This window comes from Uloborus diversus, chromosome 1 (genome assembly GCF_026930045.1).
Source record: "Uloborus diversus isolate 005 chromosome 1, Udiv.v.3.1, whole genome shotgun sequence".
Lineage (NCBI taxonomy): Eukaryota > Metazoa > Arthropoda > Arachnida > Araneae > Uloboridae > Uloborus > Uloborus diversus.
The window spans coordinates 28,035,088-28,107,176 of NC_072731.1; the positions used below are offsets into that span (position 1 = coordinate 28,035,088).

The 72,089-nt window shown below is 32.4% G+C and overlaps 2 protein-coding genes across 2 annotated transcripts; one reads left to right on the plus strand and one right to left on the minus strand.

The window, feature by feature from the left end:
• The first annotated feature begins 1,425 nt into the window (after nucleotides 1–1,425).
• Nucleotides 1,426–27,213, plus strand: LOC129234329 (Golgi pH regulator-like). Its single transcript, XM_054868322.1, has 7 exons — nucleotides 1,426–1,458; nucleotides 20,890–20,982; nucleotides 23,363–23,458; nucleotides 24,482–24,571; nucleotides 24,652–24,717; nucleotides 26,542–26,600; nucleotides 27,013–27,213. Exons 1-7 carry the CDS (start codon nucleotides 1,426–1,428, stop codon nucleotides 27,155–27,157), a joined length of 582 nt encoding a protein of 193 aa, XP_054724297.1. The 3' UTR covers nucleotides 27,158–27,213.
• A 3,899-nt stretch (nucleotides 27,214–31,112) lies between these two features.
• On the minus strand, nucleotides 31,113–60,210 carry LOC129234505 (uncharacterized). The gene is made up of 4 exons (XM_054868506.1): nucleotides 59,906–60,210; nucleotides 50,353–50,592; nucleotides 36,204–36,351; nucleotides 31,113–31,638 (listed from the first exon to the last, which is right to left on the minus strand). The coding sequence occupies exons 1-4, from the start codon at nucleotides 60,203–60,205 to the stop codon at nucleotides 31,274–31,276; spliced, it is 1,053 nt and encodes a 350-aa protein (XP_054724481.1). The 5' UTR covers nucleotides 60,206–60,210; the 3' UTR covers nucleotides 31,113–31,273.
• Nucleotides 60,211–72,089: the final 11,879 nt, after the last annotated feature.

The window sequence follows — 72,089 nt, forward strand, 5'->3', positions numbered from 1 at the left end:
TAACGCCAAAAACTCTCCTTCTCCTCCCCACTGGACTTCATTAAGCATACTGAACTATGAGAGATTATGTATTTTTAATTCATTTTCACAATGTAGTTCGTGAGTTATTGTCCGATCATTTTCTACCTAGCGAACATGTGAATTTTTATATAAGGAGAACATGATATTTTTACAGAGGATAGCCTGCTAGAGCAAATAGTAGTTAGTGTTACTTTTTCGTTGTATTTTTCATTTATTTCAGGATCGCGCTCCCCAGGTTGAGAATTTCTGCTGTAGATAAACATTCTTGAACAATTTTAAGAAAGATTTTTTTGAAATTCGTTCTCACCCTCATTCTTTCTATTTCAATATTTGACTCTCTTAAAAATTTACATTCTGAACTCTGAATCGGTAGAGTGTAGTGAAACGAAAAGCTTAGAACTTCTTTTATTTAATTACTTTTTCTAGATTCAAAAATAACTGTTATCAATTTTTTTTTATGTTATAGAGCAGCGATGGGTAACTGGCGAACCGCAGTCCAGATCCGGAACGCGATCGGTCCAAAATCGGCCGGCCAAAGCTATTTTGGAAGTATATCGTACACAAATAAATTATATCTTCAGACAGAATACCTTTGGGTACATGAATTACTTTTTAAATTATTCTACTGTGAATAACAATACCTTGGAGAACCACCCTTACCATTTTTTAATATTACTATTGTTTGAGCAAACCTAACTTGGCAGCATTGTGAAGGCAACGCATTACAGCAACGTTGGCAGGGTAGGTTTGCCCCAACTGTAAGTTTTCTAAGTTCTAGTTCATCATGTTCTTTTAGTTATTAATTGATTGATTTGAGCCATTTGCTTGACTACTAGCTAAGCTTTACATACGTTTAGAAACTTTTGGATAACAAATATTGCTCAAAACTTACGCCGCCCACCTTAAACACTAAACAAACTGTGTTTGCGTGAACCTCACTTGCAAAATCTCAGAACCATAAATTCTTCCATTGATTTATGAATACAGATGAACCTATCGATTGTATTTAATATTTGAGGGGTGAAAATTAAAATAAAAAAAAGTAAGGTGATTGTTTTTCCGAACATCACTTAAAATTACTTGCCGAACACTTATGAAGGCACTCAAAAATCTTCTGTGAGATAGTTCAATTAATTTATCCTTTTGAACCCCCACTCATTTCTTCAACAACTATTTTGTTGTCTGCTTTAATGTTTCAATTTTCCAAGATATTTTAACTGAATGTGATAGGAATTATTGACATCACATTGTTTGAGAAAGAGTTCATGATGTTGATTTCGTTCCACTAAAATTTACTACCAGACCTAACTATATTTGTTTTTTATTTAAGTAAACTATAACATCACATTTATAAATTTCTCAGGAGCTTTAATTGAAATAAGTTCAGTGGCATTCGATCCGAAAATGAATTCATCTTTCGCTCAAAAAGACGTTTTGGTAAAAATTTACATTCCAAATCATTTCTCTTACATCTTACATCCTTCAAAAACTATCCCGTGTTTTGAAATCGAGCTTATTGATACGTAACACCCAACTGACTAGCAAAGTTTGGAAAAAGATTTATTGTTTTGTAAGAAATTATGTTTTCGCAATTACTACAATAAAAATTAAACACTGTAAATAAAGTCATCAGTTTTAACAGTTCTTCCACAATAATTTCATTTTTAAAGTGAAATTAAAAATAAAATTAAGTAAATAATTACTACATACGTAATAAAACTCTTTCTCAGCAAAAAAAAGTGCACTAAAACCATTTTTTGGAGGGGGGGGGGGGATAGCTTTGAAGTATTTCGAAGACGGTTTGAACTCGGTTTGAACGGTTTGGTGATGTAACTATCTATGGTGAAAAAATGGTTAAAATCCCTAGAGTAGTTTTGACGTTTACCCCCGGACATCCGGACAGAGCGTAGACCTTTATGTATAAAGATAAGGATGCAACTCCTAAGAAAGCTATAAATGTCATGCTTGCTCCAGAGAGGCCTTGATTCAAATTTTACATTGTGATTACTTTTAACATTCCTGTTGTTAGGCAACGAATTTACCTAACAATGGATTTTATATTTAATCATTCAATGGGGAAATTACATGAAATTTGCTGTTTTCCGCCATAACTTTTTAAAACTAAGTTTTTAAGGAACAAATTATAGCCTAAGTTGTTCCCCGATTCTGTAGCTATCTATGGTGAAAAAACTGTTAAAATCCCTCCAGTGGTTTTGACGTTTACCCCGGACATCCGGACCGAGTGTAGACCTTTATGTATAAAGAGATGTATACATATATATATATGTATACATATATATATATATATATATATATATATATATATATATATATATGTATACATATATGTATGTATATATATATATATATATATATGTATACATATATGTATGTATACATATATATATATATATATATATGTATACATATATGTATGTATACATATATATATATATATATATATGTATACATATATGTATGTATACATATATATATATATATATATGTATACATATATGTATGTATACATATATATATGTATACATATATATATATACATATATGTATGTATACATATATATATGTATACATATATATATATACATATATATATATATGTATATATATATGTATTTATATATATGTATATATATATGTATATATATTACATTTTTAAAAAATCACATAGGTTTCTCACTTACCCCATAATAAAAGGGTAAGTGAGTCACCCCACTTTTATTTAAATTTAAATCAAGCAAAACAGTTATATCTATGAAATTTATTGAAAGCATATAGGTATATAATTAACTTTTACATAAAAAGTGTGTTAAATGAACATAATACTCTCTCTCTCTCTCTCTTAATAAATGAACATAATTTTTCTCTAGATATGTTGGAGTCAATAAAAACTTTGAAAACGCGGTTATGAGAGAATAAAGAAAGAAAAAGTAAATTTCAGTTATAAGCAGTGCATTTGAGTTTAGTAAATTTCTTCTAGTTTTCTTAATAATTCAAAATTTACCAATTTAAAAAACAATTGCGGATTTAGAAAGAAGAACTCTCTTAAACGCTGGGGGTTCTCTAAATTTTTCAAAATCTCAAAATCGATTATTTTTGAAAATAAGGGTGGTCGCTCACCTTGTAACCAAGGCATCTAACGGAGAGACCCCCCCCCCCTCCCACACACACACTTCTCGCTGCACCTACAAAGAGGATATTTGAAGTTTTAGATTACAATAGCTTTTTAAGCAGTTTAAATACTTCAAAATTACAACTCGTGAGAAAAAAAGGAAAGGAAATGAAAATAGAAATTAGAAGGAGGATAGAATGGAAAATAATAAGAAAAAAATGCAAATGATTAAAGGAATCATTTTTACATTGGTTTCCTGTTCCGTTAGCGGAAAAAATGTTTTATTTTCGATTATATAAAGTGAAGATCTATGAATTAAACAAACTTGTTGGAATAAATTTTCATCTATCGTTCTTTATGTTCAGTATCAGTTTTATTTGAAAGGTTTGTCAGTATTTCGATAAAGAAGGAGAGGGGAAAGAACGTAGCGATTAGCCATATGGAAGTACTTAACACCTGTTTTGACAAGCTTGCGGCGATCGCCAAAAAGCCCCATATTCCCCCCTTCCCTCTTGCCACCCTTTCTTCTAACAAAACACCATAAACCGGTCGCAGTGGCCAACCCAGAGGGGGATGTTGAGAAAAACATGTACCCTCAAGATTTGTCATCGAAATTGAAAATTGGTGGAATGCAGAAATTGGTGGAATGCAGTGGCGTACTTAGAAATTAATTTGTGAAGTGCATATATTGTTCTTGTAACAAAATTTTACATTTTTAGAACTACCACTCGCTGAATATATTTTTTTTAGTACCGTATTTTAATTTTTTCTGTTTAAAACTGCCTAAGGATTTTTAAAAATTAAATTATCAAAGTCGAAACTTAACAAAATGCGTTTACAATTATCGTATAAATTTCAAAATTTTTTAAACATTATTGTACACATCGACTTAACTTTTTATTTAAAATTAAAACTGTATCATTAATGCAAAAACTAAGACTTTTGTCTCTACTAGCAGGATACTTTGACTTTCAATAGCTTGTAACAGGTAACAGTGTAACAGGTGTATACAATAATTTAGATAGCAGGTGTAGCGGTGGACAACATTTGACGGGGATGGAAATTATAAGGGAAATGGTTGACTTTATATAAGAATTGTTGACCTCACTCGAATTGGAATTTTTGAAAATTACCCAAACTAACTTCTTTACAACTCCTGAACGTTTTCCTGATTTGTGTTGTGTGAATCTTTAGGTGTCTTCCCAGTTTCGCCGACATTTCATTTTTCAGTTTTCATCATATCTTTTGACATATTAAAGGGGGGGGAGGTTATTTTAGATGTCGGCGAAACTGGGGAGAAACCAGTGATTTTTTGGTAACTATTTGACCTCTCTCTGTGTTGACCATTAACTGGAATCGATTGAAAAAAACTACATCAACGTGAGCGAAGCTGCTGGTAAAAGCTAGTATATATGTAGTTTTTATACAATACAGGTTTTTAAAAAAATAGAGTCATAAGGGAAATTGAGATTTCTATTGGAAGTTCTTTGCAATGGTTTAGTTAATCATATACAAATGAATTACCATTGCGCCATCTAATACAGCATTTGGATGAAAACCCTTTTGGCTTTTTTTTTGGAAAAAAAAGCCAAAAGGGTATTGTTTGATAATTGGGAAAAAACTAGAGTCCTTTGAAGGCAGTTCTGCGAAGTTTTGGCCGTAGTGAAGTTTTAAAATGTAGATGCATCTTTGGCAGAGGTTGCCCTTGATGAACTTAGAGATCAATGATAAGTCTTCAAATTAAAAAAACGCTCACATTGAAAATTTGGAGTCATTCCTAGACAATAGAAATTATCTTTTTGATTTGTTAGTGAAGAAAGATTCTATCATGGAAATGACGCAAGTGATCTTGGATGCGTTAATACTCTGCAAAGAATTACAGAGAAAATTTTTTAATGACCACCAAAAAGACTATCCTAGCCAGCTCCTCTTTATAAACAGGACAAGAAATTTATTATTTATGCTTTCTTTACGTATGTTTTGCATAAAAGTCGATATAAGTACACATTAAACTTATTATACAATTAATTAACCATCACTAGAATGAAGCATTTTGTTATCTACGGAACTAAACCCCTATTTTAACACTAGTACTAGTTCTCAATTTACGCGGTTTCGATTTATGCGGCATTTCCGTGGAACGTAACCCCCGCGTAAAACGAGGGTCTACTGTTTTTATTATTATTATTGTATTATTATTAGAAATAAAATTTAATTGTAAAATGTAGCAATACAAACATGCTACATGATAGTTATGGAATGCTTGTGGAAAAAAGAATTTCAAAGTTTGGCTCAAATGTCTTGTCTGACAGTTTCAATCTTACATTAGGTTCAGCATTTAATTCACTTCTGCATTCATCTGTTGAAATTCATTTTTCTCATATAAACTTTGTCCAAAAGAGGTAATAGAATTTAAAATGTCGTTTTCTGTCACAACAATACATTTATTCGTATCGCTAAATCAGTCGATAAAGAAATGATCTTTAAAGATATCCTTCTTCAGATTAACTAAAGGATCTTTTTCCTTTCAGTAAAATCTAGTTGCTTGATCAGGATACACTGTGTACATTAATTTGTTTGAGTGCTGAGTAATTTTCTTGTCCTTATTCTAAAATGCGGAATAAAATGCGTGTTTTTTTATTATTTCATTTTAGTTTCGACAAATAATAGAAACGTCTGCAATTACTTCTAATTTTTAATTAAACGTACCTCACTAAAGCAACAAACAGCAGAGCCATTGCACTTTATTGTGTCACTCGCATTTTCGGCAAAGCACAAGAGAAGCGCGATCGCTTTTCGTCGCACCCAAATAGTAAAGAAACTAAACATAGAAAATTAAGTAAAAATGTAGCAAACGCTCTCATATGCTCTAAATACATTGCGTTCATAAGTTAAACTTTTTCGGCAGGGGATCAATTCTAGCATGCTCATTAGAAAAGGTAAAAACCCGTCCCTTGTAATGACAGGCTTAATTCTTTAAATTTACAAAATAGAATGTCAGAAACTGTTCTAACACTTATATGCAGAAAGTATCGAATGTGCAAGAGGCAAAAGACTAAATGATGAACCAAAAACGCTTGAACTTGAGACTTCATCTCAAACGAACATGTTTAATTTCCGTCATTACAATATTATTTTCCATAATCCCCTTTGTACCTAGACATTTCCGAAAACATACATCATTTGAAAATTGAAAAAAGTCCAAAATCCATAAATATAATGCTTGTTGTTCAGTCTTATTTCATTAATTTGAAATTTATTAACAAAACTAACTTTATATTGACTAGTAGTTTTCATTGTTTTTGGCAACAATTAAAAGACAACTACATTACTTCCGTCACCCTAAAAGGTTGAGGATCAGAAAATCAAAGCCCTAGTATAAAAAGTTTCACTCCATAACAGAGAAAAAGATATTCCTCACCCCCCCACCCCCCTTTGTGATACTCATTCGGTAGTTCCATTCATCAACATCAGATAGAAAAACAGCGCATTGAAGTGAATACATTTAAATAATCCACTTAATTGAGGTGCTTTCTCTACGTAAATCACGCATAACACGAGGTTTTATTTAAATATTTTTGTTTTTTTTCTGGGGTAATTTTGAAAGTTTTTATATTTTAAAACTTTAAATGACTATTTTCATATGTTTAAAATATGATATGGAAAAACTGAAAAAAGGAGACGGAAGATTGAACATAGTTTGTTTTCTATGGCAATTTGTTCGTTTTTTATTATTTGCGTAGTAAAGCGTTGTTTACGGAAAACTGTAAAACTCCCGAAATCACGCCTTTTATCACACCCCACTTTGAAGGACCGCTTTCTCTCTTCTCCCTCCGCCTCAAGTGACAAGTAATAAATTACTGGATTCCTGCAACACTTTTAATGACCGTTGATCCTTTTTGTCGTTTTTCGGTTCTTTTTTGGAGGGGGGTCTACTGTCCAGTTGTGCTAGTTGCAGTGTTGACTAAAATGTAAACACTCCTAAGAAATGCAAATTAAGATAAGAGAAAGCTTTGATTAGGGAGTCCGGAAAATAATGTCGTTTTATACAAGCCTTTTTTTTTTTTTGAAGTTTTTATTAGTTCGAAGATACATTTTAATAAAAGTAATGTTAAAGAATGGCCTTAATGAGCAATGAATAATGAATTGCAAATTGAAGGCTCACCTAAATTTTCGCATGCATTTATAGTTAAAAACAATTATGATTCATGTTCTAATTACTTTGGAATTTTGGAACAAATTTTGTCTAATGCAGAAAAATCAAAGGTTTTTATAGATATCTTTAAATAATTTTTGCGAGCATTTTTAGCCTACTTTCCCAGTAAAAGTCAGAAAAAGAAGAAAAAAGCATGAAAGAAAGCTTTAAAATATCGCGAAAAACAGAAAAAAGTCAAAAATAAATAAAATAATTAAATAAATATCGAAAAATTAAAAATTGGAAAGTAGGGTATTGAGATGGGGAAAAATGTCTGTCGGTCTGTCTGTCCCCCCCCCCCCCCCCAATAACATTTGAGTGTATAGTCCGATTCGAACAATTTTTTTTTTTTTTGTTCGAAAGATGTCGGCTAGGACACCTCATCCCTATATTTCATTTTTTGATTTGAACTATTTTTTGTTCAATTTTGAACAGTTCAAAAAATCTTAACATTAGCGCCTACGGGGAAATTCATTTTAATGAGCTTATTGACTTAAATTATTATTCTTTCGTTTTGAATGCTATTAAAAAAAATTTTTACGGAAAAAAGTGTATTAGCTGCTTTGTTTAAAAGGTACTGCTATTTTATTTGTTCGTTTTTTTTTCAGATGAGTGAGGAATATTTTATTCCTAGAAATCAGCTTAAAATATTTAAAAAATATGTTTGAAACAATTTCCGATATTAGCTATTTTTGAGAATATTGATCAGGTACTAGAAAGAAGTATGGGTATACGGGAAAGTAGGCTCGTTTAGTTCTAGACGGAACTTCTTGTTTATTCTACATTTTTTAAATGTTTCTTCTTCACATTGTTAGACTTATGCCCAAATAATGACTAAAATTGAAATAAACTAACCATTAATAGCTAAATAACAATGTGTGGCAAAAAAAAAAAAAAAAAAAAAAAAAAAAAAAAACTTCAAAGTGCTTCTGACATTTCGTCGGCTGATTCTTATTTAAATTTTTTTTTAAAGGCAGCCCAATTTTTTTTCAATTTTCCTTAGTTTTACAGAAATTATTATTATTATTTTTTTTGGAGGTGAAAGGAGCTTTATATTAACTGCTAACAGCACCGATAACACATTCAAGGAAACTTCAAAATAAATTTGAAACAAAAATAACACCATCCAATCTTAATCGATGTTTAATTGTTGGGGTGGGGGGGGTGGGGCAGCGAAAGTAACATTACAAAATCAAATCCTCAAAATATTATTTTTTTTTAATTTAAAATTCTACTTGTTTGAACAAATATGTCATCAGTATCTTTTTTATCGGGGGGGGGGGGGAATTGCAAATACTTATCATCAACTGTACAGCACCGGAAACACATTCCAGGACACCTCAAAATTAACTTGAGAAAAAAAAAAAAACACCGTCCAATCTTAATCGAAATTTTTTTTAAAGGTCCCCCAAGTTTTTTTCAATTTTCCTTAGTTTTAGAGAAATTATTATTATTATTATTTTTTTTTTTTGGAGGTGAAAGGAGCTTTATATTAACTGCTAACATAGTTTCGCTGGGCGGGGGGAGATTTGTTATCTGTACAGCACCGATAACACATTCAAGGAAACCTCAAAATAAATTTGAAACAAAAATAACACCATCCAATCTCAATCAATGTTTATTTGGAGGGGGGGGGGGGGGGGCAGTGAAAGTAACAAAACAAAATCAAATCCTCAAAACATATTTTTAAAAAACTTAAAATGCTCTTCGTTGTACAAATGTGTCATCGGTATCTTTTTTAGCTGGGGGGGGGGGGGCATTGCAAGTAACAAAACGACATGGGGGGAGGGGGGTTGAAGAGACTTGTTATCATCTGTAGAGCACCGGTAACACCATTCCAGGACACCTCAAAATAAACTTTAAACAAAAATAACACCATCCAATCTTAATCGGTGTTTAATTGTTGGGGTGGGGGGTGGGGCAGCGAAAGTAACATAACAAAATCAAATCCTCAAAATATTATTTTTTTTTTAATTTAAAATTCTACTTGTCTGAACAAATATGTCATCAGTATCTTTTTTATCGGGGGGGGGGGGGGGGCGTAATTAAAAGCAAGAAAATGACATGGGGGGGGGAATTGCAAATACTTATCATCAACTGTACAGCACCGGAAACACATTCCAGGACACCTCAAAATTAACTTGAGAAAAAAAAAACACCGTCCAAACTTAATCGATATTTATTTTGACTGGGGGGGGAGGGGGGTCACAATACGTAACATCAAATCCGCAAAATATATCAGAACAAATGTGTCGCCTGTTTTTTTTTTTTTTTTAGCGGCGGAGGGCATTGAAAGTAAAATAAAATGAAATGAATTTGGGGGGGGGGGGGGCGGGGGGTGAATGGAAAAAACTTGTCACTGCACGCACCGGCAACACATTCCATGACACCGTAAAATAACTTGAAGCAAATTTACACCGTCCCCATAAACGATAAACGGACATGCAAAATACTTTCAACACTTACTACACCGTCCCTACTTACGATGATCAGAACCTTAAACTATTTTAAGCACATACTACACCTTCCCCTAATACGAGAACGGGTTGCCGTACAAAACAGGTTTGCTTATATCTCCTTGGCGATGAGGAAAACACCGCATGGATACCATATATGGCATTGTATCGCAATGAAAACATTGAACCTGGCGCGGGAACTGATCCTTTCGCCAACGGAAAATCGACGGGACCTTTATCGAACTGCATCCAAAAAATCTACTGGATTTTTTTCTTTGAATGTTGGCAGGTATGCTGTTGTCATTCTTCTTACTACCCCAAACTTTTTTTGTGTCAAAAACTCAGTTTCTGAACCTCCTCCCCCTTCAAAAAGTGACATCATTTGTGGAAGACCCCTATTCCTTTTTTTTTTCAAAATAGTTTTTCTCATAATTCTTTCAGAGGTAATCCATTTTTTAATTATATGAAAAGGACAAATTGGCTAGGTTAAGAAGTTCTCTATTGAATCAATTTATCCTTAATTTGAATGGATTCAGTACAATGTTAAATTTTGTTTTGCATTCATTCATGTGATGAAACTCTCTCAAATAGTGACAAAGAATTAAAAATAATGTATTGAAAAGCTACATGTATGTATTTAACCCATGTTTTGTTATATCTTTGATTTATGTGTTTGATTTTCTTTTAAACTTAGAAGCTAGTCTTTATAGTAATTAATTGTCTTCTTAAATTTGACTAAACAATGCTAAAATACAAAATTCATCGTTTTTACATTGAGGCTATTCTTGCGTGGCTCCTTTCCCTTTAATTAAACTCCCTTGTAGCTCAGAAATTTATCTAAACGTTTTTCATAACAAATTTGCTTCATGCATGACTCCTTTGGGTTCGTACGCCCTTGAAAAACCTTGAAAAGTGCTTGAAAAAAAAAGTTCATTTTCAAGTGCTTGAAAACCTTGAAAAAGTATTAAAACCTTGAAAAAGTTTCTTAATGCTTAAATTCTCTCAAAAATCAACGAATTGTGCTTAAAAGTTTTAAAAAAGTATCTCACCAATGCAATTTTCTGAACATGTGTTCAGTATGCAACATCGCGAAAAATTGCTTCCGTGTTTGGGATTTTAATCCTTTTGCATCTTGTAAATATTTTGATGTTTTTTTACAACCGAAAGATATTTTGAAATATGGTACCTTAGATTAGTTTATTTTTTGTTTAATTTCATTAATTAACAAAGAAATTAATTTGGAAACCATGACAACATTGAACTTACTCGGGTTTCACGGAAAATTGCTCTTGTGTTTGAAATTTTAATCTTTTTGCATCCTGCAAATATTTAAATATTTTGGCTAATCAAATGTTATTTTCGCATATGCTACCTTAGATTAGTATATTTTTCGTTTAATTTTAATAAAAAACAAATAAATTTATTTCATGGGAAACATACCACGTCGAACGAACTCAGACTTCGCGAAAAATTGCTTCTCATGTTTGAAATTTCATTCTTTATACATCTTGCAAATATTTAAATATATTCACTAATCGGATGTTATTTTCATATTTGCTACCTTAGATTAGCATATTTTTATATTTAATTTTAGTAAAATATAAGTTTATTTTATGGGAAACATGACAACATTAAACTTAATTCGCGAAAATTTGCTTCCCTTGTTTGAGATTTCAATCCTTTTGCATTTTGTAAATATTTTTATATTTTTAGCAATTAGTAGGGTCTGGTGGGGGAAAGTGGTCAATGGGGTAAAGTGGTCATTCGTTAAATAAATGGCTATAGCTTGGAAATGAATGTTGGAATAAATGTGAAAATTTTATTATAGAGTAGGGCAGTTAGAAACTACATTTTGAGTACAAAGTTTTACAACTGGTAAATTTTTATTTGGTAAAAAAAAATATTTTGTGTGAATATGAAAAGTTTTTAAATCTAAACACCTCTTTTAACTTCCTTGGGAAATTTTGTTTGTTAGAATTATGAACAGATTGACTGCATAGGAAGCTTCCTACATGTCTCAAGAACTCTTACTCATTAGCAGTTAGCTGAATCTATTTTAGATAATTTTTTAGAACAATTTAAATAAGATGGAGTAAAGTGGTCATAGTATTAGGCTTAATGAATACCGTTCTTCTAATGTCACTTAATCGTTAAGTATAAGACATATATAAATTAAATATTAATTTCACTTAATATGTATTGTTTTTACAGTAAATGGGGTTAAATATACGAGTATATGCGTATGCATACACAAATACTCATGTAGGCACGTATATAGACATATTCACATAAATGCACCAATAAATACGTATATGGGTATTTGCAAATATTTTTCATCTATACAGATAAACATTCCACTATACACGTATATACTCGCTTATATTCGTATATATATATATAAACACTTATATGCTCAGGTGGACACGTATATACGCGTACGTACTCGAGTAGACACTTACATACAAGTATGCAGGGATGATATGATATACAAGTATACAGGGTGAGTTTAAAATTTTGGGCAAATTATTATAAGGTGTAAGAGGGAAGGATAAGAAGTAAGAATCACAAAAGGAACATATGGTCACAAACACAATACTGACGCGCTACATGCACGCAAAGCCAAAAACTGATAGATGAAAAACAGGTCAAAAATTTATTACACAAAGACAATTTTACACAACATTTTAGGTCTCAAGAAAATTTTAAAGCGATTGATGAAATTTGCAGCCTGCAGCTGTGACACATGTGCATCGCAATCACAAAGCACGCTCTGTTGCAATAACGAGACTTTTGGAAAACTTTCATCAGCCGCTGCGCCTTTGTTGCGATGCTTGTATTAGAGCTACTACAGGCCGTAACTTTTAACAACCGCTCCAAGTATTTCTTAAAAACTAAAATGTTGGGTAAAATAATATTTGTGTAACAAATTTGTGATTTGTTTTGCATCCATCAGTTTCTGGCTTTGTGTGCATGTAGCGCGTCAGCAAACGTAAGTTCCTTACAATTCTTTGCTTCTTATCCTCCCCTCTCACACCCCTTAGATTTTTGCCCAAGTGCTTGGATCCACTCTGTAGGCACACATGTATATAAGCTTATATACTCGTGTATACATACATGTACTGGTGTATACACGTAAATGTACGTATATACGTCTATACAGGTATATAATCCTGTTTGCACGTATACATACGTATACTCGTGCTTCACAATGTGAGTAGACACGTTCAAACACGCACTGGATATATCCACGAATGAACTCGTGTATATCCGTATATGTGTGTATGTACACTTATATATGCGTGAATAAGTCTAATGTACACGTATATACTCATATTTGCACGTATATACTCGAGATACAAATGCATACACTCATATGATGTTCGTTTACACGCGTATATACCCGTACATACACGTGACACGAATATACTCGTATGGACACGTATACACTCCTGTAGGTAATCATGTATACATGATTATATACTCGTGTATACACGTATATACTTGAGTAGGCACGTGCATGCATGTATCTGATGCATACATGTATCTACTCATATATGAACGTGTTTACTAATGTTTACCAATGTTTACTAATGTTGTCACGTATATACTCGTGTATACACACATATGCTTGTGCATATACTTGTAACTATAAAAATAACCGAAATATACAAATATTAGGGTTGTTTATAATGGTTTTGCATCTATTTTTAACTATGGCGACTTTACCCCATGCTATGACCAGGGTTCGTACGGGTCATGGAAATCCTGGAAAGTCATGGAAAAAGAAATAAGCAAATTTCAGACCTGGAAAAGTCATGGAAAATTGAAATTTTCAGTCTAAGTCATGGAAATTTATTTTCAGTCATGGAAAAATGTTCTGGGAAAAAGTAACAGTAGCTAAAAAGAGCATTAGAAATCTTGAGTGATTTAGTATTGCACCATGAAAGCTATTTAAAATGGAAAATTGAACGATCTCAAAAAACATTGCATCCAAGTTCGTTTCCATCACTCCTAAATCTTTATTTTAAAATTGATCAGAGTTTATCTCAATTTGTTGAAGGTTTTGGATAATCTTTAGTCAGGCGATAAAATACAGAAATAGGGGAATTCTAATGCTCAAAAACAGTAGTGCCCAATATACAGCCTGCAAAACTAATCCATGCAACCCACTGGTACATTCAGTGTCATTATTCAAAAATGTTCTGGAATTTCAGAACCTATTAATTTATATACATTTGAAAATGTACAAATAAGTAAACAAGTACATTTAAATCAAAAGATTTATTTATTATGAAATGTTTTTATTTTTTTTAAAATAAATATCTGGTTTAGAAACATGAATTTACTAAAGAATGTGGCTTTATTTTAAAGAACCAAAAAATTGTCAAGTTCACACTAAAAGCAACTTTTGAAGCAAATTTATTGAAACATAGTAGTGTTTCATTCAACTTTTCCCCAATCATTATCATTCTGCCTGTTTATAAAAAAAATAATCGACATTTAAGCATCATTCACTGTAGTTTTACTTAACTTAAACTGATGTGATGAAAACAGGTAAGAATTATTCAGTTTTTTAGGTGTACACTGATATTTTTTGAATCAGGTAGTGGCATTCACATAGCAAGTTTTGCTAATGCTCATTTCCGAAAAAAAAAGGCAAGTTTGATATTGAATAATACTATTCTCTTCATATAATAAGGTCATGAAAATTTTCATGAAGTCATGAAAAAGTCCTGGAAAAGTCATGGAATTTTTTCATCCAAATAGAGTATGAACCCTGTATGACCACTTTCCCCACCCCATGGGGTAAAGTGGTCATAAATACAAAGGGAAAAGAAAGTGTTATAACACTACTTAAATCAATATTTATTTTCCTAAAACTCAATGTACCGTGTTCTTTAATAATGCAATGTAAAATAAAAACAAAAAAAGTTTAAATTTTTAAAGGATTTATTGTATTTATTATTCACTTAAGTTGAAAATCTACGATTTTATGACCACTTTACCCCACCAGACCCTAGTTATTTTGACACTGCTACATCAGATTAGCTTATTTTATTTTTTATTTTAATAACTAAAGAGTTAAAGAATTTATTACCTTGGTCTTGTTTAAGAGCCATTGTCTGTAAGAATCAGGCAGTTTACGGCATTTGTGATTGTTGACATTTTTAATTTTTCTTATTTTCACATATTTTATTCCTTATCATGAATGTAATGTTTATGCCAAATATGAGCTTTGTCTGCCTTACCGTTTTTGGGAAATTAAATTTTTAAATTTAGGGGGCGTGGCACATTTTTGCGTGTTTTTCAAATTTTCAGATTTTAAAGTTCTTGTTGCTTTAAGCGCCCCTATAATGACATGGATTTTTAAATTCTATACTATTATATGGTTTTCTTAGATACTATTACAGCTGTCTAATTGGTGTCACAACGAGGGCGACGGCCACAAACTCCATTTAAAAAGTGACCGAAAATGAATTTTTTACTACATTCAATGCCAATTTTCTCAAAGCGCCTTCATGATGACACCAACGTTTTTACATAAATTCCTAGCTACACTTGCATACATCAAAAATATGTAATAAAATTGGTGTCACTATGAGGGCGCCAGAAGATATTGGAACTTTTATGTGATAAATTTCACAAAAATGCAAATGTTTAAAATCTAACTACCACTCTCGCCCTCATAGCAGAGATCTGAAACTAATTAAGTTTGATAACCAACATGTTCGTCTAACATATGAACTAAAAAAATCGGTGTCACTCCTATTACTTTCGAAAATATAATCATTCGAAATTAGTACGTTATGGAGTTATTTAAAAAAACACTTTTCTAATTGGAATGGCTTTTTGCATGGTTTGTTTTAAACTGTAATATAAAATTACAGCAGTGACACCTAAAATAATATGTTTCTAATGCTTTTTATAAAAAAAGGCTTTATAAAAAGCATTAGAAACACAGTAAATTGATATAGGTACAGATGGACGTATTGCGTTATGTGCATTATAGGCTAAAGTAGTCGTACTAATATTCATATTTTTTCAATCATACTAATTTTTTACCTGTTATTTATATTAAAAATGCAACTATTTATAACAATGTCTTAAATAGTTATGAACATAGTGTCTTATATAGCGAGCATTCAGAATCTGAAGCATAATTTGAGGATGATGTAGAATAAAACAAAGAAAACAGAAAACATCAAATCAACCAGTTTCAGAAATACGGTCAACTCTTGTTGAAATCTTGTAATTTTGTAGCATAAAAGCACGGGAAAACATGGTATCCCGGAGAAATAGTAGAAGTTGACCATTTGTAATTAAAGGTCAAATGCATGGCAAGAAGGAATAGAATAAATAAATTTATTTGATCGGAAAATAGGCGAGTATTATCTAAACATATTATGCACAATAGATCCACCTGTACCTATATCAAAACGAGCATTTTCTATTCAAGATAAAGATGCTCTTACTGCCCAAAGCTGTTTATGTTAAACGTTACTTCTTTGCAATAAATTAAAAATAAATATGGTCAAAAACACTATCTGGATGTGATAAGATTAAATTAACAAAATACATAAATAAACAAACAGAATAAAATTTAAAAAATAATAATAATAAATGAAAAAAATACATCACAATATACTAACTTCGAATTATTATATTTAATAAAGTAGTAGGAGTGACACTAATTTTATTAGGGCAAATGTTAGACAAACATGTTGGTTATCAAGCTTAAATAGTTTCAGATCTCTGCAATGAAGGGGTTAGTTGTATTCAGATTAGCAAATGGTCAACTTCTACTACTTCTCCGGGATGCCATGTTTTCCCAAGCTTTAGTGCTACAAAATTACCAGATATCAACAAGAGATGACTGTCTTTCTGAAACAGGGTGATTTGATTTTTTATGTTTTCTTTGTTTTAGTCTATGTCATCCTCAAATTATGTTTCAGATTCTGAATGCTCGCTATATAAGACACTATGTTCATAACTATTTAAGACATTGTTATAAATAGTTGCATTTTTAATATAAATAACAGATAAAAAATTAGTATGGTTGAAAAAATATGAATATTAGTATGACTGTTTTAGTCTACAATGCACATTACACAATACGTCCATCTGTACCTATATCGACTTACTCTGTTTCTAATGCTTTTTATAAAGCTTTTTCTATAAAAAGCATTTGAAACATATTATTTTAGGTGTCACTACTGTAATTTTATATTAAAGTTTGAAACAAACCGTGCAAAAAGCCATTCCAATTTTTTTTTTAAATAACTCCATAACATACTAATTTTGAATGATTATATTTCCGAAAGTAATAGGAATGACACCGATTTTTTTAGTTCATATGTTAGACGAACATGTTGGTTATCAAACTTAATTAGTTTCAGATCTCTGCTATGAGGGCGAGACTGGTACTTAGATTTTAAACATTGGCATTTTTGTGAAATTTATCACATAAAAGTTCCAATATCTTCTGGCGCCCTTATAGTGACACCAATTTTATAACATATTTTTGATGTATGCAAGTGTAGCTAGGAATTTATGTAAAAACGTTGGTGTCATCATGAAGGCGCTTTGAGAAAATCGGCATTGAATGTAGTAAAAAAATTCATTTTTGGTCATTTTTAAACGGAATTTGTGGCCGTCGCCCTCGTAGTGACACCGATTTGACAGCTGTAATAGTATCTAAGAAGACCATATAATAGTATAGAAATTAAAAATCCATGTCATTATAGGGGCGCTTAAAGCAACAAGAACTTTAAAATCTGCAAATTTGAAAAACACGCAAAAATGTGCCACGCCCCCTAAATTTAAAAATTTAATTTCTCAAAAACGGTAAGGCAGACAAAGCTCATATTTTGCACAAACATTACATTCATGATAAGGAACAACATATGTGAAAATAAGAAAAATTAAAAATGTCAACAATCACAACCTGCCTGATTCTTACAGACAATGGCTCTTAATTCCTATTCCTATTCAGAGTCACAACTGACTTCAACTGTATTTATGTCGAGGACTGCATACTAAGTGCCTTGCCTCCATTATTTTATATACCGATAGATGGCAGCACCATCACCGGATCGAACAGTTAATGAGAATTTAGAACTAGTCCAGGAGCTAATAGCTATCTAGTGCTAGCACCCCCAGAGGTATCGTTTCACTTGGAGGACATTGAGACCACGAGCATATTTAACGTCGCCCAGTCCCCTTTAATGACGACGATGGGTCTTCGACCATCGAGGTTCGAACCCAGGACCCTCCAGCCCCGAATCCGACACTCTACCTATCGGGCTACCACGGCCCCGTCTTGTTTAATTATTTGCTTATTTATTTTTGCAATTTTGAATGTGATTATCTTTACCTAATTTTTGGTCATAACAGATTTTTAGAAAAAAAAATTAAATTTTAGCAGTTGAGCACCTAACAAATTAACTTAAAGTTTGTATTTTAAATATAAAACTGATTTATATAATTTTATTAAGTTGAATTATATTTATAAGTACATCGTTTTTTTTTATGTATGCTAAAATAAATAAGGTGTATAACAGGGGTGGTTGTGTTATGATTATTCACTTGAAATCCAGTAGTGTTCGTTTTTATGCTTTTACCTCCCTACATCTCCAATTTTCCCCTTTTCCCCAAATGTTCAAAATTACTACTTTATTAAGGTTGTGGATACTTGGAGCAGCTTACTGAAAGACTGAAAGAGGCTTTTACTGAAAGACTGAAAGAGGCTTTAATCAGCAAAGGGGTAGATAGCTTAAGGCGGATCATTCATCTTCATTTGGATCTAATAAATTGACCAGGACCAGCCTAGCTAGGCCCAGTGCCTGTTGCTGGTTATCAACAGGCACTGGGCATGGTATTTCTATGCAGAATATTTTGACTTAATAAACTATTTTATGAATCGTATGCATAGCAAAAGTTATTGTTGTACATATGTATATTCAAGTAAGAGGGGTCTTAGTTTTAAAAATTATTCCCCCCCCCCCCCTCGCTCCATTTTGCTCTTTGAAACTTTCATGTAATTTTTTATGAACTCACAAATCACAATTACACCTGAATATTATTGCCTTTCTAAATTTAAATTCTAATTTCAACAATAACCCATTTTTTCCCAAAATAAAACTACTTTTGTCATAATATATGTCAACTTCTTGTGAATCTTTTCAATTTCGAAATATGGCTCTATAAATCTCAACTTGCATATTTATTGACTATTGCAAGTTAATCAATGAAAGCTGAATAGGCTCAAGTTTGCATTCAGAGTATTTATCACTGCTTAAGCTGCTTTTGCATATTTTGAGGTGTAGAGACTGGACTGTGGACTTTTATAAACTTTTCTTACTTCCTAATTTTTAAATTTACTCGAGGACATTTGAAATGCCTTATTGGCTGAACAGCTAATAAATACATACGAATAATTGATTTGCATACTTATAAATGATTTGCAAACCTAATATTTTTAGAACTTAATAGTGCAAACGGAAATAACTTTATGGGTAGTGTTTTTGTCCTAACCGTCCTTATATTGTAATAAATATAAGGGATATATATATACTTATATTGGAAATAAATTTTGAAACCGGGGGGGGGGGGGGGGGGGGGGAGTTACTTCAAAAACTCCTCTCTGGCAATGCCATTGTACTTGGGTATTTTAGTTTCTTCCCATAAAGGGTAAAAGCACTTATGAAAGGTTTTTTTTTAAGTATTAATTTGCTGATTCTAGAAAATATACAAACCTCTGACTGCTGCAACCTTTGAAAAACCTCAAAATTAAACCTCTTGGTATCTGCTTCTCTTTATGACCAAACTTTTCAAACATTTTCAGAAAAACTTTCGACGCAGTAGATCTTTCATCAAAGCGTCTCTCGTTGTAGAAAAAGCAATTTTGTTTTCCTATACTTTTTGTATTATTGCCTTATTTCTATGTGTTTGTAGTAAATGAAAGCTGCATACAATATTTTTAGTACAAATTTATGATATTGCCTTGAAAACAAAATTTTTTACCTTGAAAAATACTTGAAAAGTGCTTGAATTTTTTTTCTGCCTAAAGGGTATGAACCCTGCAATTAAACTTCCTTGTAGCTCAGAAATTTATCTAAACGATTTTCATAACAAATTTGTTTCATGCATGACTCTTTTCCCTTTAATTAAACTCTTTGTAGCTCAGAAATTTATCTAAACGTTTTTCATAACAAATTTGCTTCATGCCTGGCTCCTTTCCCTTCAATTAAACTCCCTTGTAGCTCAGAAATTTATCTAAACGATTTTCATAACAAATTTGTTTCATGCATGGCTCCTTTCACTTTAATTAAACTCTCTTGCAGCTCAGAAATTTATCTAAACTGTTTTCACAAATAAAACGTTCCAAATAAAGTTGATTTTAGTTGCATGTGCTTTACTGTAAAAGTTACTGTAGTCTCAACTGTTTATTTTGGCTATAGCAAATTGATTTTTTACACTTTTCAATCCATTTTATAATCTGTTGCCTCATTTGTTTTAAGCTTTAACTATGTCCATGGCATAACCATATGTTCATGTTAACAGACTTTGTTAGTCTCTTTAAAATTTTGATATACTGTAGTCAGAGTTAATTAAATGCTTTTGATGCAAGATTATTTCTGCTCCAAAATTCAATCCAAGAAACTTGCAAGTAACAACAAGCAAGTGCAAGTGTGCAACAGACACAAACCATGCAAAATTGATTGTAATTTTTTATTTTAGTTATTTATTTATTGCAGTTATTAGTATTGATTTTAAAATTAATAGTTGATTTTTGTTTAAATTTCTAGTTTAGTTTTAATATTTCTGTGTAAAATATTTTATTATTTTTCCTTTGAAGATAATTTTTTTAAAAAATTGTATGTGAAACATGGTATCAAAATAAGCTATATTTCTTTATCATATCAAGTTTAATTGTTAAAATTAAAAATCTAATAATGTTTAATGTTTGTCCAGTTTTAAATTAAAACATATTAATTAATATGCTATGTGCAACATTTGCAACTATATTAGCTTCCTGGTTATATCAACCTCAAATTTATTTACCTTTTTATATTCTTTTCTTATAGGAAAGAATAGAGTGGTCTAAGACACTAAAAGGAAAATATTTTAATTGTTTAGGGTATTTCTTTTCTTTGTACTGTATGTGGAAAATCTTTATAGTAAGTCGAACTTTGTGTGACTATTTTTTTTTCTAATTAAATAAAACTGCTGAAAAAAATGCAGATGTTATGTATACATAGCATCTGCATTTTTTGCATTTTCATACATTTTATGCATTTTCTAATTTTATAACAATGTGATATAATATTGTATTCATCGATTGTGTTACTGGACGTACCTTTCTGTCTTCTAAATTTGAAAAAAAAAAAAAATGTTCCAAGAATTTAATTGTTTGTTACTCATTTGAAATCTTCATGTAGTTGGAGTTTATGTATGAATACCTGCTCTACCCATTGCCTAAAACTTATATTTAAATGTCTCTGCTGCACAAATGCATTACTGATAATTAAGTGATGGAACAAAGAGATATATGCTTTTGCAAACAGGGAGATATGCTTTTTAAATGAAGGAAGCAATCACTTGTTGATAGGTTTTGCAGGATGATGTATTCAACATAGTTTTGCACTTTCAAAATGCTTGCTTGTTTTGCTTCATAATGTAAAAACCTCCTGCCTTTTGTTTTACAAAAAGGAATATTAAATAAGTCTAGTAATTTCACCGTAATTTATTTTTGGAGAAGTTGGTGAGAAAATAATTTATTTAATATACTTGTGATATTTGTTATATTATTACATAAACCTCATTTGCAAAGATTTTTTTTTCTGCAATGCAGCCACACCTCCATATATTGAAGCGGCAAATGTCTGGAAAGAAATTCAACGTGTAGAAATTTTTATCTAGTAATAGTTGTAGAAGTGATTTTAATTTTATCATTATTACTCCTATAACATTGAACTTAAAGCGAATTTTCTTACACAAAATTCTATTTCTAATTTAAATGTGAATTAAATAAAGATTTATAAATAAATCTGAATGAATAAGGGAAAAAATTTTTATTGATTACACTAGAAACTGATTACTGGGGGAAAAAATCCTAGTGCAGCAGAAGTGATTTTAATTTTATTATCATTACCCCTATAACAATGAACTTAAAGCAAATTTTCTGACACAAACTCCATTCCTGATTTGATTGTGAATTAAATAAATAGTTATAAATAAACCTGAATGAATAAGAAAAAAATATTGATTACTAGGAAAAAAAATTCAGACAGTGGATATATTGTTCGTTTATAGTTGCATTCTTTTTGAAACAAATCTACTAATGTGTTTCTGTACAGCAAATTTTGTGAAAAGTTTTCAAAGGACCATTCCCATTTATTCAATTCACTAAAAACTGCACCAGAAACATTTTCTGCTTACTAAAGTCCAGGAGTTATTGTTTCAAACTCCTCTCACATTTCATGTTTGGATAGCTTAGCATTGTTCAGATTTTCACTGAGCAAGTTTAGGAGTGAGAAACAGCTATCAGAGAGAAGATATATCTAAAAAGTTATTTTTGTAGGGAACATAGCTACTGAAATTTGGAAATAACTTAGGGCAATAATACTTTAATATTGTCGTTGTACTTGACTTCACATATGGACTTCAAAGAACATACAGTCGAGAACACTTAATGGAATATCGGATAATAGAATATCCCGCTTAATGTAATAAAATTCCAATGTACTACACCGTTGATGTGTGTTATTTTTATCCCGGATAATGGAATATACTGCTTATTAGAATAATTTTTCCTGGCAAATCGCCTATTCCATTAAGCAGGCTCGACTGTACTTCTTTTAAGTAATTGCAGATTCATATTTAAAGATGTTTTAATTTTGTTTCATAATTACAATTTGTATTATATATTAAAATGTTACTTTCTGTTCGGTTAAAAAATTACTTTGCTATGTTATGATGCAGAATTTCTTGAAAAGATTAAAAGCTGTATAATTTTATGAATAAGCCTTCATTCTTCCTTTAATTAATTTGTTCCCTAAAATACTTCCTCCTTCCCTTTTCGATCTGCGAGTATCATTGGTGAATATTTTTTCACCTCCTAATTCATCGATTTTTAAATTGTTGTTCTATAATTTTCTGTTTTATTTTTATTATTATTATTTTTAATGTTTTGAATATTTGATAAAATTCAGCTGTGATTTAAATGCATGTGCTGCTGGTTCTGCAAAGAATATCTCTAAATAAAATGGCAATCAAAATCCTTCAAAACTTAATTTATAGAATTTAAAGTGGAAAATGTGCTTAATAAATAATCATACTGCATTAGAAACAACCAACTTTTACTGCAGAAATTCTTGCTGAACCAGTTATAAACATTCTCTTTTTTTGAGTTTGAGGTTTTTTACATAACATTCTTTCTAAGTAGTTTCAAAATTCATGTCTTCAAAACTTGCCAGTGCAATGATTAAAATAAATAACTAAATAAAAATAGAGTGAACGTGGCAAAAGAGTTATTTCACCAATGATTTATCATTTCAGTGTACATTCAATATACTTTTTGATAGAGTTGGCAAAGTTGATCCTGTAACAAGAGGAATTGAAATTGCAGTCAACTACATGGGAATCAACTTTGATGTAAGATATCTTTTGTATTAAATGTTACAGATTTTCACTAAGCCAATTGTACTTAATAATTAATATATGTCACTCCTGCCCTCTACAGGTAACTTCATAGCTTAACATGTGTTACTGCTTTTGTTAACTGTAATTTTATTACTCCTTTTTTAACGTTCCAATAAAAAATGTATCAAATTCTGTCACTTTGAAAAGATTTGTGAATATTGTGCATATTTATTATTATTTTATTGTGTAATTTAAATTTCTTTTACTACATGCTTAAGAATTCAGTTTAGTCCTTTTTTTTTTTGGAAAATGTAATCATTTTCTTATTCAAATGTATGAATTTTGAAATTTTGTTTCTCTTTTTACTGAATTTTGATATGATTTTAAAAAGTGTTTTCCAATTTTTTAAGTTTTTAAAGTAGTTAGGATAAATTTTACTTACACTTCAGAAAGCAAAATCTGACAAACATTCTAATTCAAACTGAGTCGATCACTTTTGACTAAAAATGCACAATGTACTAAATTAAAATGCTTTACCTCCATTAAATAAGCTTTTATTGTTCCATTATTTTTGCAGTTTATCTTCATTTTAATCAATGATTTTATTAATGAGCTTAAAAAAGGATCTTGATAAAGAGACATCTCTGAAAAACAACATATATCCACATAAATGAAGCTTTCCAAAGTTTGGCCAAAAATCTCTTTATTTGTGAAATGTAGCAGTACTATATGTCTGTTTGTTTAAATTATTTATTCTCATTCACTTAATTATTATTATTCCTTCAACCACAAATTAAATAATGCACAAATGACTTGCATAATTTGATTCCTAGTTGAATAAGTCGTTATTATGTGTTTTTTTGTATCATTTGCTCAGCTTTCCCATCTTGGGTAAGCTACGACATATTTGAATATATATTAATTTCTGGATTAAAATTACTTTTTTTTCAGGCTGAATTTAAAAATAAAAAACTATTTGATTTTAATATGAAAAAAATTTTTCAGCATTAAATTTAAATATTTTAATTTTCATAGGTAAAGTTTTGGTCTCAACATATATCTTTCATTTTGGTTGGTGTAATTGTAGTTACCTCAATTAGAGGCCTTCTCATCACTTTAACTAAAGTAAGTTTCACATAAAGATGTAACTTTTGATGCAATATGACCTGGTTCTAAAAGTTAAATATTTCACTCTTTTATTTCAGTTCTTCTATGCAATATCAAGCAGTAAGTCCTCAAATATTATAGTGCTGGCACTTGCTCAAATTATGGTAAGTAAACACTCTTAAGAATTGACTCAAAGCATTGTTTATGCGTTGTTCAAGGGACTGGATTAAAACAATGTATTAATGAAAATAATGCATAATTGAAATGTTACTTTTATTTTTACTAGTTTAACTCTGGTAATGAGAATTTATTCAAATATAACAGTTTTAAGGCTGTTATAAAGTTTCTCTACGCAATCAGCAAAACTCGTTCTGTAATAGTTCTGTATTAAAAAGAATAATTGAATTGTTGAACAAAATAGTTATGAAAGTGAAATAAATTTTACCTTTATTGTGTCTTAAATACTAATCTTTCAAGGTATATTTCCAATTTTAATGTAATTATATTATGCAGTTACATATATGTACAGACATTTAGCTTAAAAAAACTTTTATCGTAACCTAATGTGCTGATAGCATTTGAGCATTGATTATTGCATTATTTGTTGAATTATTTAATAAAAAGTTTGTTGTATTGTGTTTTGAGAAGCAAAATAAGCTTTAAGTTTATCAATACAATCTTTTGAATCTTTAAAAGAAGGTGATGTGACTTCATCTATACCTGAAAGATTTCGCCCCCCTAAAGAAATCAAGAAAGATAATCAAGCAGAAAACTTTAGGGAAGGAAAAAGGACATATAAACCATTCCCTTTTGTATTTAAAGTAATAGGGACAAAGCCATCATTTCTGATATTTCCAGGGGGGAGGGCAAAGGGTTCGTTGTCCCTTTTTTTGGAAAGCAACAAAACCATACCCACTTACATATAAATTTTTCAAAGTCAGGGGGGGGGAGTAGTACTGAATCCTTAAATAATGAACCTGAATAGGAATAAATCTGGCCTTAACAATGTATAAGGGGCATTCCAAGGTATTTTCGACATTTATGTAGAGTCCGTAACCTGACCTTTTTTGCCATAACTTTTTAATTTACTGTTTGATTAGCATATTATTTTATTTTGATCTTTTCCTACCAACACACCAGCTTAAATTAAAATAATTTGCAAATCAAACGGTAAATTAAAAAGTTATGGCAAAAAAAGGTCACGTTACGGACTCTACATAATGTCCAAAATACCGTAGAATGCCCTATAAGCGTAAAAGGCATGTAATCGAGAAGCACATAATGGAGGCTTTTGTGTAATATACTTTTTCTCATAGTTAGTTAAAAATTGTTCCTAATTCGTGATAAAATCCGAAAAGATTTTGTCCAGTTTCTGTTTGTGTTAGAATTTTTAGGCTTACTTGACTTTTGTTCACAAGAAATTTGTACTAATACTGTAGTATGGTTTCTGCGTGGATCAGAACTTTTATTAATGTATCCTTATGGTTTTTTCTTCCATGTTTCTTATTATTTTATTATCATTCTTTTCATTTCCAATCCCAATGCTGTTTTTATTATTTTATTTCATCTCATTTCTTTATTTTTTCACTTTCTATTTTAATGATTTTCGAAGAGTTGCCTGTATGTTTTTTCTTTTCAGATTTGAGTTTTTCTATTTTTTTACGGCTGTTTTTATTATTTTATTTCATCTAATTTATTTATTTTTTTTTTTATTTATTTATCTTTTTCACTTTCTATTTTAATGATTTTTATAGATTTCCCTGTATGTTTTTTCTTTTCAGATTTGAGTTTTTCTATTTTGTTTTAAAATCTTTTTTCTTTATTTACCTAAAATTTATGCATCTGAATTAATTTTGTATGGTCTTTTAAACTTAACAGAATATTATTTTTATTTTTAATTAACCATTTATTTTCTGTTTATTCATGTATTCATAATTAAAAGAAATATTTTTCTTATCTACCTATATTGAATATATTTATTTTTTCAGGGGATGTACTTTGTGTCATCTGTTTTGCTAATGCGTATGAATATGCCCTCAGAGTACAGGTAACCACCCTCTACTGCCATATACTTGTTATTTTAGTAATTGCATTAATTTCTGATTGAATTTTCACATGCAGTCTTGAAAGATTTTTTTTCTTTCAAGACTTTTTCAAGAATTTCATCTGTCACTTTTTACATAAAATAAAATAGCAACAGTGTTTCTTACGCTCAGTTAATTTCTTGTCTTATATTTTAAAAAATTCATGGAAGCTGTGAAAGGCTCCATTGTGATTAAACCAAGAGATGTAAATAACTTGCGACAAAATGGTTTAAATTTCCTATTTGTTTCTATGAAACTCACTGAAATTAATTTGATCTATTGCTGATTAATTATTTATGTATCTTTATTCTTCAACGTTTTATATTTAGTGCAAAGAAATAGTTATCACAAACTTTATTTTGTATGTATTTTCAGGTCCATCATAACAGAAGTTTTAGGTAATTTACAATTTAGTTTCTATCATCGTTGGTTTGATGTGATATTTTTAGTCAGTGCTTTGTCAAGCATTGGGTTTCTTTACTTGGCTCATAAACAACATGCTGAGCCTGAGATGATGTAAAACTTTATTTTCATCAGCATTTTATATGAAAATAAAAGATAATCATTTTTTCATGAACATAGCAGTGTGATTTTTTCCACAAAACCACATGAAATGCTTAATAATTTTCAGCATGAATATTCAACATTTTAACTACTCAAAATTTTAAATTTTATTTCCGTATTTGGATCATTAAATTCTGCATGAATCTGCTATCAAAAATCTAATGGTGTGCAGGGAAAATGTCTCATATAGTGTAGTGAGAAGAGTCCTAGCTTTCACCAATATACCAATAGTTTGGAGTCTGTCAGATGCAAAACTAATACACTTTGGCTTATGAAGATTTTAAACTAGTTAGAAAGGAAATGGGTTACATCAAATTAAATAATCTTATCAGTGAGATGTCTATGAATAAATTCAAATACATATTAAGTATGTACAGTCAAACCTCATTATCACGACACTCTGGATGTCACATCACTTTTTCAAAATCCCGTATTTATGCCGTATTATTTTAATATTAAGTGGCTCCGGATTTTACGACAGTTTTTTTTTTTTTTGGTGCAACTCTAGTTACGACGGCACTTCGAGCTGCGCAGACTAGATCAAATATTTCTTTCAACTGAAAAATTTTCAGTAAAATAATGAAAACACTTGGAAATGTTGATGTAGGAACTTCGGACTCTGACGAGATTTGACCAGGCATGATACCTTGAGAATGGCGGGGGGCGAGTAGATAAGTTCTGAAAGGTACAGGTTTCAGATTTTGACAAGATGAGGGACAATAGAAAGGAATTCAAAGCAGGTGGATTGTAATACTGGACAAGGGAAACAGCAGAAGAAGAGAAAGATATAGCTACCTGAAGCTGTAGGTGGTCACTACAAGCTTCTCCCATGAGAGAAAAAGAGATAAGAGCCAGTGGCGGCTTGTGGCTTAATTTAGCGGGTGGGCCCGCTGTTATCAGGGGCATTTTGTGAATTGAGAACTCAACCACTCTCCTCCCAAAAGATCGGGTTGCCTCTGACGTTTGTTTTAAGTTTTTACAAGAAAAAGGAAAAATAAAAACAAATAATAAGGCAATGAAGACCAATAACACCCCCCCCCCCCCCACTCCTTTTTCCCATACAGAATAACAGAAAATTAGATTGTGACTGGGATCATGTAGCAGCATTTCACTTTGACATGCTTCGTTATTATATGAGGTAGTGAGAAGCAAAATGGTGTAAGTGGACATTTTCAAGTTTTGAGTAAAACGCGTTTAAAAATAACTTCCTAGGTAGGCTTTCATAGATTTTTTTTTCTCTAAATCATGCTGTAGAGCAGCACCTACCAGGGCTACTAGTGCTATCTCTTGCCCTAAGACAGAGGAGAGGTTCACCTACCATTTGTACTGGTTATCTCCAAATTTTTAATTTTGCCACTTACATCCCTTAGCTTCTCACTGCCTCATATATATCAAATTACGAAACTGGTAACTAATTTTTCTAGAAACACAGTTTACTTAATTACCAATATATTCTTTTTATAAGAAATTTAAATTACTTTTAATTTTCATTGTGTAATAATTTAGGTTTGCTCAGCGTTAGAATACTCTAGCGTAGAAAAAGCATGACAATATGGCCAACACGATTAAGACTTATTACTTTAACCAAATATCATAGCTTATAAGAATATTGAAAAAATCTCACCCTATGAAGATTATTTTAGGTGCAGCTTTTAATTCAAAAATATAAAGTCTTAACACTTATTATATTAGCACGACACTGAAAACCAACTGAACCTAAATTCAAACTGAAACTTAAAAAATGGCAAACGCCTTTTCGAAAATAAAATGTCCGTTCAGAAATTTCGAGAATGCGCTCTATGTTCCATAAAGAAAAATAGACAAATTAAAATGGACATCCCATGCAATGAAATGAGTGGGAACCCAAAATATTGTAAACCCCAGTACCTCATAGTAATAGCCGTTTAGGATTAAAGAAAAGGAAAAAAAATGGATTAAATCAAAAGAGAGAGAGAAAGAGCGATGAGAGAACTTTTCCTTTCCCCGTGGGGTGGGTTCCGAAAATTCTGTCCATCGCCTCACTGGAACTTAGTATAAGCGACGCGAGGCGAGACACATTCCTCCCATTGCTTCCACTATTGCTATTGGATGAAGGTATTTTTCGAGGGGGCAGGAAGGAATCCGGCCCATACACATCGTTCGGGGTGATGTCGCTTGCCGCTTTCTTTACTTAGATTTAATGCTCGCAGTTGGTTAAGTTGTGAGCCGTCATTAAATTGGCCTATAGAATCATTCTTAAAGCGCTGTTGCTATTTGATAGAAAAGGAACACTTTTTTCTTATATTAGCGATGAGCAGAGTGCTAGAAATTCAAAATCAGTTTCATGCTGTGAATTATTTAAAACTGAAATCCAAAAGACATTTTTAAATTATCTAATTATGCACTATTTTGTCGGGTGGGCCCGGCCCATAGTGACGAGCCGCCACTGATAAGAGCTCCTCATTAGATTGAAAAGGGACACACAACTCTAAAGTGGATAAAAGAATTACAAACGGTTTTTTCACCTTCGAAAGGTGAGGCTTAGCCTTCAAAATCTAATCAAATTGCGAACAAAAGTGAAGAGTCTTGAATTGTTTTTTTTCTTGCTGATAGTTTCGTGGAAAGGAGGAGTGTTAAAAATGTTATTCAAAAGTTTAGCAAACACTTATTGGAAAGTATTTTAGAATTGGGGGGGGGGAGGGAAGTGAAGGTTTTTTTTTAAATAATTTTTGTTATATCTACCAATAATTAAAATTTGCATTTGTTTAATCTAATTAAAAACATATATAACGTTATTAATTTCTTCATTAAATCTAATTTTGTTAACTAATGTTTAATTACGAATTTTTAAACTACTCCGGTTATGACATCGCTCCGGCTATGACGACATTTTGCTGACAGTCCCAAAGGTGTTGTGATAACGAGGTTCGTGTGTATACACAAATATATGTTTGTATTAAATTCGTGAAGTTTTGCAATACATGTAGATGTAGAAGCAGTCAAGACATACAACACTGAACAATCCACCATATTTATGTCCCATATGATTTTAATATGTACTTAGTTTTCAATTTCACTTATTTGTTTTTGAAAGGAAATGCTAAGGAATGAAAAAAAGTGAAATTTTGAACTCTTGACATTTATCTGAATTTAGGACCAAAAATGTTTTATTTATTTGAGCGAGAGAGAGAGTGAGGAACATTATCAATTAGGATGTGTTGAAAAGAATAATAGAATTAATTTGCGAGTTCTAACTGCGTAAGTTGAGTTTGATCTCTCATTTACTACAGTAACCAGGCGACTGACTACTTTAACATGACAACATGCTTGTCAATATGACTTTGAAAGTTCACCAGTTTTTGGAAGAAAAGAAAGGCCTTACCACTTAAAACTTTTTATTCTCATAAAGATAAACATGAAGGGAAAAGGTTTTCAATACCTCAAAGTGCTTAAACCAAAATTCTTGGAAGCACAACTAGTTTAAAATTGGAATTCAGGTAGTAAACTAGCAAATTGATGTAAATGAACTTCTAAAAGTTTTGTGTAAAACTTGTGAAAACTTGAAGCCGTAGGTGGACTTTCATAAACCATGCTGCACTTACCTTATATTACCATCTTTTCAGGTGAAGGGTTTCCACCACCATTTGAGGTTCTTTAATTTAGAAAACTTTCTCCCGGGGGAAAAATGGCACTTAGACAAGTCATTCTTTAACAGATAACTTTTTGATTAGGATTTTTGTCTTCATATCGTTAGTAAACAAAACAATAATTCTTACTTTCTTTATCTTTTTCTTCTATGTGTGTTCATACTTTTATCATTGATTATTTTGTGTGCGAAAATTGTGATGAAAGTTTTCTAATACTCAGAAAAGTATATGTTCTTAAGTATAAAGTAATAGCAATTTTGTCTTTAATAAGAAACTGTTTTTGAGTAAACTTTATTATTTCAACATCAAAAGTTTTTCACATACATAAAGCTGAAAATATCAAACATCAAAATTTAACGGTACAATCAAACATTGATTTCAAATTACACACACACAGTAAAAGTTGCAATCTCCTCAACGAAAAAGTTTTATTGGCCTATACCGTGTCACTGCCAATGACTTCCAAACAGGTGTGGCACAGACCAATATTGCCTCGGCACTGACCATGATTCTTGACTGGAGACCTTAACTGGCAAACTTGTTGACTTGCCTTCTTTTTGTCTTCGAGTGCCAGGCCTTCTGAGCGAGCTCATGGACACCTGTCTTCCCCCAGGACCCCAACCACTGGATATGAAGACGTTTTTCTTGCCCAATTCCCCGACAAAAGTTGTCCCTGGACTCTTGGTAGTAGAGTCTTCAGCAACGTTGTCTTCCGATTCGGTTTCTCGTCCTGGATGGTGTTTTCTCTTTCCTGGCATCCAGTTTGTGGATCCAAAAGGCGTGTAGTGGACATTGAATGAATCGGAATTCCCTGGAATAATTTCAGTTTATTGAAACTTAGCATTTCACCAAAATTATCATACATTTTATTTCTAAAGTATAAACATGATTCATGCGGTATTACTTTTGATATTTAGGGGCTCCCAAATAGTCAAAATTGTATTAGGTTTCACAACAGAGGGACCACGAGAAAGTGTTAAGCCTAGGACTTTCTGATATCTTAGTCAAGCCCTGAGGACAAGGAACTTCAAATCTAAACGGCGTTAAACCTCTACTGTCTAAACTATTATTTTCTGAAGAAAAAGTATTTGTATGCCCAAAATGTTAAGGAATAATGGTGAAAGAATAATAATAAAATGCACGTATAAGGTGGATTTTTGTTTTTAAAATTTTTTACATTTTCAGAAATTAACTTGTGTCAGTACTATAACAATATTAACAACCAAAATGAAAAGCAGCCATATTGCGCCACTTAAATCACACTGGTCAACAAAGGAATAACTAGGAAAATAGTATAATGAAATTTGATGTAGCACTAAGAGTCACGAAATTCATCAGAGGGTTAAACAGTGATCTTTCAATTCAATTCAATTCAATTCAATTCATTTATTTCAATCAGGGAAATATATATATATATACACACACACATATACACACATATATATACACATATACATACATACACATACATATATTATACAAATATGCATTTCACATATAAAATAAAAAGAAATTACCAACAGAAATATATTTCTCTCTGTCGAATTGAGAATCCCTGATTGAGTAGATGGAAGTAAAGGCTATACAATAGCCTGACTAACTCCCACCACTCAGAGAAGAGCTTAATTTAGAGCCAGTTTAAAACATAATATAAAATTAACAAAAAATAAATGCATAATCATACAAAGAACACATAAACACAACACAAGTAATGTAATTAAAGTACGTCTAATTTTATAACAGAACCGAGGCTTACTATTACGAATATGCTACTTTATCCTAAATTGGCTGCAGTAGAATTGAGTATAAAATTTTTTAGCCTATTCTTAAACAAATTTCGATTATTAATGGTTTTTAAACAATTGGGTAAGGTGTTCCACAATCTTGGTCCGTAGGAGTTAATGCCATTAAACAATAGATTTGTTTTTGCGTTTATAGGTATAATATTTTCACGGTTTCTAGTGGGGTAGTTATGAACCAATTCACGGATTGTCACTATTTCTGAATTCAAACCATTTGTTACTAAATCATACATAAAAATACCAACATTATATTTATAAATTTGTTCCACGGTCTTTAAAAAGCTCCTATTACTGTTACCCACAATATTATCTCTATTAATTATTCTGTGAAATCTTTTTAATAAAATATTTATTCTATTTAGATTATTTTTAGTTGTTTGGCCCCAAGCAAGAACACCATAATTGAGAACTGAATATATCAAAGAAAAATATAAAATAAACAGAACATCAGCAGGAAGAATATTAGACACAAAATTAATTAAACCTAAATTACGAGAAATCTTTTTTGATACAAACTCAACGTGATTGTCCCACCGTAAGTTATTTTGAAGATTTACCCCCAAAAAATTTATATTCTCAACATGTTGATAATTTTTTCCAATCAATTTTAGTTCAAAATTGTCAATTTTTTTATTTTTCCAATGAAAAACAGTGTAATTAGTTTTTTCATAATTAACAAATAATTTATTGGTTAAAAACCATGTCATGACTTGCTCTAAAATTACCTGACATTTATTATATAAGGAAACTACATCTTTTTCTCCAATAAAAACAGATGTGTCATCAGCATAAGACAGTATTAATGAGTTATTTGCAATAGAGAAAATGTCGTTTAGAAAAATGATAAATAACAGTGGGCCCAAAATTGATCCTTGAGGAACACCATGAGTAACAGTAAGTAATTTCGATTTTGTATTTTTAATATAAACATATTGTTTTCTATTTCTTAAATAACTCTGGAACAATTTAAATGGCCCCCCTCTTACACCATAAAACTTTAATTTGAGCAGCAAAATATTGTGATCAATAACGTCAAAAGCTTTTGTGAGATCTAGGAAAAAACCAAGTACAATATTTTTTTTAATATCAATCTCTTTCTGAATATAATCAATTGCTCGAACTATAGCTGCTTCTGTTGATTTATTTTTAGTGAAACCATACTGGTTATTAAATAATAACTTGTTATTATAAAAGTAGTTCCAAATCCTTGTATAAATTAATTTCTCAAGAATTTTAGTAAATGTGCAAGCAATAGAAATTGGTCTATAATTTTTAATATCCATAGGGTTACCTTTTTTTTTGAAAATAGGAACAACTTTACAAATTTTTAAATTATTAGGTATTTTAAACTCAGAAAAAACATTATTAAATAATATAGTAAGTACAGGAGAAATCTCATTATTAATGTATTTTATCACTCTAGGGTGTATTCCATCATGACCTGCACTTTTTGAAGCATTCAATTTATTAATTGTCATGTATATCTCAGTAGTAGTAATTTCATAAAGATAAAAGGAGTTAGGCACTGACTTCAAATTTTTTAAATACCCTTGGAATGAAAGATCATTAGAAACATGAGTATCATTAGCATTGATTAAATTATCAGTTATATTAAGAAAATAATTATTCAAGAGCTCAGCCTTATCTGCATCATTCACAACAACTACATCGCCATTGTTTAAATCTCCAATATCACACTGTTCCATTCCCTTAACTTTGACATTAATTTTCTTTAAATTATTCCATATAGCTTTAGTTGATTTATCAACGGAAAATAAATCGCAATAGAACTGCCTTTTCACTCTTTTAATTTCCTTATTTATTCTATTTCTATAAGTCTTGTAGGTTAATAAATCGTCGTAGTTTCTAGTGTGAATGAATTTCTGATAGAGCTTATTTCTGTATTTAATCTTTTTTAGTAAGACACTGTTCATCCAACACTTTCTCATTTTTTTCTTCTTTTTAAAGGCAATAAAAGGGAAAAAAATATCATAGTACTCAGAAAATGTTTTTAAAAAAGCATTGTAGTTGTCATCAATGTTATTAAATGTTAAGATATCTTTCCAGTTTACTGTAGAAATAAAAAGTCTGAAATCTTCAAGAGATTGCGGATTATAAGACCGGATCATAGATTCAGCGCAAACATTATTTTCATTTAAGACTATATGATTATTAAAAATTAATTTCTGATTAATTTTGACAAAAACAGGTAGATGATCAGAAATATCTGAGATTATTATGCCAGCAAAAATTTCCCGATTAAAACCAACAGAACCAGAGTGATCGAAACTTGCAATGTCAAAATTGCCCAAGTTTTCGGGATTGAGATGAAAAAAATTATCATATACGTTTGTAGCAATTATATCAATTAAAGTAGAAGTACTATGAGTTATTCGAGTAGGTTTGTTAATGTAATTAATGCAGCAATGGGATCTGAATAAGTCTTCTATCATATTAACATGGTCATTTTTTTCAAGAAAATTAATGTTAAAATCTCCAAAAATGCATATTTGTTTTCTGACTTCTTTAGCATAATCACACAGAGATTCAATAACAGAAAAAAAGGCAGTAAAGTCACCTTTTGGAGGTTTATAAATAGTTGAAAACACAACTTTATCAAATTCAACAGTGACAATTTCGCAAAATTCAGTTATAAAAGTAAATTTAACACATGTAAAAACATTATTAAAGTCTTGTTTTATAAAAAGAGCTACTCCTCCACCAATTTTATTCATTCTGTTAATAAAATGACAGTTGAAACCCGGAAAATATGTAAACCCATCCAAAATACCCCATGTTTCAGTGATTCCAATTATCATGATATCATCAATTTCATTAATTAATCTGTTTAATTCATCAACCTTAGATCCAATACTTCTTACATTTATGTGCAAAATAGTGCAGTATTTAAATTCCCCAAGTGTGTTAGTGTTGTGATTTGCTGTTTGAGAGTTCAGACTATCAATATTATAATATGCAGAGTTCATTAAGAAAAAAATAAACAAAAAGGGAAAACGAAAGGTCAGTAGAAAAAAATAGAACTATTGAAGGTGTCAAGCAAAAGAAAATCAGCAGACACAACCCATAATCCAATTAAATAGAATAACAGAAAAAAAATACATGAACCAATGAAACTCATAAAGCCATAAAGTAAATATCACCAAAAAAGACTTATAAATTAAAGCAAGTCAAATAGTAATCTAGACAAATGAGTAAACATAGAAAACCAAATATAATTACAAAAATAGTAACAATTAATGAACATTTTTATCAGATGCAAATGAATCAATATAACGTTGCATTTCGGATAATTTTCTTAAAACTTTAATGTGACCTTCATGCTGTACAAGTATATCCCCCCCTCTTGTCCAACAGTTGACTTGAAAACTTCTTAGTTGCTTGTAAAAAACACTTCTAGCTCTAGTTAAGTTCTCAAAAATAGATATACCTGTCGATTTCAAAAGTTTCTTGTTAGTAAACACTTTATCCCAAGAAAGTCAAGTTATCCCAAGAAAGTCAAGCATCTTAACTTTTGCATGAAGAAAAAATAATGTACAAAATTATTTCAATGTACCTTTATTATTTATATTCCTCTCATAATGTATTCTTCCTTTCTCGCTCGCTCTTTGCCCACCGGGCTGCCAACCTCTAGATGCAAAAATGTTTCTTTTTTCAGAATTTCTGCTGGTTTTCTCTTCTTCCCAATCTAACGGCACAATAACCTGTTAGAAGAATCAGAATCAATTCCCACTTAGCTCTCATAAAAACCTAGTTACAAGAAAGAAATTAGGGTAATTGATGATATTTGGGGCAAGCCTAACTTGGCAGCGCCTAATGCTGTGATTAGGATCTGTATAGCCAGGTGAAGTCGACTAATTTTGCTGACGCTGCCAGGTTAGGTTTGCCCCAACTATAATTATGGGCATGGTTAAGGATTCTTTTTCTTTAAATTTGGATTGTTTTATTGTGATGTTGCTGTTTTAGTTCATACATGGAAAAAAAATAATTCTCACGGTCTTAAAACTTAGAAATTACACTTTTACACCTTTATTTATTTTTTGTGACACAAATTGAAATACACTGGTTTGACCTATTTTGGTCACACTCCCTTAGTTAAGCGCATACTAAAAACTATCAATGTTCATGCTACGAGAATTCAATTATTTTCAGGAAGCACACACACACACAAAAAAAAAAAGTATTCAGCAAGATTAAAACACCTATTTTTCTAACAATGTAATCAAATTTAAAGTACACTGGCCTCAAAAAGTTAAAGTACAACATGTTTTTCGAATAAATGGTAGTAACAAAAAGGTGCATATTATGCATGAATGGTAATAACGAACTTTTTAACCATTTATGAAAAAACGATAGCTGAGCCATTTCATATCAGGCAGGGCCTGTCGCATGACCATCACCGATTTTTTTGAAAAAATTACAGTAGTTACAACTAAGGGGCGTGTGAAATATCCCAAAAGGATTTTGCAAGAAAAAAATCATCAGTTACAGCCTACTAAAATTCTGCCAAAATCGGCCATTTTGGAAAAAAACCAACAAAACATTCAATTTGAAATGGACACTATTTCAAAAGTATTTAACCTATTTGAATAGTTCTTTTTTCTGAAAATAAATAAGAACCCACACATCATCTAGACATGGTTTTTGGATATTTAGTTAGGAAAGAAAAAAATATATATTTGTGGCAAAAAAAAATGCATTTTTATCGATTTTATTTTTTTTCTCCATGACAAAAAAGGTTTTTTACTAAACGAAGATGGCAGTCTAAAGCCCTTTTATGATAGTTTCATGGCATATTTTATTATAATCCTTAGATCCATCCAGCCGTGGAAGTAAAATTTCCAAGGCTGGTAATAATAATAAGGCTGATAATAACTGTATCTCAACAGTTGACACCAACAAGACACAAGCTATAGTACAGCTTGAGGACTTTGTATTTTACAGGGATGACGTTTTACTTCATTTGAAAAAAAATAAAGAGACTAAGGCTCCGGGACCTGATAACATTTATCCAAAAATTTTAGTTGAATGCGCGGAAGAATTAGCAGATGTAATCGTAAATATTTTCAATGCTTCTTGTAACTCGGGGACAGTGCCAGAGGACTGGAAGGTGGCTAACATTACACCACTCTTTAAGAAAGGGTCTAAAGGGAGTGCGGGAAATTATAGACCTGTGAGTCTAACTTCGGTGGTTTGCAAAATTTTTGAAACATTGATGGAAATTAAGATAGTAAATTTTCTAGAGACTAATAATCTATTGACTAGTTTTCAGTACGGTTTCAGGAAAGGTAAATCTTGTGCAACTAATTTATTACATTTCTATGACAAAGTTACCATGGCTTTGGACAATAAGAAGCCTGTAGATGTTGTTTACATTGATTTTCAAAAAGCTTTCGATAAGATACCGCATGTTGCTCTACTTAGCAAATTAGCTGATATAGGAATAGGAGGGAAAACTTTCATTTGGGTAAAAAACTGACTGACCGGAAGGAAACAAAGGGTAGTTGTAAGGGGAAATTATTCTAATTGGAGTGAGGTTTTAAGCGGGGTTCCTCAAGGATCAGTGTTAGGGCCTGTTTTGTTCATTGTTTTTATGAACGATATTCACAAAAATATTTCTGGGAACATGAATTGTTTTGCTGATGATGTCAAAGTTAAGGGGACTGTAGAAAATGAAGAACAAGCAAAACAGCTGCAAGAGGATCTAGATCATATTACGGAGTGGGCTGATAAATGGGGTATGGCTGTTAATGTTGGGAAATGTCAAGTGCTACATTTTTGGCATGGAAATAAGTGTACAAGTTATTATTTGCAAGGTTCAGTCATTAGTCAGGTAAAGTTACTGATCTGGGGGTCTTAATAAGTCAGGATTTAAAGTTTAGCCAACAGTGCAGCATTGCTAGTAACAAGGTCAATAAGATGCTTGGGTTTATCAATAGATCTATTTCAAACAAATCTAAAGAAGTTCTTCTGCCCTTATATAGAAGTTTGGTAAGACCTCATTTGGAATATGCTGTTCAGTTTTGGTCTCCTTATCTTAAGAAAGACATTAATGTATTGGAAAGGGTTCAAAGGCGAGCTACATGGTTAATAAATGGACTTTCTCACTTAGACTATGATTCCAGGCTTAGAAGGCTAAAAATGTACAGTCTTGAGCAAAGAAGAGACCGAGGGGACATGATTCAGTTGTTTAAATTTATTAAAATGAAAGATATTACGGGGCTGAAGTTTAGCACTGAAAACAGGACAATGGGTCATTGTTTTAAGCTATTTAAATCTCAGGCTAACATGGATGTTAGGAAGAATTATTATTTTAGCAGGGTAGTGGAACCTTGGAACAATTTACCGGAAGAGGTGGTAATGAGCAAGGGAGTAGATAGTTTTAAGAGGGCCATTGATCTTCACCGGGGATTGTAAATTGACTAGGACCAGTCTAGCTGGGCCCAGAGCCTGTTGCTGGTCGTCACTTTTGTATTTGTGTAAAATTTGAAAATTTTCAAAAATCAACGATTTTTGAAGTGAGATTATTCAAAAAAAAACTATTGTTTTTTTAATCTAAAAATTGGCTCATTTTAACCCCTTTTAATGCTTAATAAGTGAATATACACCGCATCCCGTGTTTTTCCCCAGAAAATGTTTTATGATTTCTTTAAAAGTGACCTTATCGGCGATAGCATGCAGGTAAAATGAAAATGTATAATAATTTCATTCACTGAAATTCTGATTATATTAATGCCTAATAGCTACAATAATGGTATATTTTATCAGCAACAACTAAAATCTTACTGACTTTTAATAATATGCGTGCTTTAGATGACCCAGTGTATTCGTGTTTTTGTATGACTCTGTGCGTAATTATAGAAGAGTGTTTGGTGACCATTTGACTTCATTATATAAATATTTTTCTGCTGATCAGGGCTTATTTGTTATGGAAGCTGAGCTCCCATACTTTCTTGCTTACTTCACTCAAATTTTTGTAGTTTGACCGAATTCACGCCACCTAAGCATTGAAAAAAGTTCTAAAGACTATAGGGCTCCTGAACTTCTTTTGTCAGAAATTGGATCGCTGGTTATAATAGCTACGTTTAGTGAGATCTGTTAGGTTATATTTTACAGGCATCTTCAATAGATTTTTTCTCTCATAAAAAAGATGGGTTTTTTAAATTCTCAAACTATAGGTGAGTTTTGCATTTTGAATTTAGTGGACTTATACTTATGTATAAAAGTAAGCATACGAGGTAGGATCTAAAAATTTTGGGACAACCAAAGCACAAAATTAAAATAGTAAATCGTTTTAAATGCATTGTTTTGCTTTTCAATTTGAGCTTGGATGGTTTCTCCTGTCATGTAATTGAACGGCACGTTGTAATTGAAAGAGAAAAAAATTGATTCGTTGTGGCATATTAAGTAACGGTGAATGCATAACTTTGGAGCCAAACTAAACTAATAGTGAAACAAGAAAAAGGAAAGATTTCAGCTGTTACTGATAAAGTGCACCATTATTGTAGCTATTAGACATTAATATGATCTGAATTTCAGTGAAAGAAATTATTAGAAATTTTTATTTTACATGTATGCCATGGTCAATAAGGTCACTGTCAAAAAATCATAAAACATTTTCTGAGAAAAAACACGGGATGTAGTGTATATCCACTTGTTAAGCATTAAAAGGGGATCAAATGAGCCAATTTTTAGATTTAAAAAAAATGGGTTTTTTGAGTAATCTCACTTTAAAAATCGTTAATTTTTGAAAATTTTCAAATTTTATTTCCAAGGCTGTATGGATCTAAGGACTATAATAAAATATGCTATGAAACTATCATATAAAGGCTTCAAACTGCCATTTCTGTTTGGTAAAAAAAAACAACTTTTTTTTTCATGGAGGAAAAAAAATCATAAAACCGGTAAAAACAGTTTTTTCTACACAAAAATAATTTTTTAATTGAATAATTCAAAAAGAATTATTCAAATAGGTTAAATACTTTTGAAATAGAGTGTTCATTTCAAATCGAGTGTTTTGCTGTTTTTTTCAAAAATGGCCGATTTTGTGCCGAATTTAAGTAGGCTGTAACTGAAGAAAAAAAAATTTTCTTGTAAAATCCTTTTGGGATATTTCGTATGTCCCTTACTTGTAACTACTTTTTTTTTTCAAAAAAAACCAGTGATGATTATATGACACTTTTCATACCTGCCTGCCTGATTTGAAATGGAATGAGTCAGCTGCCCCTTTTATTTTATAGAAAAGAACATATCTTTATAAGTGAGAAAAAAATATGCAAATATCAGCTTTTGTACTTTTGTGTGTAAGTTGTGTTGATTTTCAACTGTTGTTGGCAGTTTCGGTGACAATAGTCAATAGAGATTAGAAAATGTCAGAGATGTCGTTTGCCCGATTCGTTAAGGTGGCAGGCAGTTGGATGGATGGAAATGGGATTATTTCAGGCTAAAGCTGCTAGACGTCTCAATGTGCCTCGTAGTGTTGTTCAGCGACTTTGGATCAATACTAATCAGAAGATTCTATGTCCTGAAGACCTGTTCCAGGTCGACCACGACCCAGTAAGCAAAATATCTTGCCTCAGTATTGCATAAAGGTTGACATGCAAGAAAAATCATCTTGCATTAATGCTGCCTCAATGTTGTTATGTTACTCCCTTTATGCTGTCAGCAGGCTGCCACAATATTGGCTGACAAGGTGTATGCAACATAATATCAGGAAAATATCAAGGTAGGCTGCTTTTGTAATATTGCATACGTATTGATATGACAGGATAATATCAAGATGTTGTCATGACAGCATAAAATCAAGGTCTAGGCAAGATGATCTTGCTTTTGTAATCTTGCATACGTATTGATATGACAGGATAATATCAAGATGTTGTCATGACAGCATGAAATCAAGGTCTAGGCAAGATGATCTTGCTTTTGTAATATTGCATACGTATTGATATGACAGGAAAATGTCAGGATACATTGACATGACAGTATGAAATCAGCACGTTTGCAAGGTGTTTTATCTATTTATTTCTTTGTATTATTTTCACTTGAAACTCGAGAATTAAATTTCATTCTGTAATTATTTCTGTTATTCTTCAAGATAGTTTTCTAGCCTAAGAATATTTCCTTAAAGCTGACATCTGATCGGAAATTCATATAAAGGTATTAATAGTACTCACAATTTAATTTAAAAAATGAAAGTTTCTTCGTTTTGCATAATACTTGACTTATTTTATAAATTCATGCTTCTAATTGTATTATAAAGACATAAGATGCCTAGTTAGGAATAATTGCGGAAGTTTTTATAACACATTTAAGAATAAAGAAAGTAAAATAATAAATAAGTAAATAAATACAATAAAGTACATTTCCAAATGGATGTCAGCATTGAAAATATCCCATGGACAAAACACATGAATTTATCCTAAAGAATAACATAAATAACCATTGAATAAAATTAATCTTACTCATGAGTTTGAAGTGATAATACGAAATTCTGGGCTTCATGTCCTTCGTTTCGAAGTCTAGGGACGAAAAAAGTTATTTTCGGCCATTTCTAACATTGATCGCACATCGTCTGCGATATGACTTGTTTAGTACTATATTAATAAACAAATGCAGTTATCGGTCATTCATAAGTTATTCCTAAAACAATACTATTCCACACTAATAACTAAGCAACCAACTTAACGAAGCCTAAAGAACGCAACGACAACGCCACGTGCAGCTCCTCTGAACCGACTGAAATCGTAGGTCGAAGGAGGAAGATGTGCCAGCAATTCGAGGGACGCTGGGTAGAAAGAACTGTGCGCATGCGCAAGTATCAACGAAGGTCCACCTGTTCTATTGTGTACTAATTACCTTGACGGCGACAGCATGAAATCAATACATCTTGACGGCGTCAATATGTATGCAATGTTGTTATTGTAAGGTAATATCAATATTGATATTTTAAGATGAATGCAATGTTGCATACGTGTTGTTATTGTAATATTGCTTTTTAATCTTTATGCAAGCTTTATGCAGTATTAAACACGTCAATATTGACGCCGTCAGTATAATATCAAGATCTGTCAAGATTGATGCAAGAAGTTTTGCTATTAGGGGAGCAACAACACCTGTAGAAGACCGTTTTCTAGTTCTTTTGGCCGAAGGAGAAGAACCACTATTGTGCCGCAGCTCGTTGCCTCAGACCACTTTGTTGCATCCAGAAGAAGAATCTCTGCTACTATGGTGCAATATCGTCTTCACAATGCAGGGCTCTATTCAAGATGACCAGTAGGGTGGAACGAAAAAAACAAAGTTTTTATTTTCGAATCGTAATAGTGCGGAAAAGTTGCGATTGGTGAAGATTTACAAAACAAAACAAAAATTTTAAAAATCGGATAATATCTTCCGATCCCGCAACGAGCCTAAATATTTGAAAAAATGGAAAATTTCGTGTTTTCTTAGTGATTTTTCAAAAATTTTGTTTTAATGTTTCTTTTTAAGGCTCTAAGACGGAAAAGTTACGATTGGTAAAGCCTTCAGAAATAAAAAAAAAATTGAAATCTAATAATACCTTCTGATTTAGAAACAAGCCTAAAATATCGAAAAAGTTGAGAATTTCAGGTTTTTTTCTGAATTTTTAACATTTTTGGTTCAATGTACTTTTTCAGGTTACAGAACGGAGCAGTTACGTTTAGTGAAGACTTCAAAACAAAAATAAAATATCTTTTTGAAATAAAACAATATTTTCCGATCACGCAACGAACCTATATGTTTGAAAAAATGTAAACTTTAAGTCCCTTTTCAGCTTCTTTTTTTATTTTAGTTTAACGATCCTCATAAGTTCGGTATGAAATACTAATGAAGGAACGTTTGTTTATAAAACAAATGTGATACTTTAGTATTAGCCTGCCTGTGAAATTGTGCACATGGCCCTTTAATCCCGCGAGACTTATATTTGTTGATGCCGCTCAGTACAGTGTATGTATAATGCATCTAATACGCCCCATTAGCGCATCACGATCTTGAATTTATGAGTTCTTTAGTTGGCTTGTGTCTATAGGTATCTTACTTAAATGAATAAAGCAGTCGTGCTGGCATCAGTATTTCTCAATGTTTCTCTAATGTGCGTGTGAAGTCGATTTGCTCTGCTAAACGTCTTTCAAACATGAATCCATCTTTGCAGAAAAAAATTACGAGAAAGTCCTTTGATTGCCCTATATTTGGCCACCCGAGAGATTTGCCAACAAATAAACTCCCTACTTATGAAAATGTACTTCAAAGTTACTTTCGAGAAAGATTTGAGTTAGTTAGAAAAGTCAATAACACGAAAGTGAGTTTTTCCATTGTTGAGGACATAGTGGCGCAAAAAGTTAAAATTTATCTTTCATAAGGCCTCGATTCCTACAGTTTCCCTGAAAAGAATTGCTCAGCTCATTGATATCTTCTACAAAAAATATCTCAATTTCATGAGATCTTACAACCGAGACAAGGATAAACCAAAGTTTAAAGAAAGGATTGATAAATTTAAAAGTGAAGCAAGGAAACTCTTAGACGTCTCTGCGTGTAAGTGCGTAATGAATGTTATTTGCACTTGTAAAAAGACCACAGACATTTGTGAATGTCCAATTTACATGAAATGTACGTGTGAAAAATCTAAAAAGATACCGATCTCTGAGCAAAGATTTCTCAATCTTCAGATGAAAAATGGCATAGGAAAAATTGGAACTTTGGACCAAAAGGAAACAAAAAGGTTGAAAAAAAGATTTCAAAGAAAAGCCTATGCCTTAAAACGAAAAGTTACTGAATGCGTTTCAGACATGAAATATAAATCTGATCTTTCAAATGAAGAACAACCAAGTTGTTCAGTCAAGAGAAAAACTGATAATGATTACAAGTCAACCGACCCAGAGAAGAAAACCCGGTGGCAGATGAGGATTAAGCTGAAAACTACGGCACTAAGTAGCGATCGTTACGGCGTATCTGATCGTGCAACTGCTGCCATAGCATCCAGTGTGCTTCAAGACGTTGGCTTAGTGACTGAAACAGATACTTCCAAAGTTGTTGATAGACAAAAAATTAGGAGAGAAAAGAGCCAAAATAGAAAAGATCTGCAAAATGGCATTAAGCAATACTCCGTTCGGGGTATTTATTTTGACGGAAGAAAAGATGATACTTTATATATAGATAAGATTGAATCAAAGCAATTTCGGCGAACAGTGAAAGAAGAGCATTATTCTATTATCAAAGAACCTGATTCCGTTTACATTGGCCACATGTCTCCAAACTCTGGATCAGTCAAAGACGTAGTAAATAGCATTGTTTCATATCTAAATGAACAAAGAATTTTACTGGATGATTTAGCCATCGTAGGTTGCGATGGTACTAAAATCAATACTGGGTGGAAAAGTGGCGCGATTCGTCAATTTGAAATTTATATTGGACGATCATTGCAATGGGCTATTTGTTAATTATATTTCATTGAGTTGCCTTTTCGCCATCTTTTTCGGTATTTGGATGGTGGAACAACTGGCCCAAATTCGTTTTCTGGACCAATAGGAGAACAACTCAGAGGTTGCAAAAAACTGCCAGTAATAGATTTTTAAGCAACTGACTGTACAATTCCAGATGAAACAGAAAGTGCTTGAGCAAGGATCAAAGATATCTTTTAGATAAATCTCAGGCAATAAAGGGTGGCAATTGCCCAAATGATTTGTCAAACGTGACCCCGGCCTACTCTCACATTCCAGATGGCTCACTTGTGCAAATAGAGTCCTTAGACTGTACGTAAGTGTATCGATCCCATCAGGTGAGTTAAAAGACATAGTGACTTTTATTTTAAGATGTTATACGTGCCGGTCTGGTTTGAAATGATGAATCGCAAAAATTTCACAGACGGTGCCATTCATGTTTACAGAACTATTCAAACCTGTGGATACTTATCTGACTATCTGAAACAAGTTGTTTACTTTGTCATTGAAAGAAACTCTTTCTTTGCGCATCCCGAAAACTTATTAATGGCAATGGTGTTTGATGAAAGGAGGCACATAAGAGAACTAGCGTTTAAAAACGTCTTAAAAGCCAGGGAGTCTGTTTCTAAAGGCAAAAGCATTAGAAACTTTGTCAGTCCATCTCTAAATTTCGAAGCAGAAGATTACACAAAGATTATTAATTGGAACACGACAAAGCTATCTTCTCCACCTTTTCTTCGAAAAGTTCCTAACAAAGACATTGAAAATCTTATTGCAACTGGCACTATACCCGACTGGGATATAAAGCTATTCCCCTGCCATACGCAAGTTGTCGAAAGATATGTGAAGCTAGTGACGGAGGCTTCACTCAAAGTGTGTGGATTTAAATAGACAGATAGCTACATAAGAGCAACATTGAAATCTAAATTAATTATGCCCGAATTTTCCAAAAAATCTGATTATAAATTAGCTTCAACAAGTAACACTTAAAACAATAAGACTTGTATACTGGATTGTAAATTCGGTCAATATTTTATAACTTTCTATTATTTGAAAATGTTTCATTTTTGTAAAGAACATTTTTTGTTTTGCATGTTTAGAAGATACCTTAAAAGTCAAGAAATAAATTAATGTTTATGTGTAATATATAGGGTTTTTTAAAAGGCTTTTCCCTGTAACACCGGGGATAAAAAACAAGAAGAACAATTTTATTTTTAATCACTAAGAAAAGGTGAAATTCTCCTTTTTTTTAAACTTTTCATGCTTGTTAATGGATCAGAAGGTATTATTTAATTTCAATATGTTTTTTTAAATTTCTGAAGGCTTCAGCAATCGTAACTTTTCCGTCTTAGAGTATTAAAAAGAAACGTTGGAGCAAAGTTTTTAAAAAATCGCTAAAAACACATGAAATTTTCCATTTTTTCAAATTTTTAGGCTCGTTGCGGGATTGGAAGATATTATCCGATTTTAAAAATTTTTGTTTTGTTTTGTAAGTCTTCACCAATCGCAACTTTTCTGCACTACTACAATTCGAAAGTAAAAACTTTGTTTTTTTCGTTCCACCCTAATGACCAGTTGTGTGTGTTCCGCTCAGCGGACCACAGTGAAGGATCCACTTATGCTGGGCAAGAGAACATGTTTCCCTGAACCAGAAGCAATGGGCTTCTGTGCTGTTCACAAACGATTCTAGATTTACATTGGAGAGTGATTCCGGGGGGTCTACTGATCTGGAGGGAACAGCGCGCTAGATACCATCAATCCAACACTGTTGAAAGGCACAGTTATAGAGATGGTAGAATCATGGTTTGGTCAGGGATCTCGCTCGGTGGTCACACTGACCTGCATGTGTTCCATGGAGGAACTCTGACAGGTCTGAGATATCGGGATAAGATCCTTGAACCCTATGTCCGCACATATGCTGGTGCTATTGGTAGTGACTTCATTCTGGCGGATGGTAATGCACAACCTCACCGAGCTCGGATTGTTGAGGAGTATCTTGAGGACCACGGTTTGGGACGAATGGAATGGCCAGCTCGATCTCCAGACCTGAATCCGATAGAACATCTTTGGAGCTGTCTTGGCAGATAGGTTGCTTTTTTAAATCCTCCTCCAAGGTCGTTACATGAGCTGGAACAAGACTTACTCTGTGTCTGGTCTTCGTTTCCTATTCCGGTGTCCGAAACTTAATAAACAGCTTGGAAAATCGATGCCACCAATGCTTTCAAGTTAGGGGGACACATTCCTTATTAGAACCCATTTTTGTATTGTTTCTATGAAACTTTACTACATAACACTGTAATGTTCTGTTTTCTTCAAAAATGAACTTTTCCGCAAAAATTGCTTTTTTTGTTACAAATCGTTTTTGCAATACACTTATACAAATTTCTATGGCACATTCAATAAAAAGCTATAAATGCACATATCCTCCTTTTTTTTTGTTTCTACATTCATTCATTTGCAAATTAGAAGCAAAAAGTCGGCTGTACCTTAACTTTTTGAGGCCAGTGTATCTTGACTTAATATTCGAATCACCATCAAAACTAAAAAATAGATAACTAATAAATCCGGTTCAAAAGGTTCGTCTGAATAACATCAACAAAAATAAATAGAACTATTGTACTGCTGCGTTTTTTATTTTTAGTTTATCAAATGTAACTTATGTTTTATCATCCATGCTAAATAATAATTTTAAGTAAGAATGGCCAAAAAATTAATTTTGGTATGTATTTATAGCTAAAACATTCACTTTTAATTGACTAGTTATAGGCATATTAGCTTGAACGGATCTTAAATATCTTCATTAATGGCAAAAATATACGTACATATAGTGGGGGAAAAAAAAGTAAAAAAAAAAAAATGGTGCTTTACTAATACATAATTTTTTTTTTTAATGTCAATTTTCACTCTTTGCTTTGCTTTTGGTAGAATGTTTCGATAATTCGGAAATTGGTGAGACATCAAGTTTTTGCACGCGTAATTCTGTTTTAGAAATCCTGTTGTTGGGAATATTGCTTCCTTGTTTTAACAGGCGTGATGAGTAATTCCCTTTCCCTGATTCTAGTATTTTCTAGAGGTTACAGGTTTTATCCATTCATTAATAGCATTTAAATACTATTTACCTGTTAATGTTCCAAATATCGCCTAGTTTTGGACTCATTTGACGATTTCTGGTATATTTCTGGCCGAATTTGGCGCCAACAATAAGTCGCCAAAAATGATGGAAACTCTTAAATTTCTCTCTAATCCCACAAGCATATTGTTAGATGGTGCATAGGTGGCAAAGTCAACATGTAGGTAAAATTGCAGGAACTATGATAATTTTATGCAAAAATTAATGGATAAACGCCAAATCTAGCCAGATTACAACAAATTAGGCATATATAAACATAAAAATGATTATTATTTACAAAATTTGTAGCAATGCGTTCGATCCAAGAATTTATAATATAGAAGGAAGTTTCGTGATAGCCACAACATACTAGTTATAGATTACTCAAGGCTATGCAATTTGCATGTGCTTACAGTTAAACGCTGTTACTAAATTCCCAACATGGCAATGTATGGCAGAAGTCTCTTCAGGCCAGCATTCACGTAACTCTCAGGGGCCACTCTTACCCTGTGCACGCACGTACCTCAACTCACCTTACAAACATTTTATTTGCTAACAAATCAGTGGCGGCGATTCGGGGGGGGGGGCAATTCGGAAATCGGGGGAGTGCCTGCCCCCTTTTATGTTTATTTTATTTATTTTATTTTCTAGTTTAGAAACCAAATCTAAAAATTATTAAAAAAAAAAAAAAAAAAGATGAATGTCAAAATTTTCAGATCACAATTATTTGTTTTACTTCATATCTGTTTACCAAACAATATTCAGCACAAGCAGTAACTTTTAGTTTATAAGCTAAAAACGATGAATACATAAATGTATTCATTGCTTAGATATTAATAAATAAATTGCTTTACTTAAACAGACTATACTTGCTTAATGAAATTATTACCAAGTGTTTGCGATGTCTCAAAATACTTTTGGGTAAATAATGTAAGCCTAATTTATGCCTAAGTGTTTCTTCGGGGAAAGTTATTGTGTACATAATTCATCAAAATCTTAAGAAAAACGCGAGTTAAGCTGATAGATTTTCAATCAGAGCTGATAGAATTTGAATTCAAAGTTTCAGAATTCAAATTAGAGTCAACTGGGGTACGTGGATCACAGTTTTTTTTTTTTTTTTTTTTTTTTTTTTCCAGTTTTGTTTGCTGCAAGGAAAAAATCAAAATTTTAGGTTCCCTCCCTCAGCCTCCCCAACTTTTCAGTCTCAATCGCCGCCTGTGTAACAAATAGGAGATGGCAACAGATAAAAATTTTAAACCACTGAAATTTTCCGATCATTTGTCAACAGTTAAATCGCGTGAGAGCCTTTCTTGAGCAGACGATTTAAAATGTGACATATCTCACATTGTTGCATTAATTAAGCTATTTTTATTAGATTTAGAACATTATGTAAACTATATTGAAATGAATTGTGTTCCAAATTAAGTGCCTTACACATGTAAATTATTTATTAATTCTTGCAGAAGAAAAATGCATGCCAAAAAAAAATAATTTGAATTTTGACATCTGAAATTCAAATTATGTTTTTCGCAATCACGAGTGTGTGTGTGTGTGTGTATGTAGGCGTGTGTGTTTGTGCCTGTGTGCAGGTATGAGTGTGTAGGCAGTTGTGTGTATGAGTGTTTGTGATGGGGGGGGGGAATGTGTATGTGAGTGTGTGGGTAGTGGTGTGTAGGTGTGTGTGTATGTGTAGGTGTCTGTATGTATGTGTGTGTGTATGTGTTTGTATATGTGTGTAGGTGTATGTATGTGTTTGTGTGTAGGTGTATGTATGTGTTTATGTATGTGTGTAGGTGTATGTATGCGTTTGTGTATGTGTGTAGGTGTATGTATGCGTGTGTATGTGTTTGTTTGCACGTGCGTGTATGTATGCGTGTGTGTGTGTGTTTGTTTGCACGTGCGTGTATGTATGCGTGTGTATGCGTTTGTTTGCACGTGCGTGTATGTATGCGTGTAAGTGTAGGATATTGACGCAACCTGGAGACGACTTTCGCTATAGGAGCAGCATCGTGAGGCGGCCGGTCCACGGTGATGGTGCGGAAGGTGGCGGTAAGAAAATAAAATGATAGGACATCAAAACAGTCAAATAAAAGCAATAAGCAATCGTGATTGCTCAAAAAAAAAAAAAAAAATGAAAATTTTACCTCGTCGGCCAGCGGAAGATTCCTGTGCAAAGACATGAGCTCGTCGTTGCGCCTAGAATCAGGCAGGAAGTCGTAGATGTCACCGTCAGCTATGTCATTCATGCCGGACCATCCAGTCTCTGCGTTTTTCATTTTTGAAAAGCGGGGTGTCTTGGGAGGCAGCAGAGGATCGTCCTCAGAAAGATAAGGGATGGCATCCATGCTGTCAAACTCCAGAGGTCTGTCATCGACTAGATCAATCTGGTTAGAGAGGGAAAAGGATTTTTATTTTTTTTTTTCAGTGCTATCAATGTTATAGCCATGAATTCGCTATATACGGCTTCACCAGCCGGAGGACTAAAAGTACTCAACTGTACAAATAATATCATCAATTTTACGTCAGTATCTGCAAAAATACAAGTTTTAGCTAATGCACGATAAATACTTGAGAAATTAAATGCTATTTAATGTTAGTTAGTTGGAATTGAGATTTAATCCACATACCAGTAAAATACTTAAATATTCAATCTAAGATATTGCTAGAGTTTTTTTGTTTTCTTTTTTGGCATAAAAATGCTCCTTGACATTTTTTACAGAAATGAGATTAGTTTTGATGGCGTGAAATCGTGAAAACCATATTAATTATTTGTTCCATAAAAAAACTTTCTAAGAGTGAAATATAAAGATGGCAGGGAAAGAACAAATGTGTACTATTTTGATCTTTAACTTTCAGAATGTTTTCACAAGTAATTTTGTCTTTCCTCTACTGGTACAGTTAGTGTTGTTTGGCTTCTCGTGCGTTGCTGCACGAGAAGTGAGAGCGGAGGCAAACATAAAAGGCTGATGTTTTATTGTCAACATTTGCCATGACCTAACAGAAAAATAAACCTGAAGCTTAAAATGTCTCATTTTCCGTTTCAGTTACGTTTCAGCTGAATGAAAATTCCAATTGAGCAGAACATTTCATGCCGAAAGAAAAAGTGCCATTTGACATTTGATGGCACAGTTTTATAATTTTGAAGATACTTGAAATACACCACCAACTCTTACTGAAAATAATCTGAAGATACTGTTTGGAAGCTATTTTTGAAGTTGCTAAAAGTGGTATTTCACCATTGTTATATTCTATGAAATAGCATAAATTAGGGTAACGGCGCCAGTAATAGACATGCTTAAACATCGCTCACAGGTTAAGTCAATTTTCTGAGCCTCTTAATGTATTTAGGCTTTTAAAACTATTTTTTCTCATGCAACTACATCTCATCTAAACGTTTGGCTGCTTCTGGATCCTCTGAATTAGTTAGTTCTATTTTTATTTGCTCAATTTCGAAAAAAAGTTCAACCTCCAGTAACAGACACCGACAATTCTGATGGTACCCAGTAACAGATAGGATGAACAATGGACAGAATTCCCTTTTTCTCTTCAAACTGTGCAAAAGTTCTTTATTTTTTGATCTAAAACCTTATTAAATTCAAATGAACATGAAACACCGGCAGACCTCGTGGTAGCTGTTCATAGCCTTCCACCACTGCTTTGTAAATACCAACTAGCTCATAAATTGATCAGTTTGATAACACTATATGATTGCACCGTATTCATGGGTCGCAGATTCGCAGCAACATCAGTTTTACCCACCTAAATTTTTTTTTATTTAAATCCGAACATTGACTGTCTGTTACTGGTGCCGTTACCTTGTAAGAAATTTTTATTGTTGTGAAAAGGGAAAAAAAATTAAACAATTTTTTTCTTTAAATTTGCACTATTTTTGTTAAAAAAATTAAGTTTTCGCCCCCTTTTTGACGTGACTCAAAAGTGATCCTAAATGGCAGAATAAGAAAAAAAAAACAGAGAAGTAATTCATTTTAAATTGAATTAACTGTTATTATTTATTTATTTTTCGATAATTATACGACAGCTTAGGAGTGTTTCTTCCCATTTATACCAACAAAGAAAATAAAACTTTTATAATATGGGTAAGGTAGTTTGAAATAGAGAAATTGTGACTTACAGTTATATATATTTACCTTAAACGTCTGTGTAATGAATTAACACATAGGTTGAAATTCAAATTAAACTATCAAAATATGAGTGGGGGGGAGTTTAAAATAAGGGGAAAAAACTCAGAGTTATATATACCCTGAATAACTGTATAAGGACTTAACTCATAGGTTGAAGTTTACATTTAAACTAACCCTCTTTCAAAAACTTGGTTGCATTGTCAATCATTTGAAAATTGAAATGTCAACCATAAATGTTACTATTTTATTCTTTTTCTCAGAAATTTAAATTTTTCTTTTTACTCATCTAGCATTTTGAAATTTACTGTTTCCTTTGAAATTAATATTTCTTTTCCTTTGAAATTCATTCATTAGTACAGAAAATACAGACTGGTGATCGAAAGACAAAATAGTTCTTTGTTTTGCCCAATTCATCAAAACAGCAGACCTCTTTCCCTGAAATCTCTTTTGGTGTAGAGCAGCAATAAGAAATGAAAATAACTTTTTTTTTTGTTGCTAATTACCTCATAATTTGATTAGAATTTCTTGAAAATTTTAATTCTTTGGTGAAAATAATAATGTAACGGATTCGGTGCGACTTCCACTTTCTTGAAATGAAGACACAGTTCTTGATAAAAACACAGGAAATTTATTTACACTATGTACAGGAAAGATCTTCAACAACTGCTAAATTATTCATCAGCAATTAAGCAATTATCACACAACACCGTAAACTCAACGTTTACACACGTATTTACTTCCAAATACGAAAACAACACAGCGAAATGCCTCGCTATAAACAGAGCAAAAATCTTCTCAGTTCGAAATCTGAATCGAAACTGACTGTTTATCCATCGCTAACGGCTTACATACACCGAAAAGAAATTTCTCAAATATTCCACGCGCTTCTGTAAAGTAGTAGACCGTTATCAATGAAAAGAAAGAAAATAGGGGTCGTATACTTTAGCCGAATGAAAAAGGGGTTGTATATTCATTACGGGAAACTATTTACAGGTTACGTTCCTACAATAATTACTATTTACAGAATTTGTAACAATAATTACTGTTAGCATCGTTGATCCCATCGGAAATGCAAATAATTACCTTGAACAACTTTTTGCAAAGCATTTTTGTTGCTATCCTATTTTCACATAAAATGATCAAATTAGTTTTTTAAATAACTGAGCATTGCTTCTAAAGCTGAAAAAAGCATGTGCTTTTAAAGATAAATCTTCAGACTGTTATTAATCTGTTCGTATTATGGACATTTTATTTATATTTTTTTTAATACTTAATTTAATTTTCTGTTTCTTGTGAAAATGGGTGTTCTGTTTCTTGTGATTTTGCGAACTGGTGTGAAAATTCAAGTGAGCAAAGGCCACAATGAGTAACTATTTTTTAAAAATCCTTTTCGTCTTCAAATTTTGAATAGCTTCTTCATAGTGAACTTACAAGTTCATAACTTTACTTACCAGGAAGCCACACGAATAGGTTAATAATGAAAAGGGTTTGAATTAGTAGCAATCTAAATAACATACTGAGGCATATTTTGGCGCAAAAATTATTTGTCCTTGTTCCCCCGTTATCGAGATACCAATCTGCAAAGCGTGTGGAAGATATCTTCCATTTTTGTCCGACACTAGCTTAATTTGGCGACTTTTCTTAAAATTTCGGCAGATTTTAAGACCGAATAACAGGGAAGCAAGAGCAAATAATTTATGCGTCTAAAGTCATACTACGCTCTTCTGATTGCTATTTGTTGAGATTTTTTTCATTGTTACATTTTCTTATGGGTTCCTGGTTAGAGCCAAAATGATGAAAGGACAAATAACCATACTTATGATATGCTATTACGGCGTGAATCTGACTGACTTTATTGCGACATGAATGATGTCCACACCAATGCTTATGACTCTTAATATTTCAAGGTAGCTGCATATAAAAAACATTCAACCATAACAAACATGATGTTGAAAATATCTGGACCATTCTGTATTTTGAGCGCCAATGTTTCTCAAAATGCTGTGGAAAATTCAATCAATTTGAGCAAAAACGCACAAAACTAAACAAGCCTACCGTAGTTACCGTATACAGATGAAGATTTTTCGAATTTAGACGAAACCAATTGCTTGAAGAGAGGATGTCTTTTTTTTAGGTAAAAAAATAAAATAAACTTCATGGAAAAGCAATATCAAATTTGTTCTCTCAAACTATGCTCTAGTAATTTTCAACTATTATTATTTTAGGATTATTATTATTACTTAATTGGAACATTTTTAATTCGCTTGTATGTTTTTTCTTTTGTGTAACTGTACAAACGTATGAATAAAACAAATCAGAACTAAACTACAACAAAAATTTCCCCAAACATAAAATTCTGAATTTGGATAGATAAATAAATAAATAAAGTAAGAATTATATTTATTAACGAAAAATGCTCCACAAAGTTTGGAATAAAAATTTGAAGCTCTTTCTTTTGTGTGTAAAATGATTATATTTACTGATTCAATAAACAAATCTTCTATCTTCGTTAGTATTCAGACTGCGGAAAAAGAAGTATTTCAATTAAATCTTAAAACCTGTTTCTACATTTCTTGAAACAAAAGATTGAAAATATATTCAAAATCTCTGTAATTTTACCAATTTTTGACGATAAAAAAAAGTTTTTTTTTCCAGTGCTATTGATTTTAATTTTGTAACCATATCAAAATATAAAACTTGAAATGAGGGTGTCCTGGGTAAAATCTTACAAACAAAAAGTGTTTGTAAAGTCAGAACAAACAACGTAAGTAGAAGCACAAATTTGTAAATTACCGCAGACACGTGTTTCGGCGTTACAGGGAACGCCTTTTTCAATGCAAAAAATAATGAGCTTATGGATGAAAAGACATCCGACAAAAGCCAAGAGCAGATAAGCATGCAGCTTAAAAGATAAAAACAGCGGATTAGCCAAACACCAATGACAAAGTTATAAACCGATAACGAACCAATAGGAATGCAAGCAATGCCCCAATTCATCAGATCTTGACTTTTGGGAATCGTTTCATATTTTGAGGAACAGTTTTAACTTAGTTAACGATCTTAGTTCAGTTCCATATTTTTCTAACATTTGGCTCCCATATCTTTAATACCCCCCCTTTTTTCCCCACTCATTTTTATCTATCTTCCTTTGTTTATTTTTACCTTTTTGTCTTGATTGACATCCCCCCCCCAATTTTCTTCTATTTATCTTTATTTTTCCTTTTTTCGAATATTTTTTGTTTTTGTTTATCTTATTTCATGGTTTTCCATTCTGCTTTTCCTTTCTTGCGGTTCACGGAGTTTGACAATTTCTTTTCTTTTTGTTTAAGCTTCGGCTTAATCCTTGTCCAATTGAATTCTTTCTTTCTGGGTTCGTACCTAAGGGAAAGCTCCTGGCCTTTGCTTGCATTCCTATTGGTTCGTTATCGGTTTATAACTTTGTCATTGGTGTTTGGCTAATCCGCTGTTTTTATCTTTTAAGCTGCATGCTTATCTGCTCTTGGCTTTTGTCGGATGTCTTTTCATCCATAAGCTCATTATTTTTTGCATTGAAAAAGGCGTTCCCTGTAACGCCGAAACACGTGTCTGCGGTAATTTACAAATTTGTGCTTCTACTTACGTTGTTTGTTCTGACTTTACTATTCAGCACAAAGGTATTTATTTATCTTATTAAAAAGTGTTTGGTTCGAAACTGGGTTTTTCTTAAAGCGTCGATTTTTGAGGTCAAAGTTTAATTTTTAACAGAAAAGAAAAAAGCGAAAACACTGCAGTCTTTAAATCCTGTTTTCATACGAAAACAGTAGGAATTCTGTCTAATATGTAAAAAAAGCACGATGTAGGTCGCATTGTAAAAAATTACAAATGTTATGTGTCCGTTAGTTCCCTTGCAAATTAAACCACCCAGAGGAGTATATGCAAGCATACAGTCAGACCAATAAATAGGTGCACATTTCCCTCATATCAAAATCCTTTTAAGTAAAAAAAAAAAAAAAAAGATTTATATCTATTAAATATTATATTTGCTACAATCGTATTCCTGTATATTTACATATTAATTTTTTACCTTAATTTTGCTTTTTGGACATTTTTTGTACAATATATTACAACTTCTTTATTGGTTTTCTGTTTATTACTATTATTCTTTATTTTGTTTTTTTTTAACTTAATTTTTTTTTAACCTTTATAGTGGGAAATAGACCAAAAAAACCTATTTACAACGGTTAGGATATGTATATGCGGAACCTATGTATAATGCGGAAAAAGATGTCTGTTTTCGAATTATTAGTTTTAAATCCCATTTTATAATAAAAACATTATACATATAAATTCCAGATTATCTGAAATGCCATGAATTTTTGCACACTTTAAAATGTTCTAATTTTAAGATAGTTTTAATAAACGTCATTTCGCGTTCTAATGACTACTGATATTTTAGAATGCAAGGAATAAGCTTGATGATATCATGAAAGATATTTTAATCTTTCGTCTTCATTTAAGTTAGTCTTCAACTTCTCAAAAACTTTGAGACGAACGGGAAATCATTATAATCGAAAGTGAGATATTAAGATATACGATTCCATATATGGCTTTTTCAAGAAAATATTTATCATGGGAGTCCTTAAATTTTCTTAGCCACCCCCTCCCCCTCCCCGGCTAAGAAAATGTTATGTTTCAGGTCTTTAATTCAAAGGGGGAAAAAAACTTTTGCTTTTTTCTGCTTAAGAAATGCATGAAAGGAAGTATTAGATTCGTGAAGATTTTCAATTTTGAAATTCGGATTTAGCAATTATAATGGGTTTTTATTTTTAGTTTCTTTAGAAAACATGTGGAAACCTGTCATCTGAAATAGAGTGTTATGTGATTATTAAATAAAACTCAGTGTCGATTAAAATTTCAAAGTAAATGAATTTATAATAAGTTATTCCTTACTGGTTTATACTGAATGTTGTTGTTATATGAATAGGATCTAAGTGTATTAAAAATTGGCAGTGCCGTCGTCTAGAGAGGAGGGGGGGGGGCTCGAGCCCCTTATATGGGCACTCAGAATATTACCCACTACGTTAAACCCCTATGGGAATGTTCATTCTAAAACTTATATAAATAATTCACCTTTTCAACAGTTAAATTTAATGTAAACTGCTTCAATGCGAATTTTTCTAATTATTTATTTATTAAAATTATTGCACACTACAGAAATAATCCAATTACAGTGGCAACAATATAAAAAAAGCAATTAAAACAAACTATACATTTAAAATATTAAAACATAAAGATTTAAAAATGTAAAATGGCAAGTTAAAAATATCTAAATCGTGACGATGAATGTTAAAAAGTTTGTAAAATTTAAAAAGATAAAAATTATCAACATAGTTCCGTCTGGTAAAAATATTTTTAAAAGAGGAATGACTCCTAAGAGTCCTACTTGGGACAGCAAGTTGTATCGAATTGACAATATCTGAGCAGTTAATTAAATTATGTAGAACCTTGTAGAAAAAAAAAGAAGATACAAAAGCTCACGGCGTGATTTAAGAGTGGGAACATTCTAAATATTACATAAATGAGAGTAAGAATAAGTTAAAAAAATTATATATATATTGTAATAGTAGTTATACATTTTTCCTCTGAATCCTGAAACAGTTCTCTTTCATTACTCTAAAATGAGCGGCACAGTGTAATAAAAGTAACTCTCTTAACCGTTTGGTTAAACTTGAGTGCGTCTGAAAGAATCTGTTGAAAACAGTGATAAAACATTTCGCCATAATACTGTCTCTAACTGATGCGTTTCACCTCCATCAGATATAAAACTAACAAACATGACATTCTGTATTCATATCTTTGTCAGAATATTCCCATTGAGACACATTTAAACGTATTTCCAAACCCCGAAGCAAAGTTGATAATTGCTTTAATGAAATATGTAGTTAATCAGAGCAATAAAATGCGAAATGTACATTTCATGATAGTTATTTTTATCATTTTACGAATTTAGTATTTGCCGTAGGCTACCAGATAGTTCGTAAATTTTTGTCTTCAGTTATTAGTGAGTTATGTTATTTTTATATCCTTTCATCATACCAAGAAATTAAAAGTTACTCCATAAATGCGATATGAAAATTGAAACTGAATTCACGATTTTGTAGCTGTCAATGTTGGAATATTTGAGGAGGGAAAACTGCATTAAATTGAGGAAGTAACTGAAACAAGGGGGAATATATTTAGCATTTCAAACTGGTGCAGTAAGACTCTTAAAGAGTAAAAATAAATTGAAAACAGGACAAAAAAAAGTGTGTGTCGTAAAGAAACACGATAGAAGAGAAACTTTTATACTTTCTTTTTTTTTTTCTTTTCTTTTTATTTCTTTCTTTCTTTTTTTTTTTTTTACATTCTGAATCGTCACTGCACCCGCATTTATTCCATCACGCCATACTCTTGTTCTTGCTGTGTCTGACTTCGGCATATTCACATCAAAATTTTACGTTTTAATGAAAAAAAATAATTATAAACAACGAGAAAACTAAACAATACTTGAAATCCGCTTTTTAATTTTTGTTAGTTAAAAATAATAGTAATAATAAAGTTAACATTGTTAATAAAAGTTAACAAACTAATTTTAAGGCTGAACAAGCAATTTGGATTACGCTTTTGAACTGAAGAATTAAATCAAGGAAATCTTAAAAAACCTACATTATTTGAAAATTTTAGAAAATCCAAAATCTACAAATATATTCCTGCTTAAGTTTAACCTTGACATTAATTTATTAAATTTATTAACAAAATTACTCCATAATTTCTATCAATTTTCATTGTTTTGGCAACAATTAAAAAGCGGAAGTATTTTAACTTTATAATTACTATTATTTTCCATTGTTTTAGGCAACAATTAAGATCCAACTACGTCACTTCTGTCACACAAAAAGGTTGCGGATCAGAGAATTTCAGAGGTCTCGAATAAAAAGTTTCACTTAAAAAAAAAAAAAAAAAAATCTTTCGAATTTTCAAAATTAATTTGAATTCTGAAATTTTGAATTCAAATTATGTTTTTCGCAATCACGAGTTTCGACAGGACCCTACTCATTGCTTACTACCCCACTCGCTTGTTTCTAGAAACGGTTCCTGTCCCTCCTCTTAGGCGGTTACGTGTATATAGTTGTGTATGTGTAGGCTTGTGTGTGTGCACGTTGGCGTGTGTGTATGCAAGTAAAGGCGCGTGTGTGTATGTGTGTGAGTACGTATGAGCGTGCGTGTGTGTAGGACATGGACGCCACCGACCAGGAGCAGCGGCTACCGGGAATAGTCGCGACTACAGAGGTCGGAGGGGTTGAAAAAGGAACCGAACATCAAGGACGGTCAAATGAAAACAATTAGCAATCGTGATTGCTAAAAAAAAATAAATAAATAAAAGCGAATGAGGAAGTAGGACACTTTTTCTCGCATTGAACTCACTCACAAATTTTATTTTAGAAAATATTGAATTTTATGCAACTCTGTACAGCTTGTCATGAACAAATTCAATCTTTGTACATGTTTCACTCGAGATAGAATTAAAGATACTTACCAGATCGAACTGTGGCCATATGACGTGTGGTTGCAATTGAGGATTCAACGTCGATAGATCCACTTGCACCAGTTTTGGGGCTTGATCGCCGTAGTTGTAAAGTACCAATCCTGGCAGGGAAGGCCTCAGGGCCGAGAGATCAATGGTCACCATTTGACGTTCGTCGTCTACCTCCGATGGACGTCTCTTGGACCTGTGCTGTCCTGTGGGCATCATACCCAGCTCAGATTGAAACGTCTTATGTGAAGTGCAGGACGTTAGTGTGAGTACTGCTAAAAGCCATAAGCATTCTTTACGCATGGTTCCGTGGATGTAATCTATGAAGGAAACATATTTCTGTTACTTCCGAAAAACATCAAATTGAAGCACACAAGGAAACATTTTATTGCAGCGAGGATAGATTGTTGTTTTCTTTGCATTGACACTGCTCTGGCAGAGAAACAACTTTTAGGGCATTCTATGGAAAGCACTGGAATAGTGTCCCACACACGACGACTAATAAAAAGACTATTTTGTATGAAAAACAATTGCGTGGACATCTTTGACAGGAATTTACCGATGCTTGAGAAAAGGAGTGTGTTCAACAAAAAACAAGACAAACGAAAATATATATATACAGTGAAACCTGTGTAAGTTGACCACTCGCGGTGCAGCACTTTGGCGGTCAACTTAGGCAGGTGGTCAACTTATAAAGGGCGGATTTTTTTTTTTTTTTTTTGTCATTTCTTGCACCATGTTTTCATTTTTTGAGGAATTCACCCTTACTCTTTCTGTTCAATTCACTTTCAGTGTTTAACATTATTGAAAGTGAAACAATGATTAAAAATACTATTCAAATAATTTTGCTATTTTTTCCTTGTTTTTAATTATATTAGACACTGTAGGTTTAGAAATTCCATATATGCCAGCTAATTTTCTCTGGCTTTCTTCATTTTCAATTAATTTTAATGTTTCATACTTTTTATTAATCTCAAGTACAACTAACATTCTTTTTGAAGGCTTTTTATGTACAGCACAAAGAGTAACAAGCTCGACTCTCCCAGTTCATAAAGTCAAAATTAAAATGTCCTATCTCTTAATCCCTTGCACCAGAAACATGTAACTTTACTCATTAGCAGGCCCAGATCTGTGTACCCGCAGTACGAGGGGCCCACGTCCTTAAAGGGACTAATGGCCCTAGAAATTGAAGAAAAAATAGAAAAAAACTAGTACTAAGACTTATGCACTTTACAAATAGACACTGCTGACCACTAGGGAGGGGCCCAACATATTTTGTTGCAGGGGGGCCCAAAATATATAGATCCGGGCCAGCTCTTTTTGCACAATTCCTGTGTTGCCACAACATATTGCAACTGAAAGAAAAGATTTTGAACTTTTCTACTGACACCTATTTTTTATGCTGCTGGTTTAGTTAGTAAAATGCTAGTCTGTCATCAAAACATTAAAAACATTCTTACAAAGCTATCAAATAATAATAATAATAATAAAGAAGTAAATAAATAATAAACTAAAATAATTTGTTGAAGAAAGTTTTAAAAAATAAACCAAGTGGTCAACTTACAAAGGGTTTTTTACAATACTCCAAACCAAATTTGGCGTACATTAGTGGTCAAGATAGACAGGTGGTCAAGATAGAGAGGTGGTCAAGTTACAGAGGTTTTACTTCATTATATGAGATAGGACAAATTCCGTTCCTGACAAAAGTGGTCAACATAGACAGGTGGTCAACTTACAAGGGTGGTCAACTTTACAGGTTTTACTGTATATATATATATACTACTGTTAAAATATACTGTTATAATACTACTGTTACTGCCTCGCATTCAATATTTGAGTTGAACCGAACCATTGCTTCGGTCACTCGTCTGGTCTGCTAATTCTATGTTAGCTACCAGTTTGTTTCGCACTCTTGGCTTCCTTAAGAGGTTTTCCATTTCCAGCTCAGTCACTTTCCTATGCCGGGCTGATGAGTGCCAATAAGCACGAAACTGCAGTCCTCGGCTGGAAATGACTGAGCTGGCGGTGTATTTCACGTATTTCTGCTTTAGCCCTAGCTAATGGGCGGTAATTTGCTGAATATACCTTGCTTCGCGTTCAGTCTTCGAGTTGAACCGAACCATTGCTTCGGTCACTCGTCTGGTCTGCTAATTCTATGTTAGCTACAGTTTGTTTCGCACTCTTGGCTTCCTTAAGAGGTTTTCCATCTCCAGCTCAGTCACTTTCCTATGCCCAGTGGCGTAGCTAGACCCGACTTTCGGGGGGGGGGGGGGTTACTTCTTTTATATCTATATAATATATATATATATATATATATATATATATATATATAATCGCTTGGAATTTTTTCCTTTTCTTCTTTTATTTTTCTTTCTCTTCTCTCTTCTTTTTCTCTTTTTTTTTGAGACTAACGTTTCGGGGGGGGGGGGGGTTTGTCCCCAAACCCCCCCCTTAGCTACGCCCCTGCCTATGCCGGACTGATGAGTGCCAATAAGCACGAAACTGCAGTCCTCGGCTGGAAATGATTGAGCTGGCGGTGTATTTCACGTACTGTTAAAAGCCATAAGCATTCTTTACGCATGGTTCCGCGGATGTAAGCTGGGAAGGAAAGTTGTTTCTGTTACTTCCGAAAAACATCAAATTGAAACACACAAGGGAGAATTTTATTGAAGCGAGGATAGATTGTTGTTTTCTTTACATTGACACTGCTCTGGCAGAGAAACAACTTTTAGGCCATACTATGGAAAGCACGGAAATCGTGTCCCGCACACGACGACTAATAAAAAAACTATTTTGCATGGAAAATAATAGTGCGGACATCTTTGATAGAAATTTACCGATGAAGAAGCATCGAGAAGCATTGAGAAAAGTAGCGGAATTTACAAAAAACAGAAGAAACAAACAAAAAAAAAAGCAGAAGAATTTTGAAATATAGTTTCTTTTCTGAATGAATCCTCTTTCAGATGCCCTATTCTGAAATTCCGTTGAAATAAACAATTTCGTTAGGAAATGTAGATTTTAAGAAGGGCTTTAGAAGAAACTAGCCAAATTCGTCGTTGGGAATTTCAGAGACTTTGACTCCAATTCCTTTAACCTCAAAATCAGTCTGACTCCGCCGCATTAGCAGAGTTGGGGACTCTGAGGAGAATTGACAAACTCTGATCCTCACTATTTTAAACCTTTGACTCCTGACTCCGACTCCTTCACCTCAAGATCAGTCGGGCTAGGCAGCCGTGCTTTAACAAAGTGTGTTCGTTGAAAACGAGGAAAGGTTTTTTTTTTTTTTTTTTTTTTTTTTTTTTTTTTAAGAACGCATTCAACACTGTAAAAACAATTCAGAAACGCTCCTGGAAAATAATAGGGAGCTGATGCGCCCAATTTCTGCCAGTAACATATCTTAAAAGAACCAGGAATGTTTTTCACTGAAAGTCAGTTACCTTTCTGAAATTTTCCTTGAAACTTTCTGAAAAATTGGGAAATGTCCCCTGTTAATGCCAGTCATGTCTCGGGAACCAGGTTTAACGTAATTGATTAGTACCTTCTTGATGTACCGAAAAAGCTCCAGAAGCATTCCGTAGCCGAATTTAAGCAACCATAGCCAAAGCTAAGAGAAAATTGCAAATAAAAAATAAGCATATCACTTGCAATGCTGCCTTGGAAAGCTGCAGGTATCCTGGGTCTTATTCACTGTCATTGGGGGTTCTCATATGGAACCGTAAACGAACTAAAGCCGATACACTTAATCAACACGCTCAGTCAAACCTTAAACAGGTAGCTAAAAATATTTTTCACAACAGTAAAAAGTCTGCATTCGTGCTACTGGCTGCAATTCAGGAAACGTTTTTGCAATGATACTTGATTTTACGGTGAAATAGATGAAAGCCTGTAAAATCCCGAAACGATCCACGGAAATAACCAGTAACATTTTGGATTTTTTTACAGTGAAAAAGAGAAAAAGTGTATCACTGCGTATGCATAAAATTTTTGATCAATGCAATGCCATTTTATTTGCAACTTCATATCACAAAAGTTGAAAGTAAACACTTAAAAGCCTGACAAGATGACACAGGAATGAAAATGTTTCGGTAAGTTTTTATGTAGGCGAGCTACTGAATATATAATCTTAAATAACGCGAAAGGAAAAATGCGTGTTTTGTGCAAATAAACTTCCCACGCAAATTGGTGTTTCAAGCAACTCAGGTGTAACAAGTGTGAGTATGCTTTTTCTTTTCCTTAGTTGATCGTCTCGTCCTCATGAGATTTTAAAATTGTGCGAAAGAAATATTAAACAGAAAGCTGAGAATAGTTTTGGTTTTGACACGTTGTATATTATTTACTCCAATGTTAGCGTGAAAATGATAACTTGTCACGCAGCCTAAACTTAAGAAATAAATTTTTACCAAATACAGCGCATTTGATGAATCAGAATTTTCATCAGTGTTTCCCCCGAGAAGTTCACTTAAGTTAAAAGCATATAAGTAGCTAAGATTTGTTTTTGGTAAAAAATAAATGTGAGTTGAATTTATGTAACCCTTTGAGGATCATTAGCTTTGCGGTAAAATATGGAAATTTTACCGCCGATTTTATCAGAAAAAAAAGACAGTAGAGAACAAGCACTTTTTTTTTGATAATATTAAAATTCTTACGTTTCTAAAACGTGGGAGAAAAGACAAGGTGTTTTTTAAGTCTTGAACAGGTAAAAAAATATTTTTAAAAATCTATAAAAAAAATTATGTTTTTTTTTAAAAAAAAACCTTATATATTTCTTCTTTTCTTTTTTTTTCTTTTTTACGTGATATAGACCGAACATCAAAGACTGGCAACAGCATCTATGAAAGAAAAACTTTGCATTTTTGGTGACAAAGTGTTTCAGACAAGAGATTCCTCAAGCTGTGCCGTTAATGTTTAAATTGCTTCCGAACAAGTAATGTAATTGTGCACAAGTTTTCTAAAAGGATTTTTTACCTTTCAAGGGCCAAAATCGCTCTCTTACAAAATATAATCAGGGTTGCGGTCCAACATGTAAGTTCTTACGTGAAAATATTTTATAATGAAATTATTTGAGTAGGCTTGTGTTTAGCATGCATTATTACTGGATGCTTTTGAGAATAAGATAAGTTTCAATTACGTAAACGGGTAAGGGGTACTCAAAGGACGTGGTTTTTGTTTAAGAAGGAGTTAGAGACCTTAACTTACTATTACCTGGTACGAAATTTCCTTTTGATAAACTCATCATTTCCGTTTAGATTTCTTAGAATCCGTTTAGGCTTTATTGAAAAGTTTTTCTAAATCATGCTGTACAACAGCACCTACCAGGGCTGCTAGTACTATCTCCTGCCGCAAGATGAGAAGAGGTTCTCCTACCATCGATACTGGTTATCACCAAATTTTCAATTTTGCCACTTACATCCCTTTGCTTGTCACAGTCTTAAATGTCATTTGAATGAGTACTTGCACTTTGAAGTAAATCTAAATGTAAAACGTTTCTCAACTAAATGTAAAACGTTCCTCAATGAAATGTAAACAGTTTCATAAAGTTGTTGAATTGCTTAGTATTGAGTGTCATTAGTGAGTTAGAATTGAATTCTACTCACTAATTAACTCACTATTCAGTTTTAATCTTAGATTCAGGAGATGTTATAGATCAATGAAATAATTCGATCAATCAATGAAAATACTTTTGACTTATTACAATGAGATAATTCAATCATAGACTAATAATAAGAATAGACCGAGCTATGGCAATCCTTTTGCTGCTCATAAACCAAACCATATGACTGGTGGATATCCTAGCAACAGTGGCCGTTGATCGTAGCAGACGATCAACGTCCGCGAGAAATAAAATAAATAGAATTGATGGAACACGGAAGAATCATTTTTTATATTGTCCAATTTGTAAATTTGTTATTCTAAGTTGTAAATATTTTGTTAATATAGTGAGTTTTTCGTTTAGATAGTACTGTGCATTTTCTTTAATCAATTTCAACAACTCTCTAAGCAATTAAAGATGCAAGCGCCCAAAAAGAACCGGCAAATGGTAAGATTTTTACCTACACTTTCAATTTAAGATACCGATTAGTACATTTTTGCGTTAACGCAAAACGTTTACGCCATTACGTTCACACCAACGCTGACGTAGCAGTTCCTAATGAAATAAAAGTTACTGAAAACTGTGATGAAAAACTAATTACTAATGTCAAAATAATTCATAACTAAAAGAAAAACAGTTCAATCTCTGCACCTGGAAAAAAATTATAATGAAAACTTATTACGTCTTAAAATACTAGTCGAGTGCCAAACTATAGATAATGTTGCCATCTAGCAACCATGCTGCCAAAGTTTTCTCCAAGCCTTCCACCAGTCACATGATGTATCCATGAACCAATTTTTTCATCAGCAAGTCTGGGAAAGCTCTGTCTACTCTTATTATTAGTCTATGAATTCAATCAATGAAATAATTCGAAAATTCACATGATAACGTCTCAGTTACAGTTTAGTTTTCTGAGTGTCTCTTTATCTCTTGAGAGTATACTTCAACATTAGCCGCGAAAAGACTTTCATCGACGAAGGAAACGACTCTTGCTGAACCGCGGTCATTTCCACCAAACTTCGTGATGAAGCAGCTGATGAGTCTCACCGCCACGTGACTCCATGAATAATGTCCCTTTAATGCTTGAATTTTGAAAAATCGGTTTGCGAAGAATTTCTTGAGCAGATGTAGAGGTTGTTTGAAGCAAGCCAAAACAATCGTTGAATGGGAGCTTAACTGCCGTGAGCAGATAAACGGCAGTATCTGCAGAAATGGGTTTTCGTGATATTTGAAGAAACGCGCTTAAGAATCAATGGAGTCGTTTCCAAGATTTTAAAAGTATTTTTTCCCGAAAGAACATGCTTAAAAACATTAGATCTAACCATTTTTTAAATAATTTGTTTAAGTTTAATATTTTTTAAAAAATACTTAAATCGGTTAGCTTTCATTGTTTAAATTTCTTGCCGATGACATCACAAATGATGAAATGCCTTTCTGTGTTGCCATTCACAGAGCAAAATATTTAATTCGCATTTTTACTCACATGTATTGGCAACGATAGGGTTGATAGCAAGCGTAGAGCGCAGTGTTTAATTCGCTTCGTGATTATCATGACGTAAAAACGCGATACAAAATGCGCCAAAGAGCATCATTTGTGATGTCATAAAGACCACGCCTTGTTTGCAAAATCGGACATTTAAAAAATTTCAGTGACTAAAAGTACACTACATTTGACTGAAGGGAACAACTCTTTTCTAACAACATGAAAACGTTGGAATTTGATGTTTTTTTCACACTTTTTTCCCCAGCGGAAACCAAATAAGCAAGCTTGTACAGTAAAGCTGACGTACAATAAATAATAAAAATGCAAAAAAGAAAAAAAAAGAAAAAATTGCAGTTATTGCTTTTTACCTGTCCTCGGCAGTATAAATGAATGCTGTTTAGCAGCAATTTCAAAGACTTTTCTTCGAAGTTGGCTCCAATAATAAAAGAGCAACGCTCTGCACAAGACGAGGAATAGTAATAGGTTTTAGAGGAGTTACTCTTCATTTACTGTACAAAATAGCTACTTTGAAATTTTTTTGAGAGGTACATGTGATGTAGAGAGCAGCTCCATAGACCTTTGCCGATGCATTCAAAACTTCGTGAATTTCTATAACTTCAGATTTCTCTGCTTATACGAATCTGTTAACATCTCTATTGTTTAAGCCTACAAATTCTCCACAAAATATTCTCGTTCATGATTTTCTGGAGAAGGAACAGGTTGGTTCTTATCCGTTTTCAATATAAATAATTTTTGCATAAATATTTTTGCCATTGAAGACATCGGACCTTTATCATCTTAAATGGTAGAAAACTCATGCAATGTCTGATAGCGCAGATCGCTTGATGTATTTGGTTTCCTAAATTGATGCTTATTTTGAAAGCAAAATGGTCCGTTTGCGGTTTCTAAAGTATTCCTAGTGTGCTGTTGGAGGTACTTCGATTGGACAACTTGTAGTTCAAGAAAATTGTACAAAGAGGTTTGGCAAAGTTGTTGTGGCTTTTCCCGCCTTTTCTGAGAAATAAATACGTGCGATTTGATGTTGTTTGGCTTATCCTAATTCTTCATCTCTCGTGAACACATCATCCATGTAGAAGTCTGTTGAGATGACAAATGATGCTGATGGAAAATTTATATACCTTCATCACCGGCGAAACTGCTTTAAAATTCTTGTTACCAAATACGGTGCCCACGTTGTTCCGTAGGTTACTGTGAAAAGTTGGTAGATTTTTACTGATGCATTGATATTGCTCTTCCATGAAATTTGTTGGTAATAACGATGCATGGACTGAATAAAAATCAGAAGTGTCCCTATGTGAGGTCACGGGAGGTCACTGTTATCTCCCAAAAATTTCCTTAATTGGCAAATATTGTCTGACGATTCGGCAAAATTATCATCGGTTGAAAAAATTGGAATTCCATTCGGGAAATTGTCTTCATTCCAATTTGGAGTTCCATAGCTCCATTCGGCGAATTGAGAATTTCCGCCCTGCCAAAAATGTCACCCCCTTGTAGCATGTTATGCATAAGTACCATTACATGTTTTTATTTAAGAGATTTTATTTAATTGATGTCAAAAAACAGTACCAAACCATTTTTGCAAATATTTCTCAAAACACAAATTTTTTTATAGAAAGTACAGGGTTAGTATAAAAAAATATCCCGGTTTTAAAAATTTATATTTAATAAACTATTACACTTAGCCCTATAAATGATACATAAAAATAAATATAAACTGTGGTAGTATTTTTTTTTTCACTCACAAATGTTCGATGTGTGCGCCTTTTGTAACGCGACATACATTCATAACATACATTTTGGAGTGTTTCACTGTCAATTTTTCGTAATGCTGCACGTAATGCCACACTTTCAGTTCTTGCACTGTTGTAGGCAATGGTGGTGTATAAACACTGTCTTTGACGAAACTTCATGAAAAAAAAAATCACATGTTGTTTGGTTTGGGGATTTGACTGGTCAACGCAAAAAGGTTGCCAATCCTAACACAGTAGTTAATTCACGTGTAAGCACTGTTGTAACCAAAAAAACTCTTCCCGAAGGAATTTCTGGCTGCGCTAGTGCGGGACGTGCACGTTTAAGTAGCTATTACGTTCAAAAAGCTTGGACAATTTATTTTTATGTATCATTTATCATGGTAAGTATAATAGTTTATGAAATATAAATTTTTAATACCGGGATGTTCTTTTATGCCAACCCTGTATATTTCACTAAGTGCAAAACTGTAATAGTTGTAGTCAAGCTTGCGAAAATTTAGTGGCACAAAATAACTTTGTCAATTAAAATAATGATAACAGTAAAATTCCTAAAAATAAGAACCCCTCTTTTCGCCTCCCTCCCCCCCAAAAAAGAGAGAGCTAGGACACCCACTGCAGTTTCCAACGAGCATTGTTTGTTAATTGGACTTCGAATAGCATGGCGTACATGGAAAAAACATCTCATATATTTAAAAACTGAGCGTATGTATCTATGTATGTACCTATGTATCTATGAATGTACTTATGTATCTATGTATGTACCTATGTATCTATGTATGTACCTATGTATCTATGTATGTACCTATGTATCTATGTAGTCACTTATGTATCTATCAGTGTTGGGCATCAACTAAAAAAATCAACTAAATTTGTAATTGATTGATTAGTTGACTAAAGTAATCTGACTCCCATTTAGTTCAGACTAATATTTTAAAAATTTAATTCAATTGCAGACGAAGATTAACGTTAGTTTAAACTAACTCGTTAGTTGACTAAAAAAACTAATTTAGTTCAGATTGATTTAGTTCAGATTAAATTAATCAGATTGAATTTAGTCAGACTAAAAGTAATCAGATTAAAAGTAATCAAATTGATTTGATTACTTTTTTAATTCAGATTAAATTCGTAAAATATAAATATCACATGAACAGAGGCACATTTGTATTTCTTCGTGTATATATATATTTATGCAAGCATACACGAGTTAATGCGTGTACATACGACTACGTGCGGGTATATACGTATATAAACGTGTTATCCCGCGTATGTTCGTGTACGGAGGTATATTTGAAATTTTAAGTAAATATACATATTTATGTGTGCATACACCAGTAAATACGTGTATATACGGGTATGTACCTGTATATAAGAGTATGTACGTGTACACATAAGAATATGCGTTTAGATACGTGTTACCCCGAGTATACTCGTGTAAAATGGTACATTTGTATTTCTACGTCATATTCCAGCGCGCGTATACGAGAAAGTACGTGTATATACAAGTATGTTCGTGCACACACGAGAATATGCTTATAGATATGTGTTACCCCGAATTTACTCGTGTAAAGAGGTACATTTCTATTTAAACGTGTATATACATATTTATGCAGGCATATACGAGAAAATACGTGTATATACGAGTAAGTACGTGCACACACGACAATAGGCTTATAGATACGTGTTTAACACGAGTATACTCGTGTAAGATGGCACATTTGTATTTCTACGTGTATGTGCATATTTATGCGTTTATAAGCGAGTAAATACGTGTATATACGAGTATGTACGTGTACACACGATTATGCGTATAGATACGTGTTACCCCGAGTATACTCGTGTACAGAGGTAAATTTGCTTTTAATTGTGTATATACATATTTATGCGTGCACACAAGCGAAGATACGTGTATATACGTGTACACATGAGAATATGCGTATAGATATGTGTTGCCCCGAGTATACTCGTGTAAAGAGGTACATTTGTATTTCTACGTTTATATACATATTTAAGCGTGCATATACGAGAAAGTACGTGTATATACAAGAATGTTCGAGTACACATGAGAATATGCATATAGATACGTGTTAACCCGAGTATACTCGTGTACAGAGGTTAATTTCTATTTAAACGTGTATATACATATTTATGCATGCATATACGAGAAAATACGTGTATATACGAGTAAGTACGTGCACACATGATAATAGGCTTATAGATACGTGTTTAACCCGAGTATACTCGTGTAACATGGCACATTTGTATTTCTAAGTGTATGTGCATATTTATGCGTTTATAAACGAGTAAATACGTGTATATACGAGTATGTACGTGTACACACGATTATGCGTAGAGATACGTGTTACCCCGAGTATACTCGTGTACAGAGGTAAATTTGCTTTTAATTGTGTATATACATATTTATGCGTGCACACAAGCGAAGATACGTGTATATACGTGTACACATGAGAATATGCGTATAGCTATGTGTTACCCCGAGTATACTCGTGTAAAGAGTTACATTTGTATTTCTACGTTTATATACATATTTAAGCGTGCATATACGAGAAAGTACGTGTATATACAAGTATGTTCGAGTACACACGAGAATATGCATATAGATACGTGTTAACCCGAGTATACTCGTGTACAGAGGTAAATTTCTATTTAAACGTGTATATACATATTTATGCAGGCATATACGAGAAAATACGTGTATATACGAGTAAGTACGTGCACACATGATAATAGGCTTATAGATACGTGTTTAACCCGAGTATACTCGTGTAACATGGCACATTTGTATTTCTAAGTGTATGTGCATATTTATGCGTTTATAAACGAGTAAATACGTGTATATACGAGTATGTACGTGTACACACGATTATGCGTAGAGATACGTGTTACCCCGAGTATACTCGTGTACAGAGGTAAATTTGCTTTTAATTGTGTATATACATATTTATGCGTGCACACAAGCGAAGATACGTGTATATACGTGTACACATGAGAATATGCGTATAGCTATGTGTTACCCCGAGTATACTCGTGTAAAGAGGTACATTTGTATTTCTACGTTTATATACATATTTAAGCGTGCATAAACGAGAAAGTACGTGTATATACAAGTATGTTCGAGTACACACGAGAATATGCATATAGATACGTGTTAACCCGAGTATACTCGTGTACAGAGGTAAATGTCTATTTAAACGTGTATATACATATTTATGCAGGCATATACGAGAAAATACGTGTATATACGAGTAAGTACGTGCACACATGATAATAGGCTTATAGATACGTGTTTAACCCGAGTATACTCGTGTAACATGGCACATTTGT

What these genes read in the sequence shown, in the direction of transcription:
- LOC129234329 (XM_054868322.1), top strand. Translation starts at nt 1,426, where the DNA reads ATGAATTCATCTTTCGCTCAAAAAGACGTTTTG. An exon ending in TCGCTCAAAAAGACGTTTTG is followed by an intron (nt 1,459 to 20,889) that starts GTAAAAATTTAC and finishes CTTTTCTTATAG; the next exon opens with GAAAGAATAGAGTGGTCTAA. An exon ending in AATATGCCCTCAGAGTACAG is followed by an intron (nt 26,601 to 27,012) that starts GTAACCACCCTC and finishes ATGTATTTTCAG; the next exon opens with GTCCATCATAACAGAAGTTT.
- LOC129234505 (XM_054868506.1), bottom strand. Translation starts at nt 60,205, where the DNA reads ATGCGTAAAGAATGCTTATGGCTTTTAGCAGTACTCACACTAACGTCC. An exon ending in TATGGCCACAGTTCGATCTG is followed by an intron (nt 50,593 to 59,905) that starts GTAAGTATCTTT and finishes CTCTCTAACCAG; the next exon opens with ATTGATCTAGTCGATGACAG. An exon ending in GAGGAATATAAATAATAAAG is followed by an intron (nt 31,639 to 36,203) that starts GTACATTGAAAT and finishes AAATTATTCCAG; the next exon opens with GGAATTCCGATTCATTCAAT.